General features: G+C 59.4%; 1 pseudogene across 1 annotated transcript; it reads left to right on the forward strand.

The window, feature by feature from the left end:
* The first annotated feature begins 26,008 nt into the window (after nucleotides 1-26,008).
* LOC308532584 (interleukin-1 receptor-associated kinase 1-like) lies at nucleotides 26,009-43,768 on the forward strand (annotated as a pseudogene). Its single transcript has 3 exons — nucleotides 26,009-26,303; nucleotides 41,740-42,231; nucleotides 42,290-43,768. The product of its transcript is annotated as an interleukin-1 receptor-associated kinase 1-like (transcript).
* The last annotated feature ends 26,498 nt before the right edge of the window (nucleotides 43,769-70,266 follow it).

The following is a 70,266-nucleotide window of genomic DNA, read 5'->3' on the forward strand; positions in this document are numbered from 1 at the left end:
GACCTCTCAGGGTCCTGGAGCAACTTCAGACTCTGCTGGTCCATTCAATGGGTATCAGAGTTGGCCCAAGAGCTTAAAAAATCCAACCTTCCATTTGAAGACGGAGAGACTGAGGCTCTGAGAGAGGCTCCCTTTCCCAGTCACACAGGAAGTGAGGCCAACGGGTGCACCACAGGCACTGGGAGCTGGGGGTGCAGAGGCAGGGAGGGCATTCCAGGTGGGAGAAGGGGCAGGCAGGGACATGCTGGCCACTCAGGGGGCCGTGAGGAGGCTGGGGATGGCCAGGAGCGGGCCTGGAGGGGACAGAGGCTGGAGGGGGCATTCCCATCCTCACATCTGGGAGACGATGAGCCCTTGCACAGAAGCACCTCTGCAGCCACATGCCCGCCCGCCGTGCGCCCCCACGTCCTGCAGATGTGCAGGTGAGCATAGTGCAGGCTTCCTGGGCCGAGGCCTGGTGCCCAAGGAGAGGAGGAGCAACGTGGAGCTGCATACGCGGAGGCTGGGGGGCCAGGCTCCACCCACTTCCTGGGCCTCACCATTCCAGGGCCACTGCCCAACAGCCAACCTCCACCAGTCTTTCTGCCCAACAGCTCTCAGCAGGTGGGAAGGCATGCCCCGGAACAGCCTTCCATCAACTGGCAGGCAGCTCCCTGCCTCCACGCACACTGGCTCCTCAGCCAGGCTGAGCTCCCCCTGCACCAGCCATGACTTGGTCAAAACACATCCCGAATGACTCCTGCCCTTCCCGGTCTCACTGCCTTACTCCCCTCGGGTGCTTCTTAGGGTCCCCGGCCACTAAGCCACCTGCACGGACCTGGTCCCTGGGCTCTCCCTCGCAGGCTTCGGGCAGTGTCCCCTCCAGGAGGCCGCACACCACCAACGGCCCACGCAGCTCCTCTCCTCTTCCAAACCTCCGCCGCTCCTCCCTCTCCCACTTCTCTTCCCCTCCTCACCTCTTCTTCACTCCCCTCCTCTCTTCACCCTCTCCTTTCCCCTACTCCTCCCACTCCACATGGGGGTCCGTTGGCACCCTGACCCCTTCTCCAATTGCCCAGCCAGAAGCCTGCCTCCTCCCTCTCCTTCAGTCCCCAGATCTACTCCCTCGCCCAGTCGGTCCTCTGTATTTTACCTCCTGAATTCCCAAAGGCACCCACCATCTCCTGGCCCACGGCCACCCTCCTGCCCAAGCCACCCCTGCCAGGACACAGCAACAGGCTCCTGATGGATTTCCTTGTAGCCACCCTCTGCCCCATGTCACCGAACCCCCAAACCACAGCTAAAGGGGATGTTTAAAATCTTCCCATCCACCAGTGCTCGGCCGAAAGCTACTAGTTCCATGAAGCCCTCTGAGTGCTCTGGCCCTGGCTCTCCTGTTAGGGTCCGAAGGTCCCATCTCTGGCCAATCTCAGAGGCCCAGAGGGGCTGATGCAGGCCCGGCATGGAGAGAGAATCCAAGAAATTCTCACTGACTAGACCAGTGGTCGGCAAACCACGGCTCGCAAGCCACATGCGGCTCTTTGGCCCCTTGAGTGTGGGTCTTCCACGAAATACCGACTTGTGTGCACGGGCCATGAAGTTTCAATTGCACTGTACATGCGCGCTCGCATGTGGTATTTTGTGGAAGACCCACACTCGAGGGGCCAAAGAGCCGCATGTGGCTCGCAAGCCACAGTTTGCTGACCACGGGACTAGACAAAGGAATGAGGGGGTAAGCAGCTGAATAGAGAAACAGATGAGGAGATGGATGGATCAATGAATGAGAAGACAGGTGGCCGGGCATATGGATGGGTAAACGGGATTGTCAGATGAGTGGATGGGCGGGTGAGTGGTAACCAGAGAGATGGAGGAGTTAGGTGGGTGGAAAATTATTGAATGGGTTGGGTGGATAGATTAGTGAGTGGAGAAATAGGTGGAAGAGTCAATGGATGAAAGGATACATGGGTGGTTGGGCGAGTTGAGGAGTGGCTGGGGGATGGTGGGGAATGAATAGTTGGGAGATGGGTGAACACATGGATAAAAAGATGGCCGGATGGGCTGGGTGGATAGGTGGGTAGATGGCAGATGGAGGGAGGACATGTGGAACTAGTGGATGGATGATGGAGGAATGAGAGGCTGAGCAGGTATGTGGAGGGGAGAGGAGGGAGATGGATGGATAGATGGGTGGGTGCACAGATGAGTGTTGGGCTGGGAGGACTAGGTGGACAGGTGCACATCAGTGACCTTAATCTTACCTCTTGGTTCTATCTTCTAAGTAACAGTGCTGAGTGGACACGTGCTATCTCCAAGGCCGCATTAGCAGCAGCTGCCATTTCCCCAGCATCAGCTAGAGATGAGTCAGTGGCTAGAAGACCCTAAAGGTAACAAAGCAAAGCCACTTTACTATAGATGGTGCTACTCTTCCCAGAGAGGCTCCAAAGTCAGGAATTTCCACATGCACCCACATTCCTGCTTGCTTCCCCCAGGGCCCCTGGGAGGAGGAGGGGCCTCCCATACCTCTGGTGCCCCACACCTTCCCAGAAGGTCAGCCTGTCCATGACAAACTGTCAGAACCAGAGAAGGCAGAAGAGAACAGGTCCCACCACAATGACAGCCGATAACTGTTGAGCGTCTATGGCATCCAACACTGTGGTAGGTGATTTGCAGACATCAATTCATGTCATCCTCACAACAACCCCCCAAGGTGGACACTATTGCTGTTCCCATACTTGAGAGGCAGTTAATGTGGGAACACTCCTAAAGTCACAGAGGAGCTCGGGTCCCTAGCCTGCGCCCCTAGCCACCACCTGAAGGGTCTTCCCAAAGTCAGTCACAGGGCTGACCTACCAATAGATGGCTGGATATGTTATGTATGTATGGATGTATGGATAGATGGATGTATTGATGGATGGATGAATAGACAGATGGCTGAATGGCTGGATGGATGTTGAATGGGTAGATGGATGGGTGATGAGTGGATGGATGCATTATGAATGGATGGATGATGGATCACTACATGTGTAAATGGATAAATGAGAGGGTGAGTGGATGAATAGTTGGGTGAATGGATGGATGGATTAGATGGATGGATGATGGGTGGACAAGGGAGTGGATTATAAATGGGTAGGTGGGTGTATAAATGGATGGATGGGTGATTATAGATCAGCCGTGGGCAAACTACGGCCCGCGGGCCGGATCCGGCCCGTTTGAAATGAATAAAACTAAAAAAAAAAAAAGACCGTACCCTTTTATGTAATGATGTTTACTTTGAATTTATGTTAGTTCATACAAACACTCCATCCATGCTTTTGTTCCAGCCCTCCGGTCCAGTTTAAGAACCCATTGTGGCCCTCAAGTCAAAAAGTTTGCCCACCCCTGTTATAGATGGATGAATTATGGATGGCTAGGTGGGTATGTGGATAGGTAAATGAATGGAAGGATGGCTGGATGGATGGATGGCTGGATGGATGATGGATGAAGAGGGATGGATAATGGATGGATGAATTATAAATGGATGGGTAGATAATGGATGGACAGATTATGGGTGGGCATGTGGGTGTGTGGATGGATAAGTGAATGGATGGGTAGATGGATGAATGGGTACATGGATGGATAAATTATGGATGGGTATGTGAGTGTGTGAATGGATAAATAAGTGGGTGGGTAGAAATAAGTTGATAATGGTGGATGAGTAGGCAAATATGAAGAGGTGAGTAGGTAAATATATTTTTAGGTGAATGAGTGGATGGATGAATGAGGTGGTTGGGATAGATAAATAACCTTACCCCCCCCCCCAAGTGGGCCCACACTGTGCCCCACCCTGGGAGCTCAGCTCCTGGCTTTAGTTATTCCAACCTTCGCGGCCCCGCCCTGCAGGAGAGGTGAGTCTCCCTACTGAGCAGAGGGAGACACTGAGGCTGAGAGGGTGCCACTTGCCCCAGGTCACCTGGAACGGGGACTCTGAGCAGAGGAAGTGTCCCTCACAAGGTAATGGGAGAGAAAGAGGGGGGCCCAGGGGCCAGAGAGTCCTTGCTCCAAATTCAAGACCTGTCCCCTCCCCCTCCCCACCACCCACCCACCCCCACCCCGCCAGCGGCTCGCTGTGGTCCTCTTCCTGTGTCTCAGCCTCCTCGTCTGCAGAATGGAGAGACGCCACCCACCTCGGGAGGCTGTCAAGGAGGTAAACCGAGGCCCTGCCCCAGTGGGTGCCACACAGCCGACCCAGAGTGAGTGCCTGAACTTTGTGCAGGATTGTCTGTCCAGGTCAGGGAGAAGGGACAAGGGTGGAGGTATGGACAGCCTGCCTCTCCCCACTTCAGACTGGTTACCTGCCTCTCAAACCCATTCCTGACTCCATTTCCTCAAGTTTCCAGACACACAAACCCCGTCCATCAGGTCTGTCCTTACCGTGAAACTGAGGCACAGGGAAGTGACTTGCCGAGATCACAAAGCAAATGAATGAGTGGAGGCTTGGAGACAGAATACAGGCCTCTGGACACCCTGCCTGGTGCCTTCCCTGCCCACTGCGTGTGTGCACTCAGCTCCTGGCACCTCTGGGTCATGGCCACCGTCCTGCACAGGGTGGTCTGGGTGTGGGACCAGGCTTGCAGACAACAGAAGGGCAGCCTGAGCCACAACGGACCAGACTGGCTCTTGGCGTCTCAGCAGTGAGGGCAGGGCCTGGGTGGGCCCTGGAGCCCCTGTGCCTCCCTGCCAGCACCAACCTGTCAGCAAGGCTGGGACGACACCCCAGGGGGCAGGGCAAGGCACTTCCCCTTCTGGAGGCCCAGCTTCCTCCACCACAAAATGGGCTGATGACTGGCCTCCCAGGGGACACCCGTGCCATTCACTGCGATGGGGGAGGGCGGGTACTCTGGGCATAGGGCCTGGCACAGCATAGCTTCGAGGACAGGCAGCTGTCATCATAGCATCACGACACCAACCTTTCTTGGAGGGCGGGGCCCAAGGGGCCAGAGGGTCCTTGTCCCAAATCCAAGACCTGTCACCCTTCTCTCAGCCCCCCCACCCCACCCCCCGCCCCGGCTCCTGTAGGCCTTTCCCTGTGCCCCAGCCTCATCTACAGAATGTAGAGGCCCCACCCACCTCAGGAGACTGTCAAGGAGGGAAACCGAGGCCCGGTCCTAGGGGGTGCCACGCAGCAGACCCAGAGTGAGTGCCAGGGCCTCCGTGCCCCGAGAGGGGTTTCCGCTCTAACACTGGCACAGGCAGCTCCGAGCAGAAATAGGATTCCCAACGGAATTGAAGCGGGCACATGCCTGGCTCCCACCAGCCCCAGCGATGCTCTCCAAACGCCACGGCAGCAGCTAAGCCAGAGCCGTAATTCCATCTGCTCAGCGGCCGCCTCGCCAGTTGCTCCTGCGCCTGGGCTGGTGCGGGCCACGCAACCACAGTGCCCACGACCCCCGGGCCCTGCACCGTCTGGGGTCTGGGGACCGAGGTTGGACATATGAACCCAGTGACAGGCTGTGCCACGTGGCCAGGAGGGTGGACATCTACCCTGAGTCCTGCGGGGAAGCCAGGTCTGGCCCCAGGGCAGGCGGCAGGTCGGGCCAGGCACCAGGGAATGTTTCCGGGAGTATTTTTATCTTGAGAACATCCTACTCTGAGGGCGGGGCAGGGGGAGACAGGGTGTCCCTGGCCCCAGGCCTCTGGGAGCAGCAGAGGACAGAGCTGCTGGGTGCTCTCCAATGAGTGGCTGTGGCAGTGTCTCCCCGCCTCTGGGCCGTCCTGTTCCTATTTGCCAACGAGGGGATGGCCCTTCCAAGTCCAACATTTCAGGACTTAAAGGGACTAGGGGACGAGAGGGACTAGAGACACAGAGGGGGCACCCTGCCATCCTGATAACGGAAGGAGGAGGTGTACTGAGTGCATGCACAGGCCCTGGGGCTGAGGCTTACAGACAGGGAAAGGAGCTGAGGCTCCAAGAGGCCCTGGATGCGTTCATGAGCTTGAACTTAATCCCAGGGAAAGTCTGAAAGTGTGAGCTCTGGGGCAATATGGCTGGGGGTCCCCTCTTGTCTCTGTCTCTTCCTTGTGTGACCCTGGGGAGGTCACACAGCCTCTCCGAGTGCCAGTTTTCTTACCTGTAAAATGGGATCAATCATGGTACATATCTCAGAGGTGACGATGGAGTTGCAGCAATTAATACAGGAAGCTGACCAGCTGGGAACCTCCTGGCCCCCACCCCCTCGCATCATCTCATCTCTAAGCCTGGCTCATGCCCTGGAGGCCTCAGCTGACCCTCCCTCCAGGCAGGAAGGGATGAGCAGATGGACAGAGGACTCCAGGGGAGGAACCCAGTGAGCAAAGGCAGCGAGGCTCCTATTTCCCTTACGGTAGCAATTTTTCAAGCTTCAACCTAATATGAGCCTCAGACATTTCCTAAGCACCCAGCATGTGCTTGGGAGAGCAAAAACATGAGATTAAGTAACTAGAAACGTCCTGAACCAAAGACCATGAGTAAATAGGCTAGAAAAGTTGCCAGCATAAAAATACGTATGATGTTGAAGCATCCATCTTATATAAAAACTGCTGTTTGAAATTTTAACCCTGATATTTTGACTTCTGTTAATGCTTGCTTGCTTAAATAATACAGAAAATAAGACTACTCCCATTCCAGAGAGGCCGTAAACTCTGCCCCAGACAGAGTTGCCAGTGCTGGCACCAGGCCAGCCCTTGAGATATGGTCTTACGGCCCCTTCCCAGCTCACAGGCCTTCTTTCTCAGAAGGCCTGGAAGTCTCATTCCAAATTTGGGAGACAAAGGGCTGGAAAAAGTATAAATACGGAGAGTTTCCTCCATGTTGGGGGGCCCAGAATTTGAAAGACATGTTTTTCTCTGGGCCTGCACAGAATCATAATTAAAATGTAACTCCCGTTCTCTAAGCGTGGCTTGGTTTTTCTCCGGTCTTCTGTAACAATGATCATTATCAAAACCCACCATAAACAAAATAAAAGGTATCAATGTTTTGTTTGTTTGATGTGTTATAAAAAAAAGATTGATGAACTTAATAGACAAAGGGTTCTTATAAATCAGTGAGGGAAAAGGACACGCAGAAATGAACAGAGGCTAGGGCTGGGCCCCCCACTGAGGGTCGTGTCCTCAGGCAGCGACGTCTCAGAACAGCCACACTTTAGAGCAGGGGTCCTCAAACCACGGCCCGCGGGCCACACGCAAATACAAATACTGTATTTGTTCCCGTTTGTTTTTTTACTTCAAAATAAGATATGTGCAGTGTGCATAGGAATTTGTTCATAGTTTTTTTTAAACTATAGTCCGGCCCTCCAACGGTCGGAGGGACAGTGAACTGGCCCCCTGTTTAAAAAGTTTGAGGACCCCTGCTTTAGAGCCTCGGTGTAAGCTAGTCCCTCACCGGAAATGCCTTGTTCTGCCTTCTGAAACTCCATGCATCCTTCAAGCGTGAAGGACGCCTCCTCTATGAAGCCTTCTAGGATTTCCTTGGTTCCCCAGTACTCCTTGCTAAGTCCCCACAATACGTTTCTTGGGCCTCTGGAACCAGTGCTTGGCTTCGGTGAGTACCTGGCACTGCATCAGAGATTATCCCGGGTTTCAGGGAGGTGGGGGAGGGGGGGCCTAAACACCTTGAACAGAGGAGAAAATCAGGTACAGCGATGGAATGGTGCCCCCAAGGCCTCCAGTCTGTGAGCCACCCCTGAGGGCCTCCCCCTGCCCAGGTGTCCCACCTCTGGTCCCTCCACACTCCAGCTGCCTCCTCCCTAAGGAGCCTGCCAGGCCTGCCTTGTCCCTGATAAGAAAAGCCCCTGCCCTTCGGGCTGCATCTTATATAATGAAAGCCTATTATGCTAATTAGGCTAATATGCTAATTGGTCTCTGGTCAGCCGTTCAACCAATCAAAGCATGATATGCTAAGGTCACTCAACCACTCGCTATGACATGCACTGACCACCAGGGGGCAGACACTATGACCAGTCACTTAGCTTGCTGCTGGGGTCCGCTGATCAGGACTGAGTGAGACAGGCTGGAAATGCCCTGGAGCCCTCCTGTGGTCCCTCCCCAGCTGGTCCCTCCCTTGTCCCTCCCGGGCCCAATCGTGCACAGGTGGGGTCCCTAGGCCTGGCCTGTTCTTTCTTACAATCTGGGACCCCTCCAGGGATGTCGGAGAGCCGGTTTCCACCCGATCCCAGAGGCCAGGCTGAGGAACCCCCTGGTGCACGAATTCATGCACTGGGTCTCTAGTGTCTTTATAATGGGCCTGACCCACTGGGAGACCCGTCCAGGCCAAGGTCAGGCAGGACCAGGCCTGAGGCCCAGCCTCTGCCCCCCAGTGACCCCGAAGCTCAGCTGAAGGAACACAGGGACAGTTGTTTCAAGTTCCCTGTTCCTTTCCTTCTCATTTTGTAAACTTGGCTTCATTTGGGGACCAGGAAATCCACTGGGAGAGCTGACAGGCCTCCGAGGGCCCTGGGCCCACCTGCTTGGGCAGGAGGCTGAGTTCTGCCATGAGGAGTCCAAGGAAATAGAGTGACCCATCGCTCCCCAGGGCTCCCGGGAGAACGGCCAAGGCCTCCACCTGCTCACCAGAGCCACACTCAGCCACGCGCTCAGCAGATGCCCAACAGCCTCCGCTCTATAGGAACATGGTGTCGGGCCCATATTCGATGGGGCCAGATGGACAGAAGCATGTTGAGGAGGAAAGAACCAAAGGGACTCTGGGGGCAGGAGAGCTCCCGAGGGCATGTGGGAAGTGCCTCTGGAACAGCAGGGATGGAGGCGCTGAGGCTGCGATGCCGCTGTGTTCAAGGAGCTGAAGAAAGAGCAATGGCTGGAGCTGAGGGTGCCCGCGAGGGGAGAGCAGGTGAGGGAGCAGCGCCAGCCCAGAGGACGGTGGGACGCACAGCCAGCAGGTGCTGGAGGGCCTGCTGTGCACCAGGCACCACACTCAGAAGAGACGCCGCCCCCTTCCTGCTTTGCCCGATGCCAGCCCCTGCCCAACGCCCTCTCTTCCTCTCTTCCCTCAGGTTCCTACGCTCCCTCCACCCCACCTCCAAGCCCCATCCTGTGCTGGCCCCGGTCTTAGGCCAGGTCATTCTGGGGAGCAATCACCTATCCCTGCGAGTCTCCCCCAGGGCCCAGGGCCGGGTCTGAAACCCGCAGGATCCTGCCCCTCTGACCCGAGAGCCCCGCGGCCTGGCTGCGAGGCGGTGGAGGGGCTGTGGGCCGGCCCAGGCGGCTTCAGGCTCACCCTGTCGTGGGCCTCGTGCTGCCCGGGCCGTCTCCCTTGTCTGACAAGAGTCGCCTCTGGGCCCTGTTCCACTTGCACCGGGAAAAGGCCGTGGCTGGGGGACTGGATGTCCACGACCTCGTTCCCTTAGTCACTGCTCATCACCTCAGAGCCCCCCGGAGTCCTGGGGAGCCCAGGGTGCAGGACAGGTCGAAGGGGCTCCTGGCCACACCTCAGGACGGACATTCAGAAGAAAATGAGAAGATGAAGAAGATGCGGGCTGAAGGGGCATGTGGACCACGGGGGAGTGGGGTCCTGCTGGCGGGAAGGGCCCGGGCCTGGAGCAGGAGGCGGCTCCAGCAAAGGCTGTCGGGGAGGAGCTGTGTCCAAGGGGAGAGAGCGAGCAGGAAACAGGGGAGATGAGGTCTGAGAGGGGCAGGATGGGGTCTCACCTGTGACCCTTCTAAGTGTCCCAGGTCAGGCCCTAGCCAGTTTGGCTCGGTGCATAGAGTGTCGGCCTGCGGACTGAAGGGTCCCAGGTTTGATTCTGGTCAAGGGCCTCCCAGTGGACCCAACGCCCTCTCTTCCTCGCCTTCCCCCAGGTTCCTCCGCTCCTTCAACCCCACCTCGAACATGCCCAAGTTGTGGGCTCGATCCCCAGTAGGGGGCAAGCAGGAGGCAGCTGATCAATGGTTCTCTCTCAACATTGATATTTCTCTCCCTCCCTCTCCCTTTTCTCTCTGAAATCAAATATATATGTTGTGGAGAGCCCATATAGGGTTAAGCCTTGGACTGACCTGTTGGCAAAGTCACAAACAAGTCCCAGCTTAGAGAGCACAGTCCTCTTAGCATAATTAGGCTTGACCTATAACACTCCCTAGATCTTATCTGGGAAGCTAATGGGCTGAGGGAAGTGCAGGGAGTGTAACTATGGTCAAAACAAGTGAAACTCACAAGAACTGTAACTATGGTAACCACTGCCTTGTTTACCTCTGACTTTAAAAGGTCTGTGCGGCCTGAGCACCAGGGGAAGTCCTTCCTCTTGAGTTGGACTTACCCGTCTGGCCCCCCAATATTCCCAAATTATCTCTTTTCTCTTTCATTTGTGTGCGGCTCCTCTTCCAGATCCTGAACCCTGAACCACGCGGGACTTGGAGGGAAACATTTACAACATCTGGCGCCCGACGGAAAATCTGGAAGTGAAGGCTTCGCCTAGAGTGAAAAAAAAAAGTTTCACCATAAAGGTGGGGATGAATTCAGTGTAAAGGTGCGGAGATATTTCACCGCATGCAAAGCCCATCATCAGCTGCAGAAGTAGGGTGGGAACGTCTTTCTTAGCCAGGCTAATAGGGCAGGATTCGGCTTAAAAAGTAAGAAACTTTATTATAGACTTTTGCTTTGCATGCTTTAAAGAGTTAAAGCTTCAGAAGGTAATCTCTTATAATTTTTGCTTGATGTTATAGAACATAACCCTTGTTTTCTTGAAGAAGGTACATTAGATCTTGAATGTTTGCCAAAAAGTTAGTCAGAACTTGAAAAAAGGTCAGCAGCAGGGAAAAACTTGCCTCCAAAAACTGTTTTCCCTTGTGGAACACGGTATTACATTTGCTACAGCCTTTAAGAGAGGCCAAGGAGGATAAATCTCCTCCCCTTGCACCCTCCGCTCCTTAAGAGCAGCAGAAAGAAAAGAAAAAATGGGAGGAATGGCCTTCATGGCTCCCTCTACCTCCATGTCCTAATCCTGAAATGTTTAACTCGTCGTTAACAGACTCACCTGTGCAAAAAGGCCAAATTATAAAGAAGTTGGAATAATAAAAGGTACTCTTTTAAATCAGACTGAAAAAAGAGTGCCATGGTCATTTTAATGTGGTTTCTTGTCCAAATTAAAATCTTAATTTGTATTTGGAATCTAAGAGGCCAGGCTGGTGGGGCGACAGCCTGGTGTTTGGACCTTGTTTGTCCTTGCTGTGCTGTGTGGCCTTGAGCCACAGGACTCTCTGTGCCTGTGCCCCGGAGAATAAGGTAAGTTTGGGGTCACTGGTCTGGAACAAGGGGTCTGAGCAGCAGGTCTCTGGCCCGGGCAGCTGGGGTCACTGCTGAAAGGCCCCGGAAACCTTTCTCAAGCCTGCAGCGCTTATTTAGCACCAACAACCCTGTGAGAGGCTGCCTCCTGCCCCAAGAGGAAGAGACAGGGTCGAGAGATAACCCTCCTCAAGAAGCTGGGCAACCTGGGGGTGGGCAGGGCACGGACCACCTCCCCCTCCCGCACATGTACATCTGCCAGTGGAGGGACAGGGAGGTGTGAGGGGGGCAAACGGGTTCCTCCTTTGCAGGGAGGTATGGGGGCAGGCATGGGTCCTGTGCGGGGAGGTATGGGGGCAGGCGTAGGTTCCTTTTTGGGGAGGTATGGGGGCAGGCGTGGGTTCCTTTTCGGGGAGGTATGGGGGCAGGCATGGGTCCTGTGCGGGGAGGTATGGGGGCAGGCGTGGGTTCCTTTTCGGGGAGGTATGGGGGCAGGCGTGGGTTCCTTTTCGGGGAGGTATGGGGGCAGGCGTGGGTTCCTTTTCGGGGAGGTATGGGGGCAGGCATGGGTCCTGTGCGGGGAGGTATGGGGGCAGGCGTGGGTTCCTTTTCGGGGAGGTATGGGGGCAGGCATGGGTCCTGTGCGGGGAGGTATGGGGGCAGGCGTGGGTTCCTTTTCGGGGAGGTATGGGGGCAGGCATGGGTCCTGTGCGGGGAGGTATGGGGGCAGGCGTGGGTTCCTTTCCGGGGAGGTATGGGGCAGGCGTGGGTTCCTTTTCGGGGAGGTATGGGGGCAGGCATGGGTCCTGTGCGGGGAGGTATGGGGGCAGGCGTGGGTTCCTTTCCGGGGAGGTATGGGGCAGGCGTGGGTTCCTTTCCGGGGAGGTATGGGGGCAGGCGTGGTTCCTTTCCGGGGAGGTATGGGGGCAGGCGTGGTTCCTTTCCGGGGAGGTATGGGGCAGGCGTGGGTTCCTTTCCGGGGAGGTATGGGGCAGGCGTGGTTCCTTTCCGGGGAGGTATGGGGCAGGCGTGGTTCCTTTCCGGGGAGGTATGGGGCAGGCGTGGTTCCTCTCCGGGGAGGTATGGGGGCAGGCGTGGTTCCTTTCCGGGGAGGTATGGGGCAGGCGTGGGTTCCTTTCCGGGGAGGTATGGGGCAGGCGTGGTTCCTTTCCGGGGAGGTATGGGGCAGGCGTGGTTCCTTTCCGGGGAGGTATGGGGCAGGCGTGGGTTCCTTTCCGGGGAGGTATGGGGCAGGCGTGGTTCCTTTCCGGGGAGGTATGGGGCAGGCGTGGGTTCCTTTCCGGGGAGGTATGGGGCAGGCGTGGTTCCTTTCCGGGGAGGTATGGGGCAGGCGTGGTTCCTTTCCGGGGAGGTATGGGGCAGGCGTGGTTCCTCTCCGGGGAGGTATGGGGCAGGCGTGGTTCCTCTCCGGGGAGGTATGGGGCAGGCGTGGTTCCTCTCCGGGGAGGTATGGGGCCGGCGTGGTGCCTCCTGGACCGGGTCCCGGCTCCGTGTGCTCCTCCCCGCCCTGCCTCCATGCAGAGGCACACAGTTGTGCTGCTAACCGAGGCCTCAGTGTCCACGCTGCTCAGTGGGTTTAATCCCATTGCCTCCCTGGTGCTGTTGGGAATGAATGGAGGTGGCGGATGCAAGGTGACCAGGTCAGGTCCTGCGCCCAATAGGTGCTCACGTGTGCACCGTCCTTGCACGAGCACGCCGCGGAGGTGCGATTCCTGCTCGGCCAGGAGGGCCAGGGGTGTGTGTGCACCTGGCCCCAGTGTGCACTTCCCCAGAAACAGACTTGGGAGTCAAAGATTTGGGAGCAGGTCGTTTGGGAGGTGACCCCAGGGAGACTGAGGCAGGGGACGGTGACAGTCAGGCGGGGTGTGCTGGGAGTGCCTCTCCTCACTGAGCCTCCCGCCCCCTGGTGCCCGCACCTGCGCATCTTCACTACCCCTCAGAGTGAAGCAGCCACGGCGCTAGGGAGGGCACGGTGGCCCGGGGGCCACTGAAGGCAGGCAGTGCTGGCAGCTGGAGGAGGTGCCGTGCAGAGATGAGGGTGCAGGGTGAGGTGGCCACCTGGCATCACACATGTGTGGTGTGTGGGTGTGTGTCTGCATGTGCAGCAAGTGCCAGCTGTGTGCTCCTGTAGAAACACATGGGGCATGTGCGTGTGCACCCGGGCTGAGCCTGTGTCCACCAGGACAGATCTGCACCTGCCTTAGTCCCTGGTGCCAGACACTCTGGGCCAGGTCTGTGTGTCTGCTTTTGCACACATGCATGTGCATGTTCAACCTGTGTGTGTATATAGCTTGGCACACGCATACACGCATGTGGTATGGCACATGAATACACGTGCCCAGGCTGTGTGCATGTGCATGTACCACAGTCCCTCACCCAACCTGGCAGTGGAGATGGTCTGGTCGCCTTGGCAATAAGGCAGGAGCTGGCTAGGCTGGGTCGGCTTTGGTTCAAACCCCAGAACCCACCGAGGCTGAGAAAGAAAAGGTGCTGGAGGGCGGGGCGGGGCGGGCGGGGCAGGCTCAGCCCCTGACTATGCTCATGCTGCCCCCCGACCCCCACCAGCCCCTGCCATTTCTGTTCAAGCTGAGGGTCGCTGGGAGCTGGGGCACAGGCCTGACTGGCTGAGTGTCCCCAGTGTAGAATCCACCTCGGAGGACAACAAGCAGGGCTGGGGTGCCCCCAACACTCCCCCAACTCCATCTCCCTGACTCGGCAGGAGGGCCTATTCCCAGACTCACTGAGCCCCAGAAAAAGGCACCCCACACACCAGGCTCCTGGTAACCCGAAGTCACCTTCCCTGGACAGTTAACGCACTAATTGCCCATGCTGCCCCCTGGCTAGTCCATTAGCCCAGACCTCGCGATGATTTATTCACGAGCTCCCATCTCCCCGACCCCACGGCCAGCTCATCAGCCGCGCTGCCTCTGCCGGGAGGGCCAGACCCACAGACCCACCCCCTTCATCTCACTTGAAAACACTGCGTGTTTACAGTCATCAGACAGAGCGCGAGGATGAGAGCGCTGTGCCTGCTGCGCGCCCCGAGGTTCCGGCTTTCCAGGCAGAGTCCGTGCTGGAGAGCCTGGGAGGCCCTCTGCTCCTCGTTACGAGGGCTTTACCTTGAGCGCCTCACGGTGTCCTGAGAAAGTCTTGTAGGAGAGAGTTGCTGCTATTCCCATTTGCCAGGTGAGGAAACTGAGGTTCAGGAAGGTGCCGTGACTTACCCAAAGCCAACAGCCTAAAAGAGCCTGCGGTGGGGACTACTGCTGTGCAGGTGGCCCTGGGCCTGCGCCTTTACTGCCCAGCTTGTGGCCTCCTGGCTGAGTCCCAGAGCAACCCTCTGAGGTAGCCCCATTGTGACCCGTTTCACAGATAAGGGAACTGAGGCTCAGAGAAGCGAAGTGCCTGGCCCAGGGTTACACAGCCAGGAACTGCAGCCAGACAGATGGCCTGACTGACAATGTGCTCCCACCCAGGGCCTGGGTGACCTACGAAGTGTCCAGAGAGCAGCCCTGGGAGGATGAGAACGGCTCAGGCCGTGAGTCTCCCCCTGCCCCCCCAACCCCCCACACGGTTACCTGCAGACACGGCACATGGGCCCCCTCACCCCACCTCTTCAATGCTTCAGAGGCCCAGATGCCAGCTCCACGGACCCAGCTGTCTGCACAGAGACAGTGTGAAGGGCCCTCAAGCCACAGAGAAGGGCCTCACCCAGCAGGACGGGGCCCAGTCACATCAACACTGGGCTGGGTATTCTGGGATCCCCCCACCAGCCCCCAGGGCATCCAATCACTCCAGCTTCTTCTCAGACTCCTGGCAACACAGCCCGCTAGAACCCCATCCTGAGGCCTCAGTGTCCTCGTCTGTAGGATGGGCACTGAACGCCCCTCCAAGCACAGGCTGGGTGTGGGAGGACTTGGTGGCAGTGACAGGGTCTGCAGGCAGCGATGGCCCCACAGTGGCTGCTGCGACTGGTGTCCATGGCATTTGCAAAGCCCGAGGCAGCACACCTGCCTGAGTACAGTCTGCACGGGCTTGGCTGCAGCTGGCTCTGGGTTCAAACCCTAGTTCTGTGACACCTGGTTCTATACCTCAGGCACCCAGCCAGCCCTCGCGGAGCCTCAGCTTCCTGACCTGTGGGCTGAGCGCTGTAGGGTGTGCACAGCGCTCGCCTCCCGCTCAATAAGCACTGAGAGCTGACCAGCCCTCACACCAGCCCGACTGAGGCAGGGCAGCTGGCACTTCTGGCAGCTGAGGACCCAAAGTAACCTTGTGTCAGGCCTGGCAGGGACCCAGAAGCAGCAGAAATGTAGCCTGGGGGGGTGTCCCGGGCCGGTGGCAGGGGCCCAGGACCAGGCAGGGCAGGGAGTAGCCCCCACTCACTCTGAATCAGAACACTGCCCTCTCTCCAAGCCAATCCACACTGCCTGCCGGGCACCAGCGGGTTCAAGCACAGGCCTACAGCTCAGACCTGGCGAGATGTCGGGCAGGTCACCACTGCTCTGAGCCTGTTTCCCCATCTATACATGGGGTGCTAAGCTGTGATTCTTGTTGAGGATCAGTGGCTTCATAAATTGTGTAGAACTATACCCAGCGGAGTGAAACCCTACCAGCTTTAGCACTGTCACTGCCATTAGCACGATTCACATTTCTGTGCAGACGCTAGAGCTCAGCTGGAAGTGGCCCGGGCTCCCAGTCAGAGCCCAAGCCTGCCAGCTCCAGGATTCCTCATGCGCCGCCTTTTCTGTGGCCCCAGCAGAGCCTGGAAAGTGTTTCTGGAAGAAAATGAATTGGCATTTTCTCATGGCCCAGCACTGCCCTCCCGGCTGCTCCCACCCCATGCCTTTGCCCAGGCTGTGCCCCCAACCCTGCCCCACAAAGGGTGGCCAGCTCCTGGCTGTCCTCTAGTGTGCCCTTCAGTCCCCAGGCTGGGCTGGGGCCTCCCTCAGCCCCCTGCAGCCTCTGGGCTTCCCTCTGTCATGGCTGCAACCACAGCCCAGCCTCCAGGGCATCCTGATTCCTGCCTGGAGGGCCCAGTGCTGCAGGGCCCAGCAGAGCAACCATCTATGACAAGAACCAGCTCACTGAGCGGCTGCACACCGGGCCTGTCCCAAGGACTCTGCCTGGGCGGAGGTTGGGCTGGGGAGCTGGCCGGTCTCTGCCAATGGTGTGAGCTCTATGCCTGGGGCTTTGTGGGAAGAATAGCTGGTCTTGCCTCTGAGCCATTTGAATAGGACTCCACAGCTTCCCTCCCCTGCAAGTCTCATCTCCAAGTCTCACTGCCATTGAGAGGGGCTCTGTGAGCAGGTGTGAGCTCAGAAAGTTCACGGAGGCCAAATATCCCAGGAGTATTGAAAACGAAATAAAACGAAGGCTCCCTGATTGGATTGGTGCCAGAAAAAGAGAGAAAAGTCTGCTATGATTTAAAAATGCAGTCTGGCCGGGCTGGTGTGGCACAGTGGTTGAGCGTCAACCTAGGAACCAGGTTCAGTTCCCAGTCAGGGCACAGGCCCAGGTTGCAGGCTTGATCCCGAGTGTGGGGCCTGCAGGAGGCAGCTGATCAATGATTCTCCCATCTTTGATGTTTCTCTCTCTCCCTCTCCCTTCCTCTCTGAAATCAATAAAAACATATTTAAATTAAAATACAGTATGAGTCACCTTCATTGGACTTGCAAAATGAAGCAGGTAGAATCAACCACATGCCTGTGTTTTGAGTAACAGAAGCCAAAAGGGTGGGCTTCCCGGCCACATGGTGTGGGAAGAAGATGGAAAGGACACGGAAAGTGAGCTGCTTTTAGTCTGATGGAAATTTCGTTAAACATTTTAGAGCGGGGCCAATAAGCAAGTGGAATAGAGAAACTGAGGCAAGAACATTAAACAAGACCCAACAGTTTGGAGAGCTTGCAGCCAGCTCGTGAATTGCAAGACCTTGTCTTCTCCAACCAAGGACACTTGAGGGCAAAGGGTTAATACCGCTCCTCCCTAACCAGAGGACACAGAGTAAATCACCCTGGAACCAAGGGGGGGTGGGGGGTGGTGGAGAAGGAAAAAGAGCAAGTTCTATCTCACCCACTACACAAGGAAGTCACCATCTTAGGACTTGCCAAACAAGATGCCATGCGTATGCACAAACATCCCAAGAAAAGTGACACCCAAGTACAAGGGGACTTTGACACCTAGTCTGCCACCCAGGGTACCTGGCAGAGGAGCCTTGAAACCTACAGGGGAGGGCACCTGCTCAGACAAGCTGAGGGTGGCCCACTTGTGCCCTGTGCCTGGTGTATTTTTAACAATGCTATTGTCTGTCTGTCCGCCACGGATTTGAAATCTTTCTTACGAGACTGACAAGAGCCAAGGAGGGGACAGCCCTCTCCCACGACACCGTCAGAGTGCCCGTGTCTGCGTGTGTCTGCGTGTGCGGATCATGTATGGGCAGGGAATCTGGCACCTGCAGTGACTAAAAAGTGAACTTGAACAAGGACAATTCATTGACGTTGAAACACCTTGTCCAGCTGTCCTGGGAGGTTTACACAGTGACGGGCTGGCTCCCTGCTCATTCATCTGAGAGAGTGTGTATCTGCAGTGACGGTTGTGAGTTCCCTGACCCGGCCAGGTGCCCAGGAGCCTTCCCTGTGTCAGAGCCCAGGCAAGTCCAGAGACTCCGTTAGCCCCGCCCCCTCCTCCAAAGCCCTGGGGTGGCTGGGGGTCGGAGGGCAGGGCAGGTGAGCCAGCTTGCTGTCTGGACCCACAGGCAGGATGAGGTGCTTCTAAGCTGTGTCTCTCCTTGGGGACTGGCCCCCGCACGGCCTGGGCACAGCCTGTGGCTTTGGGAGTCTGCGGCCGGCTGCGGGCATGTGCCCTGCAGGGAAGCGGCAGGTGGAGCAGCCAGGGCTTCATCACAGCAGAGGCTACCGTGGAGGTTCAGGGGCAGACACTGCCCTGGGGTGGGAGCTGGAGGAGGCGGGTGCGAGGAGGCCACACCCCCGGGCCTTCCTCTGCAGGTGGGGTCTGCACGGTGGCAGGGGGGCCGCGGTTACACCAGGCACCTCCCGTGAGCAGCCCCTGGGGCATGGCTGGCTCTCCTCACCTCCCCCTCCTTTCATCACACCCTGCGCCCTCGCCATTTCCTGCCTCACGGTCAGTCTTGGGCTCCCAGTGTTTCCAACGTGGGCACGAGGGGTGAGGAGCGGCTGTGAACCAGGGAGCCTGTGGGTTGTGGAGACTCAGGGGAGCTGCTCAGCGCGAGGCCCGTCCCAGCGCCCCCGGCAGTGGCTGGGGGACCAAGAGGGGCCGCGCGTGGGTTTCCTCCCCGGCCCGGCTTTCCGAAGGCCTTCAGGTCTGAGCTGCAGCTGGGCAGCGGGCGAGCTGGGGCTGGTGTCCCACAGGGCGTCTGTCACAGAGGGCCTTGTGCCGTGTGGCCTGGGCAGCGTGGCCTCACCTGTTTGACCTCACCCTCCTCCTAAGTGTAAGTGTACGCGTGTTCGCGCTCTCTCTCTCACACTCACACACACATGCTCACACACAACACACACACACATACACTCAACACACACATGCTCTCACACACACACATGCTCACACACACTCAATACACACACACTCACACACACATACACTCACACACACATACACACACACACACGCTCACACACACACTCAATACACACACATACACTCACACACACTCAATACACACACACTCAATACGCACACTCAATACACACACACACATGCTCACACACACTCACATACACACACATGCTCTCACACACACACATACTCACACACTCACACACACATACACACACATGCTCACTCATACACACATGCACACACACATGCTCACACGCTGACACACTTACACACACATACTCACATACACACACATGCTCACACACACACATACTCACATACACACACATGCTCACACACACACATACTCACACACTCACACACACTCACACACACACACACATCCTCACATACACACACATGCTCACACGCTCACACACACACAGCTGTGCTCCCGGGGGTGCCTCCTGCCATCACAGGCCTTCTCTGTGGGGCACTGTCCCAGGCGAGCAGATGCGAAGGGCGGGGTCAGGACCGCCTCCCGTGCTGCCCTCCCCCCAGGCCACCGTGCCATACGAGGTGCAGCTCTCTGCTCGCCACAGGGGAGCATCCCTGTGCCCGAGGAACCGCGGGACACTGGCTGGCCACTGTGCAGCACTGTCCCAGCTGGGGTCCCCTCCCCTCTGGGGCTGCTGTGCTTCGTCCAGGGCCCCCCTTTCTGCAGAGCCACTTCCAGCCCAGATCCCGCCTGTCCTCCAAAGGCCTGGAGCGCGATAGACCCGGAAGCTCGCTCTGTGCGTCCTGAACAAAAATCAGGCTGGTGTCCTGGGTCACAGGGGAAGAGGCTCAAATAGGACAGCGCCTCCTCTCTCCCGCGCTGGCATCTCTGTCCTCAGGGAGGCGGTCACTCTGGCCCCCTGGCTCATGAGGTCCCACCAGTGAGAGTTTACGAGGGCAGCGTCTCGGGCTCCCTGCTTCTTCCCTGCTTCTGCCTCCCCTCTTATGGCTCCTGGCTCCTGTCAGAGCCATGCTCTCTCTGCACGCTCCTGTTCTCAGGAGCCCAGAACCCAGGGGACCCCAAGACTCCCAGAAGTCAGGCAGCCAGAACCTCACGCCTCTCACTCAAGGCATACCCCACCCAAGTGCAGCAGGAGCTGTTACACACGTGTGACCTAATCCGATTCCCGCAAGAGTGAGGACTGTACAATCTCAGGGGGACTGTTAGACGGGCCTCGAGGTCTGGGCCATTCTCACTCAACGCTATTCTTGCTGAAGGTTAACATGCAGTAGTTTGCAGACCAGCTGTGAACAGAAGCTTGACAGGAACCCAACCAACTGCAAATAAGAAATCAACGAGCAATTGACCACATAGTGCAGGTGAGCCCCTTCCCGCAGGCAGGGCTGTGGGTGTGAATCCCTCTCCCGGAGAGGCTGGGAGTAAAGGAAGCTTCCTAAGGCAGCCAGGTCTCCTTTCCCATGGAGACAAGTGGGAACCCCTGGAGAGTCGGGTAACCATTTCCCACGTACCCTCCCCACTGCACATGCACAGGAGCCCCCATTATCGACATCACCCACTAGTGTTTCTCATGTGTTACAACCGAGGAACCCACATGGACACATCATCACCCAAAGTCCACAGTTCACGTAGGGTTCGCTCCTGGTGTTGTATCGTCTATGGGTTTGGATAAATGCGTCCTTGCAATCACCAGGGCAGTATCACACAGAGCGGTGTCCCGGCCCTACACGCCCGCTGTGCTCTGCCTGTGCATGTCCTCTTCTCCACCCCTGGCAGCCACTGCCCTCACTCCCACAGCTTTGCGTCTCCACAAGGGCCTCTGGGGGGACTCACACAGGGGCAGCCTTCCCCTGGCTGCTTCCCTCAGGATCGGCACCGCTTGACAGCTCATCTGTTTGCAGTGCTGAGCAACAGTCCACGGTCTGATATGGTCCAGTTTACTCAGTCATCTTGGTAGCTTTCAAATATAAATAAAACTGCTATAAACATCCTTGTACAGGGTTTTGTGTGGACATAAGCTTTTGACCTCCTTGGATAAACACCAAGGAGTATGCTTGCCGGATGGGAAGAGTGTGTTTAGTTTTATAAGAAACCACCAAACTGTCCTGCAAAGTGGCTGCACCCATTTGCATTCTGATCAGCAAATATGAGAGGAGCTCCTGCTGCTTCTGATCCCAACTGCATTGGGTCACGTGGGCCATTCACATAGGCAAGTAGTGGAATCTTGTTTTAATTTGCATTTATTTCCCTGAGGGCATATGATGGGAGCGTCTTTTCATAGGCTTCCTGGCCACCCATGTATCTTCTTTGCAGTGATATTTGTTCAGGTCTCTGGCCCATTTTTATAATCAGGTTGTTTGTTTCCTATTGTGGAGTTTTAAGAGTGCTGTGTGTATTTTGCATAACAGCCCCTTTAGCGAATGTGGTTTTTGCAAATATTGTCTTCCAGTCTGTGGCTTCTCATTCTCCTGACAATGCTCTCGCAGAGCAGACATTTTTAATTTTAAAGAAGTCCAGCTTACCAATCATTTCTTTCATGAACTGTGTCTTTGCTATTCTACCTAGAAACTCATGACTGTACTCAAGGTCATCTAGATTAACTCCATTCTCGTTTTGAGTTTTATAGTTTTGCATTTTACATTTAGGTCTGCCGTCCACGGAGGTAGTTTTGTACAGGTAAGAACGGTGTCCGATTCCTCTTCTGCATGTGGGTGTACAGATGTTCCAGCACCATTTGTTTCCAAAGCGGTCTTGGCTTCATTGTGCTGCCTTCGTCCCTCGTCAAAGATCCACTAACTGTGTGTGGCTCTGTTTCTGCTCTCTGTTCCTTTCTACTGGTGTATTTGTCTGTTCTTTCACCAGTGCCACGCTGTCTTGACTGCTGCAGGTTCACAGTGAATCTTAAAGTCGGGTCTGTCAGTATCCAACTCGGTTCATCGCCCTCAGTACTGTGGTGGCTGTTCTGGACCTCTTGCCTCTCTATTAACTTTAGACTCAGACAATATCTACAATGTAACTCACTGGGATCGGTGGATTGGATTGAATCTATAGATCGGGTTGGGAAGAACTGACATCTTAATAATATTATCTCCCTATCCATGAACATGAAATATCCCTCCATTTAATTAGTTCTTTGATTTTCTTTATCAGACTTTTGTGGGGTTTTGTTTTCTTTTCTTTTAAATCCTCACCCGAGGATATGTTTATTGATTAGAGAGAGAGGATGGGAGCCATGGCTGGTGTGGCTCAGTTGGTGGGGCATCATCCCACACACCAACGGGCTGCTGCTTCGATTCCGGGTTGGGGCACATGCCCAGGTTGTGGGCTTGATCCCCAGTAGGGGCCGTGCAGGAGGCAGTGATCAATGTTTTGCTATAGCAGGGATGTTTCTTTTTCTCTCTCCCTCTCCCTTCTTCTCTCTCTAAAAACCAATTTTAAAATCTTTTTAAAAAAAAAAGAAAACAATGAGATAGAGGAAGGGGGAGAGAGAGAGAGGGAGAGAGAGAAAGAGAAACATTGATGTGAGAGAGAAACATCGATAGATTGCCTCCTGGATGCTCCCAACCAGGGAATCGAACCCAAACCCTCTGGTGTATGGAACAAAGCTTCAACCAACTGAGCCACCTCTGGCCAAGACCTTCATCAAACTTTTGTAGTTGTCCTCATGTAGCTCTTGCACAGATTTTGTTAGATGTCTAAGTTTTTCATTTTGGAGGGGCTAATGTAAATGATATTTTTATCTTTAAATGCCACCTGCTCACATGTCAGGGCAATCGGCATTTTGACATGACCCTTGTTCCTGCAACCTTGCTATAACCGCTTACTCGTCCCGGGGCGTTTCTTTCTTTTGTTAACTCTTCCAGCTGCTCTACAGACAGTCATGTCATCTATAACAAACAGTTTATGTCTTCCCCGCAGCGTGTACACTTATTTCCTTTTCTCATCCCCCTGTATTAGCTGGCACTTCCCGCCTGGCCTGAAGGGGAGTGGCGTGAGGGCGAGTCCTTGCCTCGTTTCTGGTCCTTGTGGGCAGGCTCTGAGTGTCGCCGGAGTGTGATGTTCATGCAGGACTTCCGTAGATATTCTTTATCGACCTGGAAAGCCCCCTGCACCCCTGTTTACTGAGAGTTTTATCATGAGTGGCTGTTGGTGGGGTTTTGTTCTGTCCCCTGGGGTGTCCCGTGCTTGGAGAAGTGCTGCCCATGTGGGCCCTTAATGATCCCTGGGGAGAAAGGGGTGCAGGCGTGGAGAAGTGTCCTGCAGAGAGGGGGCCTTGCCCAGGGAGGTGCGGGGTAGGCCAGCGGGTGGGAAAACCACCCACCCGCAGTAAAGCACAGGTGCCGGGACGTGGGAGCTGTGGTGGGAGCCAGAGGGGGCCACACTGCAGGCTGCGCGTCCGGGACCCTGTCGCGGAAGGAGAGCCCGGACTGGGGAAGGCTCTGGAACAGGGAGGAAGGGGTGGGTCTGGGACCAGTGTCCGAGCTCAGGAGCAGGGCCGGGCAGGAGTGGCCCCCGGAGCAGCAGAGGCGGCAGGGGCTCAGGCGTCATGCCCTTCAACTCTTCCTCCCTGTCTGTCCAGGAGGGCAAGGGAGGGCTCAGGAGGCGAGTGGCAAGGGACCTCTCTGCCCGGCTCCTGCTCAGACCCCGGGTGGCTCTGAGGACACTCGCCCTGGGCGTACTGGTGCCACAGCAGCCCCCTGAGGGGCCAGGGGCCAGGGCCCGGCCCTGGGGAACCGTCTGCTCCGCCACCCTGGGTCCCTGTTCTCTCGGGAGACTCCTGTTCGGGCCGCAGGGCTCATCCACTTTGGACCCAACATGAAATCCACAAGCGCACCAGTCAGTGGCCAGCATCTCCGCTCGCCCCTCCCAGCAGCCACGCTGCGGCCACACGTCCTGGGCAGCGGATGTGCCCGCCTCCACATTCACAGGAGCTCAAAAGTCAGCCACGGGGAGGGGGGCTCGGGACGGGGGGCGACGGGGAGACCGAGCCCCATCTCTGTCTCAGTAATGGATAAAGGGGTCCTGACCCTCCATCTTGAGAGCTTTAGCAAGACCCTGGCCGAAACCTTTCCCCTGCAAGAGCCTCCCAGCACACAGCAGGCGCTCAAGCCAAGATCTGTCCTTCCAGCCTCATCCCGTGGGGGGAAGAACGAAGGCGCTGGGGCCAGACCACGTCCAGGCACAGGGATGAGGGGCTGCGAGTCTGGCATCAGCTCTGCCTCCGCTTCCCCACGCGTGAAGTGAGGGACGCCAGAGGCCTCTGCACTTAGATTCTGAATCGGTCCTCACACCTGGCACGCGATCATGGCGCGCACAGGGCAGACGGCCCATTCCACAGAGGAGGGGCGTGAGACTAGAGAGGGAAGCTGCTGGCCGCTAGTCACACAGCAAGCAGAGGGGACCTGCCCATTGAAGTCCAGGCCTGCCTGGCTCATGCCCAACGCCGCAACTCCAAGCCAGAGATGGCTCCCGAACAAGACATCGCCAGACCCTCGGCACAGGGCACCTCTGCCCCCTCAAGGGAAGCCTCACAGGGCTCGAGGCATCCCTGAAGGGCCCGCGCCTTTGGAGGGACATTGAGGCCCATTCACAGGGCTCTGGTCTGAGTTCAGGTGCAGTTTGGCACCTGCCTCTCCCGGTGGCCTCCTCGCTCAGGCTCTGCTCCCACCACCAGGACGTTCTGAGAAGTAGAGGGTGTTGGGAGCGGCCGAGCACGCACCGGCACTGGGGCACGGGGAGCGGCCGAGCACGCACCGGCACCGGGCACGGGGAGCGGCCGAGCATGCACCGGCACCGGGCACGGGGAGCGGCCGGCCGAGCACGCACCGGCACCGGGCACGGGGAGCGGCCGAGCACGCACCGGCACCGGGCACGGGGAGCGGCCGAGCACGCACCGGCACCGGGCACGGGGAGCGGCCGAGCACGCACCGGCACCGGGCACGGGGAGCGGCCGAGCACGCACCGGCACCGGGCACGGGGAGCGGCCGAGCACGCACCGGCACCGGGCACGGGGAGCGGCCGAGCACGCACCGGCACCGGGCACGGGGAGCGGCCGAGCACGCACCGGCACCGGGCACGGGGAGCGGCCGAGCACGCACCGGCACCGGGCACGGGGAGCGGCATGGTCACTATGATTTCTGAGCGCCGATTCTCAGCGAAACGCCACGCCACTTCCTGAGAAGTAAAGGCACCCGGTGACACCACAGGCTTCTGAACTCACCACCAAAACATCCCAGCAGCAGCCAGCAGCCAGGGGAGGAGGCCGAGGACACCAGGCCCCCCAGGCCACACAGGACCCGGCCAGACCATGGCAGCAACTCATCAGTGCATCCCGTCTCAGGAGGGACACTCAGCAGCCCAGGGAGGAGGCTGGGGCTGGGTTTGGGGCTGGGGGGCTGCTGGGGCTTGCAGGGAGGCTGAGGCTAGGGGGGCTGAGGCTGGGGCTGGGTTTGGGGCTGGGGCTGGGGCTGGGGGGGAATGGGGCTTGCAGGGAGGCTGAGGCTAGGGGGGCTGGGGCTGGGGGGGGAGGCTGAGGCTGGGGCTGGGGCTGGGGGGCGAGGGCGGAGGGGGGGCACTGCAGGAGTGAACCCAGCCTCTCCCTCCAGCCACAGTGCGCTTTCAGGGAAACTGGCATCGAGGAGCCGACCCTCGGGCGTCAGGCTCCAACTGGGCTGCGGTGCGGCCTTTCTGGGCCTCGGTTCTGGCATCTGTGAAATGGGACAGTGACTTCCTGTCCTGGGACCAGCCAGGAAGACCCACTGGGATGAGAAAGGCCCACACTGGGCAGGGGCTGGGGAGGGCGGCCAAGGAAACCGCCTCCTCCCAGGAGCCACAGCTGCCAGAATAAGCGGACAGGAAGGCTTTTCGAACGAAAGGCGGCTCCGCGCTCTGAACAGGAAATGCGAGCGGAGTGATGAGGTGGAGGAGCCGCTCTGCGTGGCCAGGACTGACCGGGTCTGAGGGAGGGCGATGTCGGGGCCACGGGGCCGGGAGCGGGAGACCAGGCACACTTAGCTCTGCCACGGGGTGGAACTGGAGCGACACGAGGGAGGACACGCAGTGACAACTCTCAAAGCCACAAAGGCACAGGCTGTCGGATCCAGTGGGTTCATTTCCAGAACCTTTCGCTCGGACGCCCAGGCACGACGTCCACACCTGGCGCCTGTAGCAGCACCATGTGCACTGACAGGCAGCGGACGGAGACCCGGATGTGCATCAGGAGACAAGCGAACGGCGTGGAAACGGAGCCCCAGGCAGGCGATGCCAGGGAGACTACCCTCCTGCGGACCCAGCGCCAACGACAGGTGTCGCCCACTGCACCCGCCGCCCGGCCACCTGAGGCAGGGACCAGCCACAGCTCCACTTTGCAGATGTGCAAACTGAGCTCAGAACAGCTGGCGAATGTGCCCAAGTTCACACAGCGGTCAGCAGCAGGGACCGCGCACAGAGCTCCCACACGACGATCCCCAGGTATGCTGCTAACTAGGAGGTGCTTCTTAACAAAGAAAAAGCCAGGCCGCAGGGCAATACATTCAGGTTGGTCATAGGTAACGGGCTGAACAATGGCCTCCAGAAAAGAGGTGTCCACCCAGGCCCCGTGAGTGTGGCCTGTGCAGGCGTAACTAATGCAATTACCCTGCGTGAGGATGGGCCCTAACTCCAGTGACAAGTGTCCCAAGAAGAGGAGGGGAGGGGAGGCGGGGGGAGGAGGAGGAGAGGGGAGGAGGAGAGGGGAGGGGAGGGGGAGGGAGGAGGTGAAGGGAGGGGGGAGGGAAGGGAAAGGATGGGAGGGGAGGAAGGGAGAGGTGGGAGGGGAGGGGAGGGGGGAGGGAGGAGGTGAAGGGAGGGGGGAGGGAAGGGAAAGGATGGGAGGGAGGGAGGGAGAGGTGGGAGGGGAGGGGAGGGGGGAGGGAGGAGGTGAAGGGAGGGGGGAGGGAAGGGAAAGGATGGGAGGGGAGGAAGGGAGAGGGGGAGGGGAGGGGAGGGGGGAGGGAGGAGGTGAAGGGAGGGGGGAGGGAAGGGAAAGGATGGGAGGGGAGGAAGGGAGAGGGGGAGGGGAGGGGAGGGGGGAGGACTGTGTGGAGACAGAGGCAGGGAGCAGAGGACGTCTAGGAGCCAAAGCCACCAGGATCCCAGCAGCCCCCGAAGCGGGGAGAGAGGAGAGCCAGTGGGAGGTGGCCCCTGCCCACACCGCACCGTGACCTTGGGCTCTGGTCTCCAGGGCTGTGTGCTTAAGTCTCCAGCTGTGGTGCTGACTTGGCGGCCACAGGAAACCAACACAGGGTCCGCCTCTGCCCGACCTCCCCCGCCCGCCTCAGCTCCCTGGGCCCGGCTGACTGCCCCACCCCAGAATGCCGCCCGCTCCTGGCACACATCAGCCCCTCTCCCGGGCGCCCATTTCCCTGATGAGGAACAGGCCACGCCCGCCACTCCCTGCCTGCTGGCCCGCGACCAGGGGCCGGGTGAGTGGGGACCCTGAGGTGCCCAGAGAGCAGCTGCCTTAGGACTGGCCAAGCCTCCAGGGCGGGACACCTGGGCCAGGCCCCGGGTGCCTCAGGCTGGGCTGGCAGGGCCCCTCTGCTCCACTCGCAGCCCCCAGGAGGCCTGGCTGCCCAGGGACTACGTGGCCTGGAGGCGCTCAGCGCCTGGGGGGGGGCCTGGCTGCCCAGGGACTGCGTGGCCTGAAGGCGCTCAGCGCCTGGGGGGGGCCTGGCTGCCCCAGCCGGGCAGGTGCTGCCGACAGCTTGAGGCCCAGCAGGCCAAGGGGATGGGCACAGCTGAGCCTCCTGCCCACGAGGCTGGGAGAGAGGAAGCTGCCGGCTGGCCTGCCCTGCCCGCAGAGCCAAAGCCAAGAAGAATGAAACATAAAGCCCCGACTCACACGTGGAAACAGGCGCAGGGAGGAGAGCGCCAGGCGATGGAGTCCCTCGGGCCCGGGCTCTCCGGTCCCCTGCAGCAGGCAGGGCGGGGACTGTCCTTCAGACCCAGCCCCAACCAGGCTCTGCCCCCAAACAGCCGTCTTCCCTTTTCCTGAGAATCCTGAGCGAGCAAGACACGAAGGCCAGTGCCTTCCCTGAGGTGTCCAAGCAGAGTGGCACCCTCCCACCCGGCTACACCGCACCCTCCTACCCGCACCCTCCCACCCGGCTACACCGCACCCTCCCACCCGCACCCTCCCACCCTCCTACCCGCACCCTCCCACCCGGCTACACCGCACCCTCCCACCCGCACCCTCCTACCCGGCTACACCGGACAGAGTGGGAGCTGCACTGGCCTGGGTTCCCTAGGCCCCAAGGGTGGGACCTGCCCCAGGTCAGGGAGCTTGGCTGCAGGTGACTGGCCTGGGCGGGGGGGCTGAGCTACGGGGAGACTGAGAAATACAGATTCCCAGGCTGTGTCCCCACCAGGATTCCTGAGGATGAAGCCAGGAGCTCTGGATACTCCGACGCTCCCAGGAGGGTCTGAGGAAGTGGCAGCCAGTCAGCGCCTCTCCTGGCTAAGATGAGCCGATTCTCACCTCCAGGTTCCCTGGCTCTGAGAGGCTACAGCTTCACGACCCAGAGAAGCCCTGACCGTGCGTTTCGGTGGCTCATGGCTGAGTCTGATCAGCCTCCACCCCAGGCCAGGGCGCTGGCACCGCAGGGGCAGCAGGCGTGGGGGCCCCAGGGGCGGGACGGGAGCTGCAGGCGCCTGTGTCGGGGACACACTCGCATGCTCTCTGCGGGCACCTCGGGAGCATGGCGCTGGGCTGCAGTGGGGAGACGGGGTGAAAGGAGAAATGCACTCTCTGCCCTTGCTGCTGCTCCTGCTCATGGTGAGCTGCAGCACTCCTGTCGGGAATGTCATAACTGACAAAAGGGTATGGCACGTCTGGACTTCCTTACATATTTGTTCCCTTCTTTCTTTTCTCCTCCCTCTCTGCCCAGACCTCACCCCCAGCCCTAGCACAGGGCAGGGCACTTGCTAAGAGGGGAGGGAAGGGGAGGGGAGGGGAGGGGAGGGGAGGGGAGGGGAGGGGAGGGGCCAGCAGGACTAAAGAGGCAGATGTGTTAGGGGGATCCAGGCCCTTCCACACCCTCCTTCCACAGGCCGACTTGTGGGCTCCCCACCGGCCCAGAGGTCCCAGCACCTCGGGAACCCCTGGAGTCCACCCGCCTCTGCCCTCCATAACCCAGGCAGGCCCGCACACGCTGAACTTGTGTGGCCTGAACTTGGCCTGAGACCAGGACCCAGAGGCCCAGGGTCGGGGCAGTGGGTGGCACACGCTGGCTGCTACCATCACAATTACTTTCTGCTGTAAGGGACAGAGACGTGCAGCCTGGAGCCACCCTCAGGGAGCAGGCTGCAGCTGGAGGGAGGGGGAGGCGGACAGGGATTGGGGACACATATCTCTCCCTGCCCTCTGTTGTCCTTGGCCTTGGGACCTCTCCATTACACACACAACACACATGCAAACACGCACACACATGTGCGCACACACATTGCTCAGCACCTCCCCGTCTTCACACACTCCCTCCTCCAGCCCAGCTTCCTCAGTCAGTCTCCACAGGGCTGCTAGGGGCTCGGGGGACAGAGGGTCTTGCTGCTAAGCAGCTGGGCCACGTCTGGCTGTGGTTGTCCCTCTCTGGGCCTCAGGCTGCCCCTCCCACCGCGGGGATGCCACGTCTCACCCCACCTCCAGGACACCCCTCACGGGGTGAGGACAGCCAGAAGCTGCCTCCGAGGCGAGCCTGCCTGGGTCGCAGCCCCGAGGGGCATGGCCAGCCCCTGGTGGCACTCAGCAGTCCGCAAGGTCCCTGCCCCTGGAGCCCGTCAGCTCAGTAAGCCCGGCGTGGCTCAGGCAAGGGCCACAGAGAGACCAGAAGGAGGAAAGCATGCGGGTTCTTTTTAAAGTGGGGAGCTGGTCAAGTTGAATATGGCAAATCTTAAAAAATAAAAAATAAAAGAATGTTAAACCTGAACGTCATGATCCAAAAAGAGACTGGGCAGGGGGAGTGAAACCCACTGACACAAGATACAAATGGCCAGTGGACACCTGGAATGCTTAGTGGGCAAGACAAGGAGACACTGGACCCTGGGACACCCAGCTCTGCAGCTAGCCCCCCCCACACACACACACACACACGTGCGCACGCATGCACACGCACGCACACATGCACACGAACAAGCACGCACCCGCACACACACATGCGCATGCACACACACGTTACTGCAGGAAGGCACAGAGATTCATGGCGGGAAGTGGGGGCCATGAGAGCTGAGCAGTGGGACTCCCCGAGCCTCTGTATGCTCAGATCTGCAGTGAGAACAGCTCCTGCCCTCACAGGGGTGCGGGGCGGGGGGCAACCTAAGCTGCACGCAGGCTCAGAGCTCGAAGCAAGTAAGGTCACAGATGCAACTCAGCACAGAGGAGGGGCCTGAGCTGAATGCCAACTCCCTCCCCGGCACAGACAGATGGCCGGCAAGGGCCCAGAGCAAAGGTCTGAACGCCAGCTCTGCCCCGACAAGTCCCACGATTCTGGGACACTGATGTCACCTCTCTGAGGCTCAGTTTCCTCATCTGCAGAATGGGACGTCATTCTGGCTACTGAGCACTCGCATGCCTGGTCGCTGCGCACCCACTCGCAGCGGGCACCCCTGCAGCACATCGGACGAAAACCCTGCCCTAGAGAAGCATGCGCTCAGAAGGGACGGCAGGAAACAAGCTGAGCAAGTGAGACGGGGCGTGGCAGGCGGCAGTCAGGTCTCCACAGGACAGCGCACGGCGGGGGGGAGGGGGGGTGCGTGGTGGTGATGGAAGGGTGGCGTACTGAGAACTGTACACCTGAAAGCTTGTAATCTTATTAACCATTATCACCCCCAATAAATCAATAACAACATTTTTAAAAAGAAAAATACAGGAGAGGGATGTAGGGAAGGGAGGCCATGGTGCTATCCAGGAAAGCCTCCCGGAAGGGGCGACATCTGGGCAAGACCTGAGAGTGGTGAGGCGGGGGCTGTGCAGAAATCTGGGGAAGAGTGTTCCAGGCAAAGGAGGCAGCAAGTGCAAAGGCCCTGGGGGAGGCCCAGCAAGGAGCGGGGCAGGCAGTCCAAGGGGGAGGGGAGAGGGATGGGAACGAGGACTAGGCTGTGCAGGGCCTGGGGACCATGGGAGGAGGGTGGCTTTGTTCTGAGTGAGAGGAGCCCAGGGCTGTCCCGGGACTACAGCACCCACAGCGCACGCAGGGCACTCAGAGCGGAAGCGGCCGCTCGGTGGCCTGAGGAGCCTCGCTCTGACGGCTTCATTTGTTGCGCGCTGGCCCTCTCCAAGCCTCAGTCCTATGGAGATCCAGACCCAGGGAAGGGGAGAGGGGTCCCCAAGACCTGCTCTGAGGCCCTGAGAAAGGGCTCCCCTCCTCTCTGGCCACACAATGGACCTGCATCCAGTGCTACAGAGCAGAAGGCCGATTAAGGGGCTGGACCAGGGACCCCTGGTCTCCACAGCCTCACGCTGCCCTGCAGCCTCCATCAGCATCCAGGCAGGGGCCTGAGCTGGGGCGCATCGGCTGGGGCAGGTGTAGGAAGAGGGGCAGGGACAGCAGGAGACAGCCTGGCCGCAGCAATCACCGGCCCTTCTGGCCTCCACGTCCAGGGCAAAGCTAGGAGGGAGGACAGATTCCCAAGGCCCTGGCATCACCAAGGCTCCCCCTCCTTCACCGAGCCCCCTTTCCACTGAGACCCCTGCCCAGAGGCCACAGAGGGGCGCACAGTCCTACTCTCCCATCCTGGGTGCTCTCAGCAGCCTCCCAGCCGGTCCTCAATCCCACCCTGCAGACGATGAACTAAGGCCCAAGAGGAGAAGTGGCTCAGCCAGTCACACCGCAGGCCTCCCTCACCTCAGCCGTCTGCCCTGAAGTCTCCTCCCAAACACCGAGGTCGGGGGGGCAGGGCGGTCTCTGTGTACCCAGCACCATGTATGAAGCAGACCCTGTGCTGGGCCATGGGCATCAGAATGCCAACGCGCCACGCACATGCCAGCACAGCAAGGCCTCACGAGGTCCCTGTGGCCAGAGAAAGCAGCCCAGACCCTGACCCACCAACATGTCCTGAGCACCTGCTGCATGCCAGGCCTTCAGGGGGCCCCGGGCCCGCAGCACCTGGGCAGCCAGGAAGGCGAGCAGACACCAGGGCCTGTGTGGGCCCAGCCCCAGGCGAGGGGTGGCAGGAAGAGATGCCACGCTGTTCTGGTGGCGCACAGAGGCACCTGCGGGGTATCTGGGCAGGAGGAAGCATATAGCTCTGTCCCTGGCAGAGCACCAGTCCCTCCCAGCGCTTCAAACCTCCTGTCTGTGCCACGGAGAGAATGCCACCCTCTGCACCAGCAGACCATTTGGAAATTAAATGAGAGTGCAGCACCCTCAGCCAGTGGACAGAGCCCCGGGACAGGAAGCTGGGCACCGAGCAGGCGGTGGAGGCTTCTGCTCAAACCCCCGACTTGCTGTGTGGCTTTCAGCGAAGACTCCGCCCGCTCCGGGTCCTCTTCCTCCCAGCACAGCTCACTGGATGGCCCTCCACCAGGCACTCGCTGCGCAACCGGAAGCCCCATGGGGTCTGACATGACAGCCGGGATGGGGGCAGCGTCCTGGGCACAGGCTGACAAACGGGCTCTAGCCCCTGCCCCAAGAGAAGGGCCATTCCCTCGGGCTGGGGAGGAGGCTCTGCTGTCCCCTCGCCAGGAGGACAAAGAAGCTGTCAGGGGCCCGGAGTTCATGTCTGCCAGGTCTATGACAACACCCAATCCTAAGAGTGCCATGGTGGACACTCAGTGATGCACCAGGGCCCCTGCTGCCCAGCACCCGGAGCCCCCTCTTGTCCCTCGGGGGTCAGCACGCCCCTTCCCTCTGCACCTGCTGTCCCTCAGAAGCTTGTAACACTGATGGGAGTCCTTCCAAGGTGTCCCTCCTGGAGCTGCCAACCTCTGCTGAGAAATCTCTCAGGACTCAGAATAGGGGTGGGGAGTAAGGGGTGTGAGGGGCGTGGGGGGATCTTCCACTCTAAGCCCCCCTGGCAGCACCCAGGGCTGGGGCCCCTACCTGACCCTCGGGGCCACATGGCACAGTCCGGGGCTGGAGCAGCCCGGCCCAGGTGAGGCTGGGCTGGGGCAGGGAGCAGACGGGAGCCAGGCTTCCTTTGGCACCTGGGGGTGGGGTAGGGCCGGCCAGAGGGCTGCAGGTCTCAGACCCAGGCCTCTGGGGAGACAGACTGCCACTGGGTTTCAGGGTTTGGGTCTGGAGGGCAGAGTCCCCAGCGCTTTATCCCAGGGCTCCCACCAGAGGAGAAACGGCCACAGGCAGCACAGGCTCCAGGTGGGCCTGCCCTCGGGGAGGGGCAGGTGGCCCTGGTCCCGCAAGTCCCGGCTGTTGAGAGGCAGAGGCACCTCCTGGAGCGAAGACCTCCTCCACGGAAACACGGCTCTGTGCCCCGTCCCCTGCTCCCTGGCAGGTCTGAAGTATCACGTGCCCTGAGCACCTTCCAAACCGGAGGGACAGGAGCACTTGGCGGGGAGTCTGGCCTGAAACCCAGGGGTCCGGGGCTGCGGGGCATCCTCCCCGTGGGCGAGGCCCATCTAAAAGCAAGAAGCTTTGGCTGGAGTCGTCGGCTCGATCGCCAGTACAGAACACCATTTCCAGAATGTTTCCACTCCATCAGCACGGAGAGTGAGAAGGAGAAGCGATTCCAGGACCGCAGATCTTGGATCGGGGGAGGGGGAAGCACTTTCAGGGCCGCTCATGGACTGGGACCCCATCCGCCGCCCCCCCCCCCACCCCACCCCCCACCCCCCCCGCCCGCCGCCCCATCCCGGGGTCCGGGGAGATCAGACAACACACGCAAGTGCCTCCCGAGCCCCTGGTGCACGTCTGCCAGGGGACCGAGAGCGCCTCAAAGTTTCCCGGCGCTCCCCGGAATGGAGGTGAGCAGGGAGCAAAGTTCCCGGTGGCGTAGCAGCCGGAGCCATGGCAGGAGCAGGCAAGCCTGCAGTCGGCATGGCCTCCGATGGCTCCCCAAACTCTCCCATCCCCTTCCCTGTGGCCCCACCGCCTCGCGCTCATCCCGAGCCGAGAGGGCCTGCGCGGAGCGGACGCCAGGCCCCCGGGGGCCGCGCGCCGGTGGCCTCGCACTTACCTCGGCGAGTGTCCGGGGCGCGGCGCGCTCCGCGTCCTCCGAGCTCCGCGCGGCCGTCCCCAGCCCCGGCCGCCGCCGCCCCGGCCGCATCGCCGCCGCCGCCGCTCAGGGCAGCGCCCAGGGGCGCTCCAGGCCGAGGGGCGCGTCGGCTCCGAGCGCCGATCGCTCGGGGTCAGCCGTGGGTCGGGGGCGCGCGCCTCCACGGCGCCCCGGGGCGCAAGGCGCTCGCTCCGGCCGGCGCGCCTGGAGTCCGTCCCTCCGTTCGGCTGCGAGAACTGGCGACGCGCTTCCTCCCCCGCCCTCTGTTATCTGATCCCAGGCCGGCCGGGCGCGCTCCCCACGCCCCGCGCCCCGCCCTGCGCTACCTGCGGGCTCCCGGCCCCCAGCCGCTCGACCCTGGCGACCGAGCTGAGGGAGACCGCGGCAGCGGGAGGCAGGGGAGGGCGGTGAGCGGGATGGAGGGCGAGAAAGAGGCGGGAGGCGGAGGCACGGCGCGCACCCAGCTCCGTGTCCTGCGGCCACCGGAGCACAGCTCTGCAACTCCTCCAACTCTCCCCCGGGAGCACCCTCCCAGCGCGCCCCGCCGCCGCCCGCCCCCCTCGGGAGGAGCGGGGGCTGGCCCAGCCAGCGCGTCCCCAGCCTGGGGAGGTCCCCCGCCCATCAACCACTTGCGCACTGGGGCGCGCGTGCGCGCGCGCGCGCGCGCGCGGGCACACACACACATACACACAGAGGCATGTCCTCCAGGGACAAGCACAAACAGGTGCACACAGAGCGCACACACAGTCCAGGGAATCTTGCAGGCAGCCCATACACAAGTTCACCCACACATGCAAAATGCATGCCCTGACATGTATGAGGTTGCAAGTGCACAAGGACATACACACTCATACATGTACATTCAGGGTAGTATGTGCACTTATACACCCAGATCCCGGCTTGTACACCTCTCAGAATTCTTCTCCCGTGCACACCAGGCATGTACTCACACATACCACCTCCCCCTTTAACAGCCTCTCCGCTTCCATCCTGCGCTGTTTGACTTCTCTCAAATCCTGCTTTTCCCTCTGTGCTCCCCTCAGTTCTCCCTTTTTGCAGACCTGACCCCGCTGTGACCCGCTTCTCCTGCCACCTCTGCCTCTGGAGGAGGGGCTTTTCCCAGCCTGTCCCCAGGGACCCTGCCCTCCCAGCCTCCTGGGCCCATTGTCTGGGCCTCTGATCTCAGCCGCCTGCAGGGCCCAGGACTTCCCTCCTGGCAGACGGCCCTGACCGCTGGGCCTGGGCCTGGGCCTGCGGAGACCCCATTGTATCACCAGTCTGACCCCTGGCTCCACCTTGGAGCCCCAGCATTGGGCCAAAGAGGTGGGTCTGTGCCCAGAGCACAAGCCTGAAATGAATCCCAGGCCCTTGGCCTCCAGCTGCCCCTCGATGTGGAATGTAATTATGTATCTGAGCTGCGGGAGGCTGGCTGCAGAGCGGAGGGGTGGGGGTGGGGGCGGAGGGGGGAGCAGGATGCCTCCCGGCCAACGCCTAGGCTGCTGGACGCTCAGACAGACCAGTGCAGGCCTACCTGCCCGGCTCCTGCCCAGGCTCCGGGCCCCAGGAAGCTAGTAGCTGCCACCTGGCCTAGGTCACCCAGAGAGTTCCCAACCTCAGGCTGTGCTGGGTTGAATCCCACCACCTCTGCTGACCAGCTGAGGAAGCAGGTCAGGTCGGCTCCCCAGGCCACGCTTTCCCAGGATCAGGTGGGGAGTGAGGATTCCCGCCTCCTGGGCCTGCAGTGAGGGTCCGCGAGTGCCTCCCCCAGGCACCCAGCACGGCGCCAGTTCGGCCTGGGCCTGGCTGGGCCCCTTGCTGCCACTGCAGCCTCAGCAGTCATTGGCCCTCACACAGGAAGGGTGGGCTCGTACCTGCAGAGCTGCTGAGGGTGAGTGGGGCTCAGAGCAGGGTCTGTCCCCGCCAGGATGGCTGTCCAGCCTGCAACGGGTAGAGGGACACCCCAGGAGGTTCCAGCCACCCCCCACCCCCTTACCCCCTCCCCCCGCCCTGACTGGCACAGCTGTCCTGGCTTCCTCCTCCCCTCGAAGACCAACCTCCCAGGGGGCCAAAGGCTCTCAGGAAACTTCTCCTTTTCCCTGGAAATGACCCAGGAGGGAAGTGACTCAGCTCCCCACCGTCCCCTCCCGTTTCCCAGAACAGGGAGGCTCAGGTCATCACAGAAAGAATGGCTCCCACCCCCCCGGGGGGCTCGTCGTGCGCCCCAGGGGAGCCAGCGCATCCCCTCAGCGGTTGGTGGTCTCATCTGGAAAGGACAGAAGCCTCTGGGCACCTCTGTCTCTAGGTTCTAACAGCTCCCAGGACAGGGGTGAGCCCAGGGCATTCTCCACCCTAAACCCACCTGCAGCAGCTCCCGGCCTGCCGCTCACCAGGGAGCCAGGGAAGGCAAGCAGCGCTCCCCGGCCTCCGAGACGCCCCAGGGCCGCTCTCCATGCCAGTCACAGACCACGCCAAGCGTCCTGCCCAGGTCCCTGAGCAGAGACTGTCCTTGCAGAGGCCAGCCCTTCAGGCTCCACATCCCACCATCCTGGCCCACCTCTGGTGCCAGAATTCAGTTCTCAACCACCATCACATCACATAAGCAGCTGCTAAGGGCCCAGGTGCATGGCCCTTCGCTGGGCCCCATGGGTGCCAGCCTCCCTCCAGGGAGCGCGTCCATGTTCCAGATGAGGCACAGAGGGCAGGATGTGTGCCGGGGTCTCTCTAAACAGCCCCCATGCCTGCCCCCTGGCTTCCTGTCTGTGAATAAAGGGGCTCACAACCCCCCCGCCCCCCCCCCCCCCCCCGTCAGGGCAAGGTGCACAGCCACTGCTCCCTCTGGTGTTGAAGGGATGCCCCCAAGCAAGGCCAGGTGTGCGGGACCCAGACAAGTCCCTTGCTGAGGTCCTGAGAAGCCAATGACAGGAAAGGGAGTTGTTGTCCCACACACAGTAGGAGTTCTAGCAACAAACACCTTTCCAGCCAGCCGGCATGGCTCAGTGGTTGAGTGTCAACCTGTGAACCAGGAAGTCACGGTTCGATTCCCAGTCAGGGCACATGCCCGGGTTGAGGCTAGATCCCTGGTGGGATGCTTCTATCTTTGTCTCCCTCTCCCTTACTCTCTGAAATCAATAAAAACATATTTTAAAAACAAAACATACCTTGCAAACCCCTCTGATTCTGCCCAGTGCCCAGCTTCCCCTTAATCTGAAATTCTCTCTCTTCCCCTGGGCCTGGCACATAGTAGCCATTTAAGAGACCCTTGCTGCCAAGGTGCCCTCAGAGCGCAGGCAGGAAGGCCCACAGGGACCACCCCTTCTGCTGAAGAAATCGAGGCCCAGGCAGGGAAGGTGGCTCCCAAGGCCACCAAGCCACCCAGGCACGGGGAGCAGCCTGCTGCTGGGCTGGCTGGGCTGAGAGAGCAGCAGGCTGTCTGCTGGCTTCTGTAATATTTATGTCTTAATATGACGATGCCAGTGCATTTGTTTCAGTCATAAATTAATCATGGGCTGAGATGTGAAGACCAGACGGTCCCTCGCTGGTGTCGGTCTGGTACCACGGCAGCTCCTCGGAGCGCTCGAGGGCACCTCCTCCCAGGAGCCCATTCGGTCCCCCCCCCCCGGGCCCCCTCCCCAGGATTTCAGCCCAGCCCCAGCCCCAGAGTCAGGAGACCCTTGAAACGTACAATGGGCTATGTGTGCCCAGCTCACTCTCGCAGGACAGCTGTGAGAGGCAAAGTCCCCAGGCCCGGCCCTACGCCCCTCAACTGGCCCAGTCCCTCAGCCTTCCTGTTCCAGATGCACTGTCCAGTCATTCAGCCCTCGATGCCACCAGCTCAATTCTGTCACTAGACTTTATCCCCAAACTGCTCTTCCTTCCGGGACGGCTCACCAGGGCCTCCCCGTCCCGTCCCACTCCTTCCCACACCAGCCACTCTCCGAGGAGCCTCATTTCCTGGGGGTCTCCAGCGAGGCATGTCCGTCTGTACAGACAGGGACAGGTCTGTCCGGAGTGTTCACAGCCCAGGCTCAGCACACAGGCACAAAGGGACACAGGATGAGAGGCACCGGGGCCACAGGGCAGCTCCTGGCAGAAGCCTGGCTCCTCCCCGCTCCCCCCGAAAGTGTCCAGGGCCTGGGCTCACCCTCCTTTCACCTCCACCCACAGGCAGCTCATGAGAGCCACACCCGGCTGGTCCAGGACCTGCCTTTCCCGGGTGCACAGCCCGTGGCCAGGAATCAGGGGGCACAGGATTGCATCCCATGGGGCCAGGGGAAAGGAGGCCCAGCACGCAGAGCTCAGGCCCAGTCCCTTCCCTCAACGCCATGTTCCCTACGACAACAGCCGTGGCTGTGACAATGGCAGGATGTGTGCATTTGCCTGTGCCAGGCTCCGTGGGCGCATCAGGGAGGATGACGGGGCAATCGCTCCGGTTGAAGGTATAGAAACGCCACCCCGGTGGGTAAGTGAAGAAATGAGACCTGGACGGGTCTGAACTCCCAGTGAGAGGGGTGCCTGGGAGGGTGGCCGCCCACCCTTGCCGGGCACTACGAAGGAGTCAAGAAAGTGACTGTCTGGCTCCCTCGAGGCCACACTCCCCTGCCTGTCCCCGGGCACCCGCAGGCCCAGGCCGACCCTGGGGCATTGATTTGAGGGGAGTAGACATGAGGCATGGCTGGCGGCCTGGGAAACAGGACACTGGGCCCCTCCCGCTCGGCAGGAAGCAGCATTGATTAGCTCCGCCAGAGCCCAGAGCCGCCACCTGACTATTTCCCTCATGAGCAGGCTCTGCCCTCCCCCACTGCCTCCCCTCCCCCCCTGCCTCCTGGGGAGCTTCAGCCGGCAGCGGTGGGCCCAGGAGCCAGGAGGGCAGCCCCGGGTAACCTGGCCTCTCCTGGGTGCGAGGAGGGCACTGTCCTGGCTGCGCAACCTCACAGGCACCTGGTCCATGTCCTCCGGGATTAGGCCCTTCTTTGGGAGCTATGCTCCCTGGGGACTCACCACCTGGATCTAATCTATCCTACCACCTGGTGCCTGGGGACAGGGACCATTCCCAGGGCCCAGGGGTAGGCAAGTGGCCCTGACCTGCCTGTGATTGGTTGAGATATGGGCATGTGATTGAAGCCAAGCAATGAGGACTGGCCCTGGACGGGCTGAATCAGCTGGAAAGGAAGGAGCTCTATCTTGCAGGGGCTGCTGGGGACCCCTTGGCTGCTGCATGGGCTGAGCCCCCCCAAATAAGACCCACCCACAGGAGCGGAAAAGCTGAGGGAAGCAGGAGTCCAGACAGGCTCCTGGCGGCCTTCTGATCGCGCCCGGGACCTTTGAGTTTTGCGACCTAAACCGCCCTTTTCTCACTGGAGGCTTTTGAGATGGGTTCTGCCCTCTCCAGGTCCCCGCTGGGGGAGTGGTGGGTGTAACACGACCAGCAAGGACTCAAAAATGTCCTCAAGCCTCTCAACCCTCTCCCTCCTGCCTGCCGGGTGCGTGAGGGCTGCCTGGCAGACCTGGAGGACAAACAGGGTCTCCCTTCCTTCCGTCTCACTGTCTCCCTCCCTGTACAGGGACAGAGCTTCCAGGAAGGCGGGCAAGGCCTGCTGGTCCCAGGATGACAAGAATAAAGGGCAACAAAGGGAGGGAGGGAGGGAGTCACTCCAGCCTCTCACAGTTAGAAATAGCTTCCCTTCAGGAGGCCTGCTGCTGAAATAATGCAGCCGCCACCCGCCACCCGTGGGCACTGCCTGCCTCCTCCCTCCCGTCAGAGGGCCCTCACTCTCGGGATGAGGACTCTGCCCCCAACACCTGCCCCATGACCAGCCCCTCACCCTTCCTTCCTCACAAGGAGGCAGGCTGAAGCTGGGCCTCAGTGAACTCGTCTCTGCAGTGGGCCTGACTCTGGCACAGGAGGTGGGGCGGACGGACCAGGACGCGGCCGCCCCGCCCTCCCCTAAAGGACTGCAGAGGCAGAGCAGGGCCTAAGGCGCGGCCCTGGCCCTGTTTATGTGGAGAAAACTGCCGATCTATTTGCATGAGCAAAGGAAGCCTGAGGAAGTTTGGGAGTGAAACTGTCAGAGGTGTGTCCTCCTGAGAGGGGACCCCTCCTTGCTTCGCTTTTGTGTGCAGCCCACACCTTACTGCTCCCCGAGTGCTTGGGGCCCCGCTGCTGGCCTGGCCTCGCCAGCCGGGGACCCTGCAGCCGCTCAGGCCTCCAGCCTGGCTGTGGGCCGTGAGGAGCGAGAGGCGTTTGGGTGCATGTGACCCACGGCCACATCCGACAGCATCTGGGCTCTGAAGTCCGTACAGAAAGAACTTTACGTGACTTTATGTTTTATTTTTTAATTTTATTTTTTAATATATCTTTATTGATCTCAGAGAGGAAAGGAGAGGGAGAAGGAGAGGGAGAGAGAGAGAGAGAAAGAGAGAAACATCAATGATGAGAGAGAATCATTGATCAGCTGCCTCCTGCACGCCTCCCACTGGGGATCGAGCCCGCAACCTGGGCATGTGCCCTTGACCAGAATCAAACCCGGGACCCTTCAGTCCGCAGGCTCTATCCACTGAGCCACACCAACCAGGGCAACTTTATGTTTTAAAGTCGGGTTGTGGTGTCCGTGCAAGGAAGCCCAACGGCTCTCTGGTTCCGCAGGTCATTCCAGGAGTCGTGGCCGATGCTCCTCTCCACAGGGACTCCCCAGCCGGGCGCTCAGGGCCAGCCCTGGGAGAGGCGAGTGGCTTTCTGGGTCCTCGCTCTCTGCCTCCAAGCCTTGGCCTCAGAAGCTGAAACAGGCACCTGCTCTCCACCCCAGTGCCAGTGCCCAGGAAGGGTCTGGGGCAGGGGTGGGCAAACTTTTTGACTCGAGGGCCACAATGGGTTCTTAAACTGGACCGGAGGGCCGGAACAAAAGCATGGATGGAGTGTTTGTGTGAACTAATATAAATTCAAAGTAAACATCATTACATAAAAGGGTACGGTCTTTTGGTTTTTTTAGTTTTATTCATTTCAAACGGGCCGGATCCGCCCGCGGGCCGTAGTTTGCCCACAGCTGGCCAGTGGGTGGGTGGGTGATGTAGGTCTCCTGAGGGGTATGGGGAGGGCCCGGGGCAGCCCCAGACCCATTGTGGGGGCTCAGGAAAGGGGCCCCCCTTGCAGCCTCACCGATGCTCTCCTTCCCAGGCTGGGCCCCACCCCACTCCAGGCACCCACCGCCCCCTGGGCTGCCTCAGCACAGCTCGCCCCATCACCCACCCCCTCTAACTCCGACTTTCCTCAAGCAGGGGCTCCTGAGGACTAAGGGGTGTCTCTGCTCTCCCTCCTCAAGCCCATCCCAGCACCGGCACCACCTGACTCAGTGCCACCTCCAGCCAGGTCACTCCCTGCCTCGAACCCAACCCTGACGTGTCCATCACAGCCTGGAGCAGCCAGCCCAGCTCAAAGAACACCACTCTCTATCCCAGGAGCTCTGTGTCTAGGAGTGAATCCCACCAGCTGCTTGCACCCCGGCAGCAGGATGCACGTCCCAAGTGTCTCCCTTCAGAGTAGCAGCAGCTGCAAAGCCTGCCACACGCCAGAGCCGCGTGAGGAGGTGAGGATGGAGAGTCAGTGTCCACGGGCCCGGCCAGCCCGAGGCCCCAAGAGGCCCTGGCCTGGAGACAGAGGCCCATGGCTGGGGGCCGAGCCTGGGAGATCCCGGCTCGGGGGGCCCCACAGGTCCAACTGCCCAACAATTCTTGTACGAGGTGCCACCCTGGGTCATGTGCCGCTTCTACAGAATGATGGACGCCCTGGAGCCCAGCGACTGATGCCAGCTTGCCGCCCTGATGGGGCGAGCTCAGACCGCGCTCCTGTGGCCCCAGATCAACCGAAACGCCCGTGTGACCAACCTCATGCACATCCTCACGCACTTGCAGCTGCTCCGTGTGAGGGACATTGAACCACCTGGCACCCTCCCGTCCCCCTCCCACCCTCCAGCACCACAGCCCCGAGGACCTGCTCCATCTCTGCACCCTCTGAGGCCAAGGCCCCCAGCCGCCCCCCCCTCAGGAGTTGCAATCGTCAGCGTCCCCCCACCTCCTCCCAGCTTTTCCAGGCTCCCAGAACCATTCTGGGCCTGAGTGCTGCCCTGTCGGAAGCCCTGCTGCCCTCGGCCGCCGCCACCATCTCTAGAATCCTCCTCCACCAAACAGAGCCCAGAGAACCCAGGTTCCTTCCTGCCCGGGAACCCCCTCTCTATTCTGCCGGCCCTCCATGAGGCTCCCAGGGCACCACAGCTTCTCGGAGGAGCTGAAGGTCAGGAGGGCGGCTTCGGACGTGTGCACGGGCATCCTGAGGAGCACGGGGAGCGCCGTGGAGACGATGGACGAGGAGGCAGACCTGGGGTGGCCACTGTGGGCAGAACTTCCTGGCTGCGCGGAGCAGCAGTCAGTCTTGTCACCAAACATCGTGGACTGTGCTGGCTGCTGTGCTCAGAGCGGCGACCACTGCCTTGTCTGCAGCTTCCTGCCTGGCGGCTCCCTGGAAGGCCCTCCACTTCCAGGCCCAGGCCTGCTCCCCTCTCCGGGGCCAGCGCTGGGCACCCTTCTGAGCACAGCCTGGCGAGTCAGGTTGACCTCAGGATGGCCCCAACCTCGCCCACGGAGATGTCCGGAGCTCCAGCGTCCTTCTGGATGACAGGCGGATGCCCAAACTGGGAGACTTTGGCCTGGCCAGTCTCGGCCATTTGCAGTGGCCAGCCCTGGTCAGAGCAGCACCGTGGCCCAGACTCGACCTGAGCGGCACCTGGCCTGCCGGCCCGAGGAACACGCCACGACCGGAGGCTGGCGGTGGACACCGACACCTTCGGCTTCGGCAGGTGGTTCTGGAAACCCTGGCTGGCCACAGGGCTCTGAGGACGCGTGGTGCGAAGGCCAAGTACCTGAAGGACCTGGTGGCAGAGGGCGCAGAGGAGGTGGGTGCCCTGAAAAGCACCCAGACCGCACACCACGCTGGTCGGGCCTCAGAGCCTGGGCTGCCCCAGTCGCCTCCCAGATCTGCACGAAGCACCTGGACCCCAGGCCCGGGCCCTGCCCCCTGAGCTAGGCCTGGCCCTGGGCCAGCTGGTCCTCTGCTGCCCGCACCGCCAGGCTGAGACCCCATGACCCAGGTGGACGAGAGGCTGGAGAAGCCTCAGGCCGCAGTGGCAGGGCCGCCCCTGGAGGCAGAGGCTTCTGGCCGCAAGCCCCTGCTCCACAGGAAAACTCCTACATGTCCACCAGCAATGCCAGTCCCTGGCAGCCCCTGGCAGTGCCCTCAGAAGCCTCGGCCCAGGCAACGGACCAGCTCCAAAAAGGCCCCACACAGCCCGTGGAGAGTGCCAAGAGTGTGTCTGGCATGTCTGCCACCCTCCATTCCTGGCACCTGACTGTGGACTGCCCCCAGGCCCAGCCCTGCCAGACAGCCCTGCAAGGGGGCTATCACATGGGCCCCTGCACCCCCCGGGCAGGCTGCTGTACTCAAGGGGGTGCCACCGGAGAGTTATGGGGGAGCGGCCCAGAGCCCCAGCCCACAGCCGTGCAAGGATCAACCTGGGCTGTTGTGCGTCATCGCGGCCACCGCAGATGGTCATCGACTCAGCCTGACAGAAGACAGTGCAGAAGCTGGCCTTGTACGAGGACGGGGTCCTAGACAGCTCCCTTCCAGACTTGGGCCTGGACCACCGAAACAGGTGGGGCCTGGAGAGAGTGATGGCTTTCAGAGCTGATCTCTTCACCCGGGCAGACCCCCAAACCCAGATGTCCAAGTCCTCATGGTGGGACGTCCTCAGAGCACACACACCCTCAGCAGCCTGTGGGTGGTAGGGGTGGGCCCAGCCTCTCAAGGCAGAGCAGGTGGTGGCCCCTGTGCTGCAGGGGTGTGGGCACAGGCCACACTCAGAGCCACCGGGCCGGCTGCCGGAAGCCATCCGTGGGGCAGGACATCTCAAAGGCCTGCCTTCAGCCCAGCACTTGGGGGAGAGGAGAGCCTCGGTCACGGGAGGGGTGTGTGGGGGTGGAATGCATGTCTGAAGGCTGCTGGCTGCCCCGCCAGAGGAGCGTGGGGGGGACCCGTAGGGAGGCAGCAGGGAGCCGGGGCCCCTGAGGGCGGGGCAAGGCATGTGCAGCCCGGCCCACAGCGCAGCCGTAGCCCTTCCCTTCGTCCTTGGCTGAAGCCCTGCGGGAAGGCGGCCACTCTGTGCAATAGGCCGGTGAGGCCCGGGGCTCCCCAGCTGCTTGCGACGTGGAAAAGTGAGGTGTGGTTGCCCCTTGGTTCTGTCCACCAGCTCGAAGTGAGGGCTCTGAGATACCCCAGAGAGTCCAGCCGCGCCCCACATCAGGCCAGTGTCTGTGGGCTTCTCCGAGGAGCTGGGAGCCAGCCTAACGTGTCTGCTCACGACCCAGGCCACCCCTGGGTGCTACAGACAGGCTCCCAACCAAGTCACCTCCAGAGGCTGCAGGCTCAGCACCAGGCCCAGGCAGTGGTGTCACAAAGGGGCCACTTCCCAAGGTTGGCCTCGGCCGGGGCCTGGGTTACCCAGACAGTGAGAAGCCCCAAGGTGAGAAGTTGGGATCAAGGCAGAGAAAGAGGGGGAAATGGGACTTGCAGTTTTGGAAGCAGGTGAAGTTTCATGAAGCCCAGGGCTGTCGCACAGGCTTACAGTGACTCTGTGTCCACAGTCATGACGCACTACATGCCCCACAAAGCGAGGCATTGGTGAAGTCCCAGTTGCACTAGAGCAATAAAATCTTATGTTTCATCCAAGAAAAAAACAAAAGAAAGTGAAGATAGAGATTCTGTGAGAACAGGGGGCTGGGCAGTCCGACTGCAGGGGAACGCTTGTAGGGGTTCAGTAAGTATTTGTTGAGTGAATCTAACAGGGAACATTTTCTGAGACAGTGAAAACAACACAGGGCAGGAGAGAGAGTGCTGGGTGCCGTCAGGTTTATTCTGAAGCAAGATATGCACATACATGCACCCATGCATGTTTGGTAGAATGTTCTGGAAACATATACCAGAAACTGGCTGCCTGGATGACTGGGAGGTTAGGGAGCAGGAGGGAGGAGAGCTGCTTCTGTGAGTCTTCTGCATCTTTATCCCATGTGTCCCCAACATGAACTAATGTTTAAAATAACTCAGAGATCAGGGAAGAGGGAGCCTGGGAGGTTGGTCCAGAGAGCCCGGCTGTCATGCCCGTCCTGACTCCCCCCTTTTCTCCTTTCCATGTCAGCTTCCTGCCTGCTCCCCCTCCCTGCAGAATTGCCCAGCCCATCTGTGACTGAGAAACACTCTACAGCAAGCATGTCAAACTCGTGGCCCACAAAGAGTATTTTTGTGGCCCAGCCAATATAATGGTATGTCAGAAACATTTTAATAAAAATTTTGTAACTTAGTTTTTATAATAGCCTGTTATACATAATTATCAATAACGAACTACAACGTTCTCTAATGACTGATTACTATAATTGTGTTGCATTCATTTCCTTTACACGCCTTACAACCAGGCACACCATTTCTCTCCATTAATACTAGCAGCCAATGGCCACGTCATTTGTCTTGGATTAACTTGTTTGGTGCATGCAACAGAAAATATTTCACTTTCGGAGAACAAGAAAAATAGGTTTATTTGCATTATGCTTATTTTTTTTTTTATTGATTTTTTACAGAGAGGAAGGGAGAGAGATAGAGAGCTAGAAACATCGATGAGAGAGAAACATCGATCAGCTGCCTCCTGCACATCTCCCACTGGGGATATGCCCGCAACCCAGGTACATGCCCCTGACCGGAATCGAACCTGGGACCCTTCAGTCCGCAGGCCGACGCTCTATCCACTGAGCCAGACCAGTTTCGGCCATTATGCTTATTAATTTGTGCAGTTATTCAGTGTCTGGTAAGTTAATGTTCAAAAAAAATATTAATTTTTATTAAAATGTTCTATCCTAGCTAATAAAGCAGGAATATGCAAATTGACCATCACACCATCACAAAGGTGGCGGCGCCCACAGCAGAGGTGGGATTTCCATAACACAAGATGGCTGCACCCACAGTGGAGACCAAGTTCCCGTAACGAGCTTTAATGAGCAATCAGCAGGGACCTGAGGCTGCTCCCCCCAACCCAGTGAGGTTTGACGGGGACCTCAAGCTGCGCCCCCCACCCGGCGGGGCTTGACGGGGGACCTCAGGCTGCTCCTCCCGCCCCAGCGGGGCTTGACAAGGGTGGGGCCGGCTGGGTCTGGGTCTTGCATGATTTTGAGGTGGGGACTTGACTCTGTGTCCTGTGATGTGCCCCAGACTCTGACAGGAGGAAGATTTTCATATACATTTTACTAATTTTCTTTCATCTCTGACACTTCTATTATAGAGAAATCTGGGCAAATAGCAATATTAAAATATTTCCTCTACTTAATCCCCTTTTAATGTGCATGAATTTCATGCACCAGGCCACTAGTCATTTTATGTTAATGATTACTCACTTATTTCAGCCCTTTGTATTAAGCATGTTTCTATCGAAATAAACCTACATTTCTGTGAAAATTGAAGCTTTTGTTTGTTTGCAGCCACACACACTTAAACCTTGTTTATTTGGCCCATGCTAGCCTTTGAGTTTGACACACTTGCTCTACAGTGACCCAAATCTCCCAGAAGCTCCTGAGGGACACCTCGCTCTGAGCCAGGACCAAGCAGACTTGCTGGCAGGAGGGCGTGCGTGGCTCTTTCAGGAGGGCCACAGGGTCCCCCCGCCATGCCTTCGCCTGCCCTGTTCCCTCAGCCGAGTGCCCTGCTTATATCTCTGCCTAGTTACATCCTCACCACAGCTTTGGTGCTGGTCTGTGTTAAGGAATTTGGGGGTAGAGTTGGAGTAAACTCTCTCCCAGTGTGGCCCACCCACAGCACAGGGGCAATTAGTATCCACTCCATTAAAATCCATAGCCTGCCGGGGAGAGGGCATGATGGATATAGAATCAATTGTATTAACAGTAAATCCCCAGGGCCAGCCCAGACCCCTGTGAACAGACAGGACTCAGCAGTGACCCTTTAAATGAGCCAAACACCTATTAAACACCACTGTGTGCCAGGCATTCTAGTGGAGGGTGGGTATCAGCACAGGATCTGGGATCAGAAAGACTTGGGTTCAAATCTCGGCACCAGCACTTGCAAGCTGTGTGACCTGGGGCAGGTTACTTCATCTCTCCGAGCCTCAGCTCATTCTTCTGCCCAATGGGGACCACACTTAAGTTCTCCTTGCATAGCTGTGGTGAGCTCACACAAGGGGAAAACTCACCCAGTGTCGGGCACGAGGCAAGGCCTCCCTAAAGATCAGAGGTCATCGATTGTCATTTTTAGTCACCAGACTTGGTGTTATTCATGTCACTTATTTGTAAAAAACAAAACAAAACAAAAACTTTATTGTCAAGAGTACTACAGATGTTCCTCCCTTTTCCCCCACTGCCCTCCTCCACCCAGTTCCCTTCTCACCCCAGTCCTTCACCACTCTACGCACATATGCAAGTAAGGTCTTTGGTTAATCTCTTCCCTGCCCCCTCCCACCTTCCCTCTGAGATTCCTCAGTCTATTCCACATTTCCATGCCTCTGATTCTATTTTATTCATCAGTTTATTTTGTTCATTAGATTCCTTGTTCATTTATTCATTTATTTTGATTTTTAAATTCAATTGTTGATAGATATATATTTATTTCCATCATATGTTTATCTCTTCTTCTTCTCCTTCTTCTTCATCTTCTTCCTCTTCTTAAAGAAGACCCTTCAACACTTCATGTAATACTGGTTTGGTGGTGATGAACTCCTTAAGCTTTTTCTTGTCTGTGAAGCTCTTTATCTGACCCTCAATTCTAAATGATAGCTTTGCTAGGAAGAGTAATCTTGGTTGTAGGTTCTTGCTATTCATCACTTTGAATATTTCTTACCATTTCCTTCTGGCCTGCAAAGTTTCTGTTGAGAAATCAGCTGACAGTCGTATGGGCGCTCACTTGTAGGTAACTAACTGCTTTTCTCTTGCTGCTTTTAAAATTCTCTCTTTGTCTTTAACCCTTGGCATTTTAATTATGATGTGTCTTGGTGTGGGCCTCTTTGGGTTCATCTTATTTGGGACTCTCTGCGCTTCCTGGACTTGTAAGTCTATTTCTTTCACCAGGTAGGAAAAGTTTTCTATCATTATTTCTTCAAATAGGTTTTCAATATCTTGCTCTCTCTCTTCTCTTTCTGGCATGCCCACAATGCGAATGTTGGTATGCTTGAAGTTGTCCAAGACCCTCCTTACACTATCTTCACATTTATAACCATTGTTTTGAACTCTGTATCTAGCAGTTGCTTGCTTCTATTTCATTTAGTTCTTTTTCTGGAGATTTCTTCTGTTCTTTCATTTGTGACATGTTTCTTTGTCTCCGTATTTTGGCTTCTTCCCTGTATTTGTTTCTATGTATTAGGTAGAACTGCCATGTCTCCTAGAATTGGTAGAGTGGCCTTGTGTAGTAGGCGTTCTGTAGGGCCCAGTGGCTGGGCACTCTAGGTGCACCTCTGTATGGGTTGTGTGTACTGTCCTGTTGTAGTTGAGCTTGATTGCTATTGGCATCACTGGGAGGAAATGACATCCAAGCCAATTGGCTGTGAGGGCCAACTGTGAATACAGTGGAAGAGCTCCTATGCAGGAGACACTTCTATGGAGCAGGACTTGCTTCTGTGAGGCTTTGGCGCTCACCAAGTCTGCCCCTTGAGTGTGTCGATCATGGATGTAGTAGTGTTGTAATCTGGCGTGGCCTGAAGCTGTCCTCTGGGTGCACTGGCTCTGGGGCCTCCCAGGTGGTGCAAAGTCAGCCACTGCCTGGGGCCACCCGGCACAAGTTACTGAGTGGTAGGCAGATGGTTGCTATTAGTGTTGGGCTTGGAGGTGCCCAGGAGAGACCAAGCTGTGAACCAGGGCAGGCTTATGCTAGTGCTGGGTCTGGGGCCATTTATTGTGAGGTATGGGACATGTTGAGTCCAGCTGCTGCTTGTCTGAGAGAGTTAAGGGAAGTCTGAAGCCTGAGCCAGGACAGGCCACTAATATGGAAAAGCTGCTGGAACAGCTTGGGTGGGGCTGCAGGTTGGACTGGGTCTCAGGGAATCTCCAGTGCGGTTGATGGCCCCTGCCATTGGCTCTGCGAAGGAGGAGGTCTCCACACAGGAACCAGGACCTCTGCCAGCACCCCTGTCAGTCTCGATGTGCTCTCTCCTCTAATTCTCTCATTGTAGGACTTCCATCCAGCCAGTTTGGTTCTTCCTCCATTCATCTCATCATTGTCACTTCTTTCCATTTCCTTGACCGGGGAGTACAGAGCAGGGAAATGCTGGGATGGGGGTCGGGGCCCTCATATTCGAATGGAGGACAGTATCACTACTTCTCACTGACCTCTGGCTGGAATTCAGTGCTGCCTTCAACGTGAATCAGGGCAGTGAGCCTGTGTCTCAGCAGGGCCTAGGCCTGCATCACCCAGAGAAGGGACAGGCGTTCAAACCCGCCCCCCGCCCCGGATGGGGGTGGGGGCTTTGCAGGCCTCCACAAATGCCATTTGCATTAATTTCTGCCCTAAAATTATGGTTGAGATTGACCTGCTGTTCAACCAGATCGTCAGTGCACCTATGAAGAGGCAGCGAGCTGGCCCATGACCACGCGCTTCCTCGCTGCTGTGGCAGGTGGGCCCTTGGAGTCTTTGGCTGCTTGATGACTAGAAGACCAGGACTCCGAGGAGGGGTTGGAGGGACAGGACGGCCTGAGGGAAGGCGCCACCATGGTGCTGGGCCCACTGACCTCCACCCCCTCCCGCAAAGACCTCACAACCCCAGGCCTGGGCTGTGTCCACGGAGCCTTCTCACTCTGAGCCCTGCATGTCCATTGGCACCAGCTCCAGGATGTCTGTGACCCTTCCGAGGGGTCAGACCAAAATGGGGGTGTCTGAGCCCCGGCCAGGGGCCAGACAGGGTGTCGTGCTTGGGGGTGCTCTGGCCCGCTCAGGCCCTGGGGAGGCCTCATGCTATCACCCCTGGAGCCTTGATTGCCAGGTCTGCAAAAAGAGCCCTCACACCGGCTGCATGTCTCAGTCCTTCCCAGCGTCCTGGCCAGTCTCCTGCCGCCTCTGGTCCCCTGGCACTGGCTCTCAGGAGATGAGGACGGAGCAGTGACAGGAAGAGCAGGAGGAGGAGAGGGGGCAGGACTGCCCTCAATCAAGGGCTCTTAAGGGGGGAGGTGGTCACATGGAAAAAGTAGCCCCTCCTTGAACCCCCAAAGCCGGTAGCCTGGCTGAGCACTGGGGCCCAACCCTCTGCTTCTCGAGGGGAGGGCAAAGCCCTCTGAATGCATCAGCTCATCCCCGGGACCAGTGCACAGAACTCCCCAGGTGCCTCTCCACTCAGATCTTCATTCTCCAGGGAGTGCGTTTCGCCATTTTACAGATGAGGGAAACCGAGTCACAGAGCCAGGAAGGAGCTGCCCTCAGAGCCGTGCTCCTCCCACTGCTCCCTTCCCAGGGGAGTGGTCTCAGGGTTCCGTCCCCAGCGCTCTGGTGCCTGAAGGACAAGCACTGCAGTGGAACAGGAGCAGAGGGAGCAGCAGGCAACAGCCTGGGGTGGGAATGGGGCAGCGGGTGGGGAGGGGTGTCTAGTAGAACCAGGGTTTCTTAGAACCCAAAGTGCAGCCTGTCTGCTTTATTGCAGAAGAAAGAACAACCTTGATAAAGATCAGAGCAGAGCAGCTCAAAGCCAAACCCGGCGCCCTGTGAGGGAGCAAGCCTGCATCCTAGCGGCTTGCAAGCAGCCCAGCCCCACCTGCTCTGAGCGGCAGGCCAGGCGTGGGGCGGGGGACCTGGTCATGTGTCCCCTGTGTGTGCGGATGGAGGGGTGCAGAGAGCAGACCTGTCCAGGCACAGCTGCAAGGTCAGCGCTGGAGCCAGGGCCATTGTCCCGGGATCCCTCCCGGCCTGCAGCCGAGCCGGGGCCTAGGCGCACGCACAAGGTGCAGCAAGGGAGGGATGATGGGGAATCCGGGGCTGTCAGCACAGCTCGCAGGCCAGGCCAGCGGCAACCCTGTGCCCCTCCCCAGGGAGGTCCCACCCCTCCAACACCCCCACACCCCCATACTCCATCTCCCCACCCCTCCCCCTGTCAGCCCCACTGGTCTCCGGGCTTTGAGTCTGGGTAAGCCCTCCCCCAGCCTCATTTGGGGAGGGCGGTGGGAGCTTGAGAGAGGATGTTTATCATTTTGTTTTTGAAACAATTTCCATTACGCCCGGCTGTGCGTGTGCATCCTAGGGGTTTCCACCACGGGGCACTTGGACAAGAAACTGCCCAAATGAAAGCTGCAGTTCCAGGGGACATTGCAGCCACAGGCGCGGTGCCGCTCCCGGCACATGCTCTCCTCCCTGCCAGTCGCCGGGTTTGGGGCAGGGAGCCCAGGTGTGGGTCTGGGACCCCAGGCTGTCTTCCAGGCTGGGCCCCAGGAGCCCTTGCCTGGGGCCTGGTCTAGGGCAGCCCCTGCTCCCTGCCACCTCCACGGGGCAGCCAGATGGGACAAGCCGAGGGCGAGGAAGGGCGAGGCGGCCCTCAGAGCCAGTGGAGAGGCTGCCCTAGGGAGAGAAACAAGCCCTTCCTCTCACATCACAGCCTCCGGAGCTCGGAGCGCATGCAAACCCTCTGCTGACACCCGCCTGACCCCAGCTCAGCCGCAGCCGCAGGGCTCCCGGTCCCTCTCCCAGGCCACCTGCTGTCCCCCTCCTTTGGACATGGCTGGCTGTCTCTCCAGCCCATCGAGTCCTGCCCCTCCAGGGCCTGCCCTCCCTCTGCCACGATGCTCTTACTCCAGATCTCTGCATGCGCCACTTTTATTAAAACTATTTTTTTAAATATGTTTTCATTGATTTTAGAGAGAGGGAGAGAGAGATAGAAACATCAATGAGAGAGAGACATCGACCGGCTGCTTTCCGCAGGCCCCTGCCAGGGACCTCTTGGTGCAAGGTCGATGCTCAACCCCTGAGCCGCGCCCACTGGGCTGCAGGTGCCACTTTTTCACCAGCCGCGGGTCTCTGTCAAATGTCTCTTCTCGGGGACATGCCTCCTGGAGCCATGCCCCCTCCCTCGTCTCTGCCCAGCTCCGTTCTCCGTCACCCCCCACATGATGTGGTGTGTACATCACTTGTCTGTGTTAAGTGTTCTCCCGAGGAGGCATGTCTGTCTCTTTTATTCATTGCTGTGTCCCTAGCACCTAGAACGTGCCAGGGCGGGGAGGCGGGGGGGAGAACAAAGCTTTGTTTAAAGAATAGAATCTTGCGGCCAGCTGGCTCAGTGGTTGAGCATCGACCTATGAACCAGGGGGTCAGGGTTCAATTCCCAGTCAGGGCACATGCCCGGGTTTCAGACTCAATCCCCAGTGGGGGACGGGCAGGAGGCAGCTGATCAGTGAGTCTCTCTTCTCATGGATGTTTCTCTCTCTCTCCCCTTCATCCTTCTCTGAAATCAGTAAAAATATGTTTTTTAGAAAAAGACCAGCACCTTCCCACAGCTGCAGGGAGGGCGATGAGGGGGCCCTTTGTCCCCTCAGGGCGCGAGGCTCAGAGCATGAGGCTGGGGTCCGAGAAGCCGCTGGAGCACACGCCTGGGAACCAGGGGGCTGGCTGGCCGGGGTCTCCCTGTCTGAACCATGTCAGCTCCTTTCCACTCACGCCCGTCCCCCCAGGCGGCCCAGGTGCCCGTGCAGTGTGGAGGATTGGGGGGAGCCACGCTCACAGTCTGTTTTCTGGAGCCAGATGTCTCCATAAGCATCAGCGTGGAGCCAGCAAATCATCACAGAGACCTCCTCCCCCGGGGCCACTGGTGGGAGCCTCGGAGATGCCCAGATGGGGTGCCTCCCGCCGAAGGGTGGCCACTCCTCGGGCTGGGGACCCCATTCTGGAGAGCAAGGCAGCATCAAAAGCTAAGCCAGCTTGGGTACAATCTGGCCTCGGCCTCCCCTCAGCTGTAGGCCTTAGTAAGCCAGCCCACACCTCTGAGACTCGGTTTTCTGTCTGTGAAATGGGAACATGATCCCTCTCTCGTTATATTGTCATGAGCATTAAGTGAGGTTGGATGTGTGAAGGGCAGGCATGGCACCTGGGATGCGTCAATAAATAACGGGTGTGTTTATCATCATTATCAGCGGCAGCAGAAGTGTCCTAGCCATCGGTACACCCAGTTGACCACTCATCAATTGATCCACCCATCCATTCATTTGCCCACCCACCCACCTATTCATCAATCCGTTTGTCCATCTATCCATCTACTACCTACTCATCCATCCATCCATCCACCCACTCACTCACCCGTCCATCTGTCCCCCATCCACCCGTCAGTCCTCTGTCCATCTGCCCACGCATTCATCTACCCATCCATCTGTTTCCTTTTTTCATCATTTATAGCATCAACTTTTGCACGTATCTCTCACACCTAGAGATTTTTCTAGCATCTGACCCCAACCTTCTCAGTAGAAACCCTCTCTCTGACTCCAACAAATGTCAAACTTAGCCCGGCCTTTGCCCTCTACCCAGGACCCTGCAAAGGCTTGGGGCTCACATGGTGCAAGTCGAGGGCAGAGGAGGAAGGAGGACCGCTGCTCGTCCTCAGCCCTTCACGCTCCTCTCCAGCCAGGCCCAGACTGGCAACAAGCAGGGTGCCCTCGGGCATCCAACCAACCATTCATCCGATCAGCCACTCATTCAGGTGATACCTATCTGACGCCCGCTGTGGCCCAGGCGCTGCGCAAGCTGCTCGGGACAGAGCAGGGAGCGGCACCGCAGAATCTCTGCCCTTGTCAGGGGGCAGGGAGCGCACGAGCGGAGTGAGAAATCAGAATGGCAGAGGGTGGGAGCGGGAGCTGCAATCCTGGGTTAGCCACAGAAGCTTCCCTGAGAACGGCCTGGGGTGACGGGGAGCATGAGGCACTTGGAGGAAGAGCAGCCCAGGCAGCGGGAGCAGCACCGCAAAGGCCCGGGAATGGGGCTTGTCTGGAGAGTTCCAGGAGCCGTGAGGCTGAGCAGGGCCGTGAGGGCAAGGAGTGGGCTGGGAGCCTGAGGCCTGTGAAACCTCCGGGCAAGGAGTGGGCTGGGAGCCTGAGGCCTGTGAAACCTCCGCTTTCGCCTCTGGGGGAGGTGCGGGGGGAGGGGGGCGCTCAGCGGAGCTGGGACTGGGCCGACTTAGGTCTCACAGGGGAGCAGGACAGGCCTCCAGCAGAGAGTGAGCCTGGCTGGCGAGGGCCTTGCTCTTCTTCCAAGAACTTTAGGGCGGGTGGTGGCTGTAACTTCCCCCACCCCTGGCGGGGAGACCAAGGGCAGAGCCTGTGTCTGTCCCCTTGTCCCCAGCATCAGCTTGCAGCCGGGCACACGGTGGGAGCTGAGGGAGGGAGGGAGGAATGTGAACAAGAGGATAAACGAACACACAGTGAGTGAGGGGGGGGGGGGAGGGGGGAATGAATGAGGACAGAGCCTCTCCCTGGCTCCCTCTCCCTCTTCCCGGCCCTGAGGGCCCCCTGCCCACAGGTAAATGGGCCGCCGTTGGGCTGGACGCTGCGGCCCGGCAGCCTCGGGGGCAGGCCTTACTCCGTGGCCCAGGCTCAGGACCGCCTCCCTCTCTCCCATCCCAACATCATCCCCAGACATCCATCCGCGCCGCCCCCCCCCCCCACCGCCCCCCAGCGCTGCAGGCTCCTGGCACCGTAACTGAGCGGTCGTCAGGGTTTGCTCCCCAGGATCCCAGTGAGACAGCCCTTCAGCTCCGCTCGCATGAAGACTGTCTGATGGCGGGCAGTGGCTGAACATACACACCCCGTGCTGCTCTTTCTGCCAGACCTTCCCCTCTCCTCAGGCCCTGCCCGCCCTGAGGCTGGGTCCTGAGGGGAGGCGGGATCCAGCGCCTCGCTGAGCCTCAGCGTCCTCATCTCTGAAATGGGGAGAATAATGGCATACGTCTCAGCAGGTCCTCCTGGGAATCACGGACGGACCAGCTCCCGTGGCCACCTCGCCTCCCCACCACGGGGGAGCCTGGACCTTTAATGTGGGGAGAGGTGTTCAGCAGAGGCTGGGGTGGGGCTGGGCTGCTGGGGTCACAGGAGGTGAACCAGGTCCCCCTGCTTCCTGCCTGCTTTCCCTGCCAGGGTCCCCTGAGGCTGCTCATTCAGGGTGACTGAGGGAGCCAGAGGCTAGGATCCATGAGAGCCCTGATTCCTGGGGACTCTGACACCAAGCCCACCTGACTCCATCTCTCCTCTCCACCCTCCTGGCCCAGTGAGGGCCTCATCTGGCTGTCCGGAGGCAGCAGCAGCCTCTCCAGCCATGGCCTTGCCCACCGCCCCCCGCCCCCCCCAGCACAGCCAGGGGTCCTGTGGCATCTGAGCCGGGGCTGCTGCTCCTGCCCTTTCGCAAGGCAAGAAGAGCCCAGATTCCAGGGTTCTTCCCCTTCCTCTCCCGCCTCTCTCTTCCCCTCTGGGGGTCACCCCATCGTCTGACTCCTGCACAGAACTTTCCTTCCGGAAGCTGTGCCCTTTATTCCCTCACATGTTCATTTCCCATCGCCCTGCAGGACTGCTTGCCTCGCTCACCGCTGCGTCCCAGGGCGTGGCACACAGTGGGTGCGCAACAGCAGGCGCTGGTGAGCGAATGGCTATGTAATGAAGAGCCTGAGGTGCGCCCTCCGGGCCCAGGTCTGGTGCTGATGGACCGATTGGGACCGGGCGCAGCTCCTCGTTGGATGGATGAGAGAATGCCCTTCCCGTGTGCAGGGGAGAGAGCAGGGCGGGCACCAGCTGCTGTCTGCAAAGGGACAGAGGAGACTTGTGCTGAGTTAACGCCACGTGGGCACTCCTACCGGCCTGCCCTCACCACGCACTCGAGGGGCCTAGCACCAGCTCCCACGCTGACGGCACAGGCTGATGGGCCTTGACCACAGTGGGGCCCCAGAGTCTGGTGGGGTTGTGGGGGGCGGGGGAGGCAGGGGTTTGAGGGGCAGAAGCTCAACCAGGAAGTACAAGGCAGGTGCTGGTGTAAAGTGGGAGTTTGGGGAGAGGGGGTGGGGCTAATGGACTATGAATGGCCTCACAGCGGCAGCCTGGTGACCCCTGGTCCCCAGGGGCTCTGAGCAGCGCTAATGGGGCTGAGATGCCCTCCGGCAGCAGGCCCTTCCCTCCAGCCTGGGCCGGTGGGACTGTTAGTGGGTAAGTGACCGGGAGGAAAGGGAAGCGCAAGCAGCCCCTCCTCCACCCTGACACTCAGGCAGCTCAGGGACCCACCTTAGCATGTGAAGCCCCTTGCTACAGGCGGGGAAACTGAGGCATGGTGTGTCAACCTGTTTCTATGTATCCCCGCCCTTCCAGCTCCTGTGGTAGGGCTCACCTCTCCTCTCGGGGCGAGAGGAGACGAGAGCTTAAGGGCCTTGAAGTCCCACTACGTTTAAAGTTTGAGTTGGATCGATCAGCAGTGGGAGGCAGAGAGGGAATTTTTGCTGAGCAAGTTGGAGTCAGATGCTAGAAGAATCTTGCAGATAGGAGATGAACGTAGAGACCACTGCAATACATGATGAATAAAGAAAATGGACATGTGGACAGATGGAAGAGTGAACACAGGTGAGTGTATGTATGGGGGAAATGAACATTGGATGGGTGAGCAGGTAAACTGAGATGGATGAATGGATGGTGGATGAATAATTGATGGATGGATTGGTGAGTGAATGGATGGATGGATGGATGGATGGATGGATGGATGGATAGGTGGGTGGATGGATGGATGAATAGATAAGTGGATGGATGGATGGATGGATGGATGGATGGATGAGTAGAGGGATGGATGGATGAACTAAAATGCTTTCATCACCCCAAAAGAAAGCCCCACCGCATTAAACAGTCATACTCCACTCCCCTCCTCCCAGCCCCTAGAAGCTACTGGTCTACTTTTTGTCTTTGTGAATTTGCCTCTTCTGGATATTCCATATCAATGGAATCATACAATATGTGACCTTTTTCTTTTAAATCCTCACTTGAGGATATGTTTATTGATTTTAGAAAGAGAGGGAGAGAGAGAGGGAGAGAGAGAGAGAGAGAGAGAGAGAGAGAGACATCGATGTGAGAGAGAAACATTGATCGGTTGCCTCTCATTCATGCCCTGACCGGGGATCAAACCCGCCACCTAAGTACGTGCTCTGGCTGGAAATCAAACCATCCTTGGTAGCATGCTTCATTCACGTTTACGGCTGAACAATGCACCACATTTTGTTGATCTGTGCATCTAGTGACGGGCATGAGGGCTGTTGTCAGCTTGTGGCAATTGTAAACATTGATGCATGAATATGTGAGTTGGTCTGAAGTCGTGGGCCACCGTGAAGCTGACGGGAGTGAGGATGGATGGGTGAGTAGATGGCTGTGCACTTGTATTGGTTTGGGTGCCTCTTTCCATTTCTCTTGCGGTGACACCAGGAGGGGAATTGCTGGGCCTACAGTGACTCCTGGTGCCGTCACCAGCTCTGCTCCCAGTGGCTGCAAGGACGGCTGGTGCGTTCTGTGCTTTAAGCTGCTCCCCAGCTGTCGTGCAGAGAGGAGGTTCGATGGTCACGTGTGGCCCCGGCGCCATGCTTGCACCCAGCGGAGCGGTGCCATGGCAGCAGAGACGGGCAGCAGTTCGGTGTGGAATGCAGCTGGAGAACGGCAGGGCTACTGAGGGGCTGGGTGCGAGGGGAGGGGAGCGAGGCATTGCTACTTCCTGCGGGAACAGCGCCAGGAACAGGGCGCCTCTGGGCTTTTGCACTTGCTGTTTCTTCCCCAGCAACATCTTTCTCCAACAGATTCCCGTTTTATTCTTCCACCGTGTTGAGTCTTTGGTTGCTGCCTTCTCGGGGGGCCTTCCTGGACCACTGGGTTTTCAAAGGCAGCCCTCCCCAACCCTGCCTGACTTTCCCAAGGCACCAATTGCCACCTGCTGTTCATCAGTCCCCCAACTTGAAGGTCAGCTCCACAAGGTCAGGGTCATTGTTCTGTCACAACCGGAACCCTAACCCCTGCCCAGGGCCTCACTGATGCACAAGAGGTGCCCAATACGTGTCACAGGAGAGGGAAGACAGACAGAAAATGGATTTGGGCCCAAAAGTGAACAGGGACCTGACAGTCATTCATTCATCAAATCATTCCTTCAGCCATTTTTATCAAGCGCCTACTCTGTGCCAGGCACTGCTCCAGGCACTGGAGGCGAGCAGTCAGATGGCATCCCCGTGCTCCTTGAGGCAACATTTCACGAGTAAGAAGCCAGTGTGTCCATGGAGAAGGAGACGACTCAGCCGGGAAGGAAGGAGCAGGGCCCGGGGTCCAGACCTGGCACACTCTCCACCCCAGCACTGGCACTGACGTCCTGCCCCTTGGCCGGGCCCTGGCGACCTCCCTATCCTTCCTGGACATGGAGCCCCCGTGGCGGGCACGGACAGTCACCGAGGAGGACTGCAGGAGTGAGGGGGCCAGGTGCCCACTGCCCAGCAGGGAGAGCGGGCACCTAGGAAAGGCAGCAGCAGCGGGACTAGCTCCAGCCTGAGAGGGGCCGTGACTCACCCTGGGATCCGGCCGCCGCCTGGCACTGTGGCCCTCACACCTCTTCTGCCAATGGGCATGATGCCCCCCGCCTGCCTCGGGGCGGTCTGGGGGGATGGAGGGCCTGTCCTCCTCAGCAGGGGGCCTTGTCAGGCCACTACATCTTCCTGAGCCTCAGTTTACCCACATGCTCCGCGGGGACAGACCTGTGGCTTCCGGCCTATCCCTCAGCGGCAGGACAGGCACCCCTTCGCCAGGGGAGAGGGGCTGGGTGACAGGGAGATGAGCCCGAGCCCAGGCCCAAAATAGCCCGGGATGGCAGGGTGATGGAGACGCTGCCAGGCCGCGGCGGAGCCGGTGACTGATGCTCTGCGTGGCCATGAATAAAACATCGGCCTCCACTCCGTTCTGGCTTCATTATTTGCTGAGTCGTCTGTTAGGGTCGCCCCATCACCTCCTCCCTGGTCCTCCCTCCTGCCTCACAGGACTTGGCTCTCGAGTGCACTGAGGCTCCCGACAAAACAGCCGTCCTGTCCCTGCGGCCCGGCCAACGGACCTCACTGCCCCTGAGGCGCCCTGACTCCACCCTCCCCGCCTTCGCCTGAGCTGTCTCCTGGCCCAGAGCGCCTTTCCTTCTCCTGCTCACCTGGGGGGTCCTCCACCCCCTTCCAGGCCCCCTGAAGTCGCTCTTCAGGAAGATTTGCCTGCCCTCGGCCTCATCTGGGACACGGGGCCCCTGTCCAGCCCAAGCCGGTCAGTGCTGTCCTACTGTGTGAGGCGGACTGTCCAGCCCAGGGTCCCTGCCTCCAGCCCCACCCCACCCACCCCACCAGCTCTAAAAGTGCCGACAAGACGTAGCCTACCCGGAGGTGCCATGTTCACCATCAGATTGTCAACGGTCCCAGCAGAACCAGGCACGGGCGCATGGCCACTGGCAGCCGGCACCACGGAGGGCCATGGGGCAGGCTTGTCGGGAACGACAGGCCTGGCCCAGGAAGCCCGCAGCCCCTGGTGTCCTGGCCCGTGGGAGAGCGGCGCTGGGCGCGGTGCTCCTGGAGCCTGTTTGCAGGAGCAGAAGGCCAGCCACAGGGGAGCGGAGCAGCGAACCCCGACTCACACTGAGGACCTCACGGAGCAGGAGAAGGAGCAGGGGCCCCATCGCTGCTGGCGTGGACACTTGCAGGATAGATCGGCTGTTTAAGAAGCGAGTTACACAGCAGCGCCCACACGTGCTGCTTTTTTGGTTCAAAGTGAGAACCATGAAAACATTCATGCCAAGGCCACGTGTGGACGCCGCCTCTGGAGGGACACGAGGCTGGAGGACAGAGAGGCGGGAGGCGGCCAGGTCGTGCCCAGTGCTCGGGCACGGGGTGTCCATCACACACACAGCATAAAAAGGGAGCCTGGCCCATGTCCCCGCAACACATTTCACAGAGGGAAGGACAGGAAGCCTGCCGCCCGACCCGGTTCACAGGGCACCCTCTGGGGACAAGAGGGCGTGCGGGAGCTGGAAGCCCTGGCCGCGGCTCCGCTTCAGTGGCTGAGCCCGGGGAGGGCTCGTGTCCAGCAAAGGGGACTGCCCCTCTCACACGGACGGCCTGACGCGCAGGAGGTGCGACAGGGGGAGGGCGCGGCCGCACCGCGAAGGGGTTGTCAGGCGCGTCTGGGGGGTGGTGAAGTCACAGACGTTAGCCAGGCTTACCCCGCGCCCAGGGCTTTGGTCTCTTCATGTCGCTTTCCCTGTTTTTTTGAGAATGTGTATTGCTGGCGGGTGAAGAGACCCCTAGCTGGACGCACTGGCCCCCAGGCTGTGCGGGGACCCCGGTGGCCCTGAGCTGGCCCCACGCGGCCCAGGCCCTGGGGGTGTGGCTGGCAGTGCTGTGTGCTGTCCTACGGGGTCCCCCCGCCAGCTCCTGTAGGACGAGGTCCCGTCTGACCAGCACTGTCCCCGCCTGGGCTTGGCAGCCGAGAGGCAGCAGCCGAGGCCCAGCTACGCCCCCCCACACCCCGCTGCCAGCCTGGCACCTCCTCTCTGAGCTCAGGGACAGGGCCCACCTCCCCCAACACACAACCCACTGGCTCTGACCCACCAGGCTTTTCAGCCTCACACCCACACCCAGAGGCTGATGGGGGGGCTCATAAGAGTCTTGAATGACTTGCACCCCACACTGCCCTGCACCCCTTCTGCCACAGGGCCCCACAGAGCCCGCTGGCTGGGCACTCACCACTGTGTGACCCTGGGCAGAAGGGAAGGCTCCACTTCAGCCTTCAGACCCAGGTAGCCCCGAGTTCCCAGCTTCTGGGGAAAGAGGAGGAGAGAGGAGCGGGCCTGCAGGGTCTGGAGACGGTGCCGGCCGGCTGGCGTGGCTGGGGCAGGTGGCTCCGCCTCTCGGCAGCCTTTCTCAGAGCGGGAGCAGGCCCCCATATGCCCATAGCTGGGACCTCCCAGGGTTCCTGGAGAAGACCCTGCCAGGCTCACCCACAGGCCCTGAGATACAGAATCGAGGCCACACAGGCCCGTTGAAACCCCCCCCCCAAAAAAAAAAACACCTGCCCTAAGACAGGCTGGTTAGGGAGTAAGTCAGGCCTGAGGGAGAGAAGGGCTCTGAGTCTCTCAGAAAAAGAATGAAGGGGAGTCCTAGGCCTGGCGCCGAGGGGCCGAGGGACAGGTGAGAGAGCTGGAAGCAAGCCCTAGTGGGGGGCCGGTCCTCGCGGCCTGAGACAGGGGCCAGGTTCTCCCTCCTCGCTCCCCTGCTGCTGGCAGGCACACGCGTCAGCTCTGAATGCCAGGGCCACAGGGCATGGTTGCTGGGGCCTCATGACAGGCAGCCCCACCTTCCAGACATAATGCACCCCGTGCACCTGAGGGGCCGGGCCTGGCTCAGGGGCCGTGCTGGGGCGGGTGGGGGGGGGGGGTCGCGGGGAAGCTGGCTCTTCATGACAACCTGAGCCACTGGACATGCCCTGGAGCCGCCCACTCCAGGGGTCACATGACGTGACGTCGGCAGATGCAGCATCAGCAGTGGTCTCCTCGAACCCCAACCCGCACAGCTGGTGGTGGCAGCCCTGACCCCTTCAGCTGTCACCTCGGAGAGTCAGGTGTCCCCCTGGAACCTGGGTTCTCTCCTCTCTAAGGTGGAGCCGCCCTTCAAATGGCAAGATGGCCGCGGGCCTCTCTCCTCCACCAGGCCAGACTCTGGGACTGAGGGGAGGTTGCCAGATGGGAGATGCCAACAAGACAGAGGAAAGAAAACCCAGCCCCAGACACCACGGAGCTCTCGGCTCGCCTCCCCCCTGCCGTGCGCAGCCCACCCGCCTCGCCCTGCCCAGCGGCGCGCCCTGGAGCAGGCCCGCGAGCCGCTCAGCTGTACGAGCGAGGATTAGAGCAGTGAGCAGGCCGTGTGCCAGGGCCTGGCGCCAGGAGGCTGTACTCGCCCTTCTACTTGCCGAGCACCTGCTCCAGGCCAGGCCCTGTGCTGAGCAGGACACCTGGCCCAGCCCTCCCCCAGGAGGCTCCGTGGGAGAAGATGGGGCGCCTGCGCACCCGGGAGGCGGGGCGGGCTCCTCAAAGAGCGCACGTCTGTCCCGAAACCAAAGACTGCGTGGAATGGAGAGAAGGCTCCAGAGGGCGGAGGAGCGAGGCACCCCTGCTGCTGGGAGGCAGGCGGGGTTCAAGGAGGGCGCAGGCCCGGGGAGAATGGGCAGAGGCGTCTGGGGGGGAGGAGCTGAGGCTGCAGTCGGAGGAGGACGTGTCCCTGTCCTTGGGCAGCGGGAAGGAGTGGGGACAGGCCCGGCACCATCTCACTGGGGGGCCTGCTCTTGCCCACCTCCAGGCCCAGCTGCCCAGGGCGGGGCGGGGGCAGGAGGACGAGCCCATCAGCCCAGCACGGCTCTCCAGTCGCTCCGGTTTCCATCCCAAGCCCAAGGCTCCGGCTTAACAGGGGCCGAGCAGGGGCTTTGCCACGGAGACAATGGAGGGCGAATCCCCAGCGAGCCCAGAACCCAGGCCGAGCTCCCCCTCCCACCCCACCAGCCCTGCTTCTCTGATGCATTCAGTTCAACGTCTAGTGTGTGTGGCCAGGACACGGGCCGGTGAAGCAGGCAGGGCCCAGCCGCCCCCCCCCCCCCCCCCCGCTCCTCCCGAACAGCTTCTAGTGACAGGTGATGGGTGACGAGGGCCGGGGTGCGCACCAGCGCCCAGCAGCAGCCGGAGGCTCCTCTGGAGGCCCAGGCTGGGAGGCCCCGCTGAGCTGCGGGCGGCAGGGGAGGGGCCACAGCCAGACTTCCACCAGGGCGCCCGGCCGGGGAAGGGGCGGTGACGGCCAGGCCGCGAAGGAAGAAGGACAGGAAGCAGAGGGTGCATTTGAGCCCCGCTCTCCGCCGGCAGCCAGGTTGGGTTTGGATTAAACTCAAAGGCCAGCATGTTCCCAAATCTCTCTTTGCCCCTAAATTGAAAATATGTCAGATGTTTCAGCCTAAAGCATCACCGAACAGGAATTCTCCCATTTCTGTCCCGAATTAGACGAGTCAATGTTTCTTTCCCCCCATTTTCCAGAAAGAAAACAGAGACCCCAGAAAAGCAGAGTAACTTCACCCGACAAGGCAGCTGCCCTGAGACGCCCCGTGGACAGCCCGCAGGCGAGAGGGCGAGGCCGGGGCTGCTGTGACCCCGAGAGCGCCAGGGACCCCCACAGCGCAGCCCGCGGGCGGAGGGCAGTGAGGGGACAGGGAGGGCAGTGAGGGGACAGGGAGGGCAGTGAGGGGACAGGGAGGGCAGTGAGGGGACAGGGTGGGCAGTGAGGGGACAGGGAGGGCAGTGAGGGGACAGGGAGGGCAGTGAGGGGACAGGGAGGGCAGTGAGGGGACAGGGTGGGCAGTGAGGGGACAGGGAGGGCAGTGAGGGGACAGGGAGGGCAGTGAGGGGACAGGGTGGGCAGTGAGGGGACAGGGAGGGCAGTGAGGGGACAGGGGGCGGAGGGCAGTGAGGGGACAGGGAGGGCAGTGAGGGGACAGGGAGGGCAGTGAGGGGACAGGGAGGGCAGTGAGGGGACAGGGAGGGCAGTGAGGGGACAGGGGGCGGAGGGCAGTGAGGGGACAGGGAGGGCAGTGAGGGGACAGGGAGGGCAGTGAGGGGACAGGGAGGGCAGTGAGGGGACAGGGGGCGGAGGGCAGTGAGGGGACAGGGAGGGCAGTGAGGGGACAGGGAGGGCAGTGAGGGGACAGGGGGCGGAGGGCAGTGAGGGGACAGGGGCCAGAGGGGCAGGCGCAGCTGGACTTCAGGTTTCCCAAACTTGGCTCCGTCCCGTCAGGGCTGTCATTTCTTTTTGTTGCTGTTTTTGTGACTCCTCAGCGGAGGATATTTTTCCATTGTTTTTGGAGAAAGTGGAAGGGAGGGGGAGAGACAGAGAGAAACAATGATGTGAGAGAGACACCGCCTGGGGCCAGGGATCGAGCCTGTAGCGAAGTACATGCCCTTGACTGGAATCGAACCCACAACCCTGCCATCCACAGGCTGATGCTCTAACCACTGAACAAACTGGCCAGGGCAGAATTTTGAATTCGTAAGAGAAGCTGGAAATCTGGATTTTTCATGGGTTAAAACAAAAAACATTAAAAAACAATCTCAGATTTTAAAATGTTAGTCACTAACCCAGAATGCAAGCATGTCAGGAGAGCTCCTTCTCCCAGGCCAGCCGAGGGCGTCTGGCTGGCACCTGTGACCAGCAGCTCCCAAGCCCCTTCCTCAAAGGGGCCGAGCTGTGCAGCCTCAGGCTCTGCACTTGCTGCTCCCCGACCCCAGGCCTCGTGGCTCCCCCCTTAGTCAGGTGTCTGTGCAAAGGCCTTCCTCCAGGAGGCCCCCTTGGCTTTCCTCCCACCCCCAGCGCTCCTTCTCCTCACAGCAGGGACCTCCACTGGGGCCTCAGGATCGTGCTTCGCTCTGAGAGCATCAGCGCCCTGAGGCCAGGCTCCCCGCTCCGGCGTCCCTGGGGGCACAGGGGAGAGCTCAGCCTGCTCTGACCTCCCCACTCTTCGCAGTGTCCAATGGCAGAGCAGCCCCCTGTCCATCCCAGACGCTGGTAAGCCCATGGGGTCCAGCCACGCGTGGAGCGCTCTCAGCCACAGAAAAGACGAAGTGATGACCGGCTACCGCATGGGGCGCCTCAGGACATCGTGCTAAGTGAGAGGAGGCGGAGGCGGAAAGCCGGGACGGAGTGATTTCACTTGCACGCGGGGTCCAGAGTAGGCAGCCCCCAAACCAGGCAGCCGCCAAGGGCCGCCGGGGCGGGAGGGGTGGGGAGTGAGGTGTTCTGGTCTGTGGCCATGCTCTGAGCTGCGCACAGATGCTCACAGCCTGCAAACATACCCAGCGCCACTGAGTCGCACACTTTACAATGATGCTTTTCTGTGATGTGAATTTCACCTCGGTCACTAGGGGACCCTCCAGGACACAGGAGAACCAGGCAGAGCCTCCTCCAGCGTGTGGCCTTGGGCACCTCCCTTCGCCTCCCGGGGCTGCTGAGGCCTGTGCTTGAGCGTGAGTGTGGGGAGCCACCGCCACAGGGCACGGCACCCACAGGGGGTGTGGGTGGGCAGCCTGGAGTTCAGGTGGGTGGGGGAAGCTCCCAGCTGTCCCAGCCCACGTCCAAGGCCGGGGTCCCTCCCCCTGGCCCAGAGCCGAGCAGAGCAGCCAGCACTTCGTGCGTCGGCCGCTCACATCTCCTCCCGGCTTTGCCCACTCCTCTGGCAGGGGGTGGACATCAGTCTCCTACAAAACTTCCAGCCCCAGCAACGTCTGCTTCAGGGACCCCAAGGGAAGGCAACCACAATCCACAGGACGGAGAGGCAGTGGGGCAGCCCTGTCCAGGCGAGTGTTCAGCTCCCAGCGCTACTCCCAGCCCCATCCCTCAGGCCCTGGTGGCTTCCGCTTGTGCCTCCTCTCCCTGTAGATGAGCTGGGTGGTCATGGCCACTTCTCTGTGGGGTCTCGTGAGGCCTGAAAGAGGCCAGTGGAGCAGGCTTGGCTCTACAGCGCGGCTCTCGCCGTGTCCAGCCCCGACCACAGCCCTGAGTGCTCGAGCTGGGGTGTGAGCAGAGGGGGAGTCAATGCCACAGCCATGCCCCCCCGCCCTGATGGGCTGACTCTGCTGAGCCTGCGTCCCTCCAGGGGGGAGAGAGGACACTGAGGAGAGGGCAGGAGAGGGACGGGCCTCACACGTGCGCGCACGAGCACACACACACACACACACATGCGTGCACACATATATGCACACTTACACACATTCATATATGCACGCACACACGCACAGCAATCGCTGTGCCAGGGTGGATTCAGCCCTGCCAGCCACGCTTTATGAATTTTGCATCATCTTGGCTATGAATAGCTTCCTCCCAGCAAGACAGATAGTTCAGAGGGAAGAGAGGCCCGAAGTGGGAGCAGAGTCGGGAGCCAAGGCCGTGGGAAGGCGGGAAGGGCCTCCGCCACATCCCATAGGGCAAGCGCGTTTCCAGTCCAGGGCAAGGCTGTGCTGGGTCCTCACAGAGCCCTCGTGGCCCCGTGAAGTCTTCCACCATCAGGCCTGGGGGTAGGGAGGGTCCAGGATCCTGGCGTGGCATGGGGGCCACCTGGAGACCACAGCTGTGGGGCCATTGCTTAGATGGGCACACCAAGGCCGGGAAATTCACCCTCCACCAGGGTTCATGCCCACTGGCCTGGGCCTGAGGTGAATCTGTGAAGCAGCTGGTAGACTGATCAAAAGGGGTGAGGGGCCGAAACCGGTTTGGCTCGGTGGATAGAGCGTCGGCCTGCGGACTGAAAGGTCCCAGGTTCGATTCCGGTCAAGGGCATGTACCTGCGTTGCGGGCACATCCCCAGTGGGGGATGTGCAGGAGGCAGCTGATTGATGTTTCTCTCTTATCGATGTTTCTAACTCTTTATCTCTCTCCCTTCCTCTCGGTAAAAAATCAATAAAATATATTTTTTAAAAAAAGGGGGGGGAGAACCAAGATGGCGGCATAGGTTAACGCCGGAGTTTGCTGCTTTGAACAACTACTTCAAAAGTGAAACTAAAAGACAGAACGAACATCACCCAAAACCACTGGAACGCTGGCTGAATGGAAGTCCTACAACTAGGAGGAAAGAGAAACGCATACGGACACTCAGAGGAGGCGCAGTGCTGAAGTCAAATTCTGAGGTGCGGAGTGCGCGCACGGAGCGGGCTGGCGGCGGCGGAGGGCGCGGTTGGCGTTTTCAATCGGGAGGGAGTCGCAGACTCTGAGCTCCAGATCCGGGCGAGTCTTTAGGGACCCAGACTCAAACGGGAGAAGCGGGACCGCCTGGCTTCGGTCAGAGCGAGTGCAGCTTTCTCTCCGAGCTTTGCAGCGGGTGCTGGGACTCAGAGAGGCAGAGCCCCTGGGGACAGGACTGAGAGCCGCCATCACTGCTCTCTCCGGCCCATCCTGTTGATCCTGTGCGACCTGCCCCGCCCAAGCCCTGCACAGAGGCATTTGCCGGATAGCCTCAGGCAAACGCCAGATTAGCACCTCCCTAGAGGACAGAAGTTCTCTCACTGCTGACACAGCTGATTCTCATAGCCACTTGGCCTGGAGGTCAAACCCTCCCTGGAATTAGCTACAAGATTTAACTATAAGACTGCGCACAAAGACCACTAGGGGGTGCACCAAGGAAGCATAACAAAATTCGGAGACAAAGAAACAGGACAAAATTGTCAATGGAAGATCTAGAGTTCAGAACCACACTTTTAAGGTCTCTCAAGAACTGTTTAGAAGCCGCCGATAAACTTAATGAGATCTACAAGAAAACTAATGAGACCCTCGATGTTATATTGGGGAATCAACTAGAAATTAAGCATACACTGACTGAAATAAAGAATATTATACAGACTCCCGACAGCAGAACAGAGGAGCGCAAGAATCAAGTCAATGATTTGAAATGCGAGGAAGCAAAAAACACCCAACCGGAAAAGCAAAATGAAAAAAGAATCCAAAAATGCGAGGATAGTGTAAGGAGCCTCTGGGACAGCTTCAGGCGTACCAACATCAGAATTATAGGGGTGCCAGAAGATGAGAGAGAGCAAGATATTAAAAACCTATTTGAAGAAATAATGACAGAAAACTTCCCTCACCTGGTGAAAGAAATGGACTTACAGGTCCAAGAAGCGCGGAGAACCCCAAACAAAAGGAATCCAAAGAGGACCACACCAAGACACATCATAATTAAAATGCCAAGAGCAAAAGATAAAGAGAGAATCTTAAAAACAGCAAGAGAAAGAAACTCAGTTACCTACAAGGGAATACCCATACGACTGTCAGCTGATTTCTCAACAGAAACTTTGCAGGCCAGAAGGGAGTGGCAAGAAATATTCAAAGTGATGAATACCAAGAACCTACAACCAAGATTACTTTATCCAGCAAAGCTATCATTCAGAATTGAAGGTCAGATAAAGAGCTTCACAGATAAGGAAAAGCTAAAGGAGTTCATCACCACCAAATCAGGATTATATGAAATGCTGAAAGGTATCCTTTAAGAAGAGGAAGAGGAAGAAAAAGGTAAAGATACAAATTATGAACAACAAATATGCATCTATCAACAAGTGAATCTAAGAATCAAGTGAATAAATAATCCGATGAACAGAATGAACTGGTGATTATAATAGAATGAGGGACATAGAAAGGGAATGGACTGACTATTCTTGGGGGGGAAAGGGGTGTCGGAGATGCGGGAAGAGACTGGACAAAAATCGTGCACCTATGGATGAGGACAGTGGGTGGGGAGTGATTGCGGATGGTGGGGCGGGAACTGGGAGGAGGGGAGTTATGGGGGGAAAAAAGAGGAACAAATGTAATAATCTGAACAATAAAGATTTAATTAAAAAAAAAAAAAAAAGGGGGGGGGAGTGAGGGGGGTCCTGGCCAGGTGTCCAGGCGGCTGGAGCATTGTCCCATATACCATGAGGTTGTGGGTTTGATTCCTGATCTCTCCCTCCTGGTTAGATGGACGCGCACACGCACACACACCTCTTTGTGCCTCAGTTTCCCCAATAATAGACACATAATAAAATAATACAAGTACCCACTCCACAGGGTGCCCAGAGTCAAGGTCCCCAGCTGTGGGACTTCCCTCCAGCTCAGTCTTCCCATCTGCAGAATGGGCTGCACTGTGCTTGCCCGCTGTGCCCATGACGCTCTGTGAAGGGGGAGCAGGAGCTGTGGTACGGGCTCTCGGCAACCCTGACGCCGTGACGCACTCAGAAAGGAGTCGTGCTGCTGCTGCTGTAAGTCGGAGGGTCTCTCCAGAACCTCGGCTGGAGGACAGGCTCAGGCTGCCAGCCGGGAGCCAGTGGATCCGAAGCCACATCAGGCTCCTCTGTCCTGCCCTCAACTCCCATTCGCCCAGGCCCTGCATCCGGGCCTCTCCCCCAGGAAGCAGATTGGAGGAGTGGATGCCCCAAAGGGAGGGAGGGCCTCACCGACACCTGGAGCCCCACTCCCCACTCGGCTGGTCCAAGGCCTGGGAGCCGGGACGGTCCCAGCAAAGCAGCTCGGATCGGGCTGAGTCTCCAACGTCCAGCTTGCTGTCTGTAGGGGCCGGGGGCACCTCCCTGAGCCACAGCTGCCACGTCTCCACGACGACGGAGGACAGCAGCCCCGCATCAGACGTGGCTGGAGGCCTTGCTGTGGCCTAGACAAGAGGGGCCTCTGGGCCAGGCACCGGGCACTGAAGCCAGTCCGCCTCGCGGGGAGGGAAGGACCGCTGGGCCAGACTGCCCAGGGCCACACGTCCACTCACTGTGCGGCCTCGGCCAGCCGCTCGTCCCCTCATGTGCAGAGCAGGGTCCATCGGTCCTGCCCTGGACGCCACCGTGAGGGGGAGGCTGAGCCTGGGGCCCTCAGCAGAGGATGCTGTCACTGTCGTTGCTGCCGCCGCTGCTGTCGCCATCACATCACCTGGGAGACGTGGTCCCATCCCGGGCAGGCCCAGCGCGGGAACCCTGGGCCGTGCGGCCCTCCTCACACGGAACCCGCCTCCCAGGCGACAAGGAGCAGATTCCGGTGCGTCTCCCACTCTGTCTGACACACAACAAACATGGGAAAGGACAGGCGGCTGTGATGCGGCCAAGGGCTCAGGTGCGGAGCCGGTGGAGGGGCTGGGAGCAGGCGGCTCCCACAGAGCAGGGCTGGCCGGGCCCCAGCCACGGGCCCAGAGACCCTCTTTATGTTTGTCTTGTTATTCTTGCCCGACGATCCTTTCCCATTGATTTCTTTGTAGAGAGTGGACGGGAGGGAGGGAGGGAGGGAGACAGAAACATCGATGGGAGACCAGGGCCAGGGATCCAGCCTGCGACGAGTATGTGGCCTTGAACAGCGTGGAACCCACAGCCCTTCAGTCCCAGGGCCGACACCCTGACCCGTGAGCCACACAGGCTGGGGCCTAGAAACCCTCTTTTGGGAGCTCCAGGCAGGTGCGGCGCAGCCGCCGCGCCCTGGCCTGCAGCCCCCGCCTCCCTGCACACCTGCACACATGCCTTCGCGTCGGCCTGAGCCCAGGGCTCACCTGGGAGCGTCTCGTCTGCTGAATCATCGAGTCGAGCCTGTTGCCTGGGACACGTGCAGAAAGGTGTGTGTTGCAG

Source organism: Myotis nattereri, assembly GCF_964212035.1.
Source record: "Myotis nattereri genome assembly, chromosome: 16".
NCBI classification, from domain to species: Eukaryota; Metazoa; Chordata; class Mammalia; order Chiroptera; family Vespertilionidae; genus Myotis; species Myotis nattereri.